Source organism: Hippopotamus amphibius, chromosome 14, assembly GCF_030028045.1.
Source record: "Hippopotamus amphibius kiboko isolate mHipAmp2 chromosome 14, mHipAmp2.hap2, whole genome shotgun sequence".
NCBI classification, from domain to species: Eukaryota; Metazoa; Chordata; class Mammalia; order Artiodactyla; family Hippopotamidae; genus Hippopotamus; species Hippopotamus amphibius.
Window position 1 is genome coordinate 32,213,694 of NC_080199.1, and position 67,780 is coordinate 32,281,473.

Genomic DNA, 67,780 nt, shown 5'->3' on the forward strand with positions numbered 1-67,780 from the left:
AGGTGTCACCTTCTTAGCGAGATCTACCCAGAGGACCCTACTTAATAGCGTGATCTCTCCCCATCTCCATTTTCTCAACTCCCCTTACTTTCATCTCTTTATTTTATTTTTTCTGCCATAGCACTAAAGACCTAACGTACTGTGATTTACTTACTTGTATGTGGTTTACTGTCTCTTTCCTCACTAGAATGTAAATTCCAAGATGCAGGGATCTTTGGTGTTTTATTCTGAGGGCTGAACAGACTTTTTTGAATATAAATGAAATACTTGATTTGCAAATGAGTTGAATCCTTTCATCTTCTCAGAATATAAACTTACTTTTTTTAAATGTACTAACTTAACTACATACGTCCACAGGAAGGGCACAGTAGTGCCAAAAGCACACTTCTGAGACCAGATGCACCTGGATTCAAAAGTCAGCTTCACTATTTACTAGCTACATGTTTACACCACGTTAATGTCCCATCCCTTGGGCTCAAGGTATTTATTTTTTAAATGGTGGTAACAGGAGGTGAGTGTTAAAAATTAGACAAATATATAGAAAACGTCTAGCACAGTGCTTGTCACTAACAAAGTGCTCAGTAAATATCACTTCCCCTTTGATATCTCACCTCCTCTAGCCCACAGTTCATCTAAAGGACAGGCTACTTAAAAGCCAGTCTCTTAGTTCCCCATGGAACTATGTAGAAAGGCACGCTTTTTAAAAATAAAGATTTCTAATGACCTTCAGGAGAACTCTTTTAAAACTTAACATTAAAATCTTTATCTAACCCTCCCATAATACCTTCAGATGAAAAGTTTTCCAATGTATATCAAATATAGTGTAGACTAATGATAATACTGTGCTATTTTACTGACACTGAGAAAGTTCTTCAAGCCCCATAAAATACTGGAATCTCCACTGACAGTATTCATGCACGAACGGGTTTCTGGGCAAGAGGCTCCTTGGGCTCTAGTGACCACCCTACGTGGGATCCAAACCCCACTGCAAAACTAAAACCTCACCTCTCTTATCCCAAGTATTTTAGAGGGAGAAAACTATTTACAAATGTGAATATTCTGCCCATCCGCTTCAGGTATAAGTAAATGCCTTGTACAAGAGCACAGCAACGGCAACACTTGCACCATGGTGGTGAAATGCAGGTGCGGTATTTGTACTGCTTACGCTGCACATTCATGCATGACCTGGTATTGCTGAAATAGTCTTTATTTCTGAACATTCCAAAACAGCGGTGTACACAGTAACAAATATTAAGTAAGTCATATACCATAAGAAAGCATTCATTAGTGCAAATGGATTTTGTAAAAGGTCTATATCAAAAAGATTTATTTGCTTTAAAATGCCTTCATTTCCAGAAGCATTTGTTAATAAAATGTTACAGTTTTATCCTCTGTAAAAGTATTGAAAATCAATTGTGGTACAGTAGCAAACATTGCAGGTATTAAATGCAATGAGCTCATGATGCCATTATAAATATGAAACCCAGGTATGACAATAAATTAACAACGAAAACAACAAGACCATTTCACTGCTGTCTGGCTGTCTCAGTGCTCAATGCTTCAGATTACATTGTGCTCATTCAACATAAAATTATGTCTCTCAAATTGTATGATGGATTTTTGCTGATTTATCCCTAGAGCTAAAAAAATAGTACCTTACCACAAAAATATTTTTATGGCACAAAATTTAAGTTGTTCCATAGTGGTTCACATAGGTGTAAAAAGAAATAGGCACAAAAAATAAAATTCCTGTAAACTATAAAAAAGTAAATTTCAAAGCATACGTTATAGAACCTAGTTGTAAATATGCAATGTATTAAAATACAGAACATGTAATGGGAAGATGTTTAGAACATGTAAGTAAAATGAACAAGTTACTTTTAAAAAAAAAACTCAGATGGCAAAGAAAGCATTATAGACACATCTCAATTCTCTCAAAAAGGATTCAGGTACATATCAGTTCTAAAAAAAACTTCCTAGCTCTAAGTGTCACAATACTACAGCCGCGTATTTGTGAACGCTGCAGTATCTCAGGCAAATATTTAAGTGCAATAATTAGTCTCTGGTGATTGGTCCGCTGAAAAACAATGCAGTAAATATGTTAAAATGCAGGAGGGAAAGAATATCCCGACATCCGCTGTTACCCAGCCAGCTAGGTAACACGACCCTCATTTCCGCTTCTTTCCCACTCTTCAAGGGTACATAAAACTGCATCAGTAGCAACCATCTCTCCAGTTTCCATCCCTCAGAGTGCTGAGTGAAGACAGAGGCTTTGGAGGCTGAAGGAAACTATAAAGGGGTGAAAAAAGGAAACCACTTGTGAGTCATCCCACAAGCCACATCACCTACTTTGAGCTTCTCTCCGCCACTCTAGCAGTGGTAACATGCTGACACTTTCCCAAGTGTGCCTTGTATTTCTGGGCCCTCAACATGCTCATCTGCTGCAAAACCCAGTTCTCCGCACGTCGCCACGCATGTTGTATGTGCACAAGCAGATGTGTAATGTAAGTGGAAAGTGATCAATATCCTTAGTGTATAAAGAATATATTAAAGTCAGAAAAAGATAAACTCAATAGAAAAATAGCCTAAAAATACAAGTGATTACTTCACTGACTACAAATAGAGTAACATGGAGAAATTTTCAATCTTACAAATAATCAAAGATTTGCCTGCTATACTGGTGGAGAATTTAAAAAGAATAACACCCAATGTTTCTGCAAACTTAGGCAAACAGACCCTCTCGTCGTCTGGCAGTGACAGCCTTTCCAGGAGGTTAGTTTGAAGACATATATCCAGGGATAAATGGACTGTCCACAGTAACCTATATGCATCAAGCAATGTGATTCTATTCAGTCATAAATGCTACACAGCCTGGCACTGAACAAACATGCACCAAAATGATTTCTATCTGGACAGTAGGGTTATTTACTTTCCTGTGTTTTGCAATCGTTTCTGAATTTGTTTTTGATCTGAGCCCCTATTTATCAGATAATAAAAACTATTGATACCCACTCAATGCATAAAGAAAAATTACTTGTTCCCACTTCCTTTTCAAACTTGTACCATGGTTCCCTCCCTCTCCTCCTCCAAATCCCAATTTTCTGTGACAGTCAGGTATTTACTGCCTCCACTGTCTCATCTTCTAATCTGTCCTCAACTCACTTTTATGGAATTGTTTTTAACCATAAAGCACTCCAGGAGATCCAGTTCAAGAAGGGAACATCGCAACCATGAGCTCATCTAACGTGCCCTGCAGGCAATCTGGAATCTTGGAAAAAAAAAATTCTACCTGGAACATACCAAACTTACCAACATAAGCTAATAAAGCCCCAACTAAATATCACTAAGATGCTTCTTAAATCATGACTGTGTGTATATGCATGTACCTAACAACATTTTTGCCCGTTCTGATAAAAAATTAATTAAAAAATATTGAATCCAGAGGCAGGAGGTCAGGAGTCAGGCCAGAAGGGGGAGAGTGACCTACCAGGGTCAGACAAAGGAAAGGTCAGGATGGTTCTCGGAGAAGTTTCTAGCTGCAGGCTGCAAACATGGCCATGCAGACGGACAAACAAAGGTTCTTACCTTCTGACAGGCTGTGCAATTTTGCTGCGAGGCAAGTTACTCCCATTTATTGCCAGTGAAGGTCTTGGAAGTGCGCTGCGGCCCATTATTCCAGAAGCTGCAGCTTTGTTGGGGGTGGGGATCCCCGTGTTGGAGTATAACTGTAAGCCGTTGGATAAAGGCATGTTACTGCTGCCTTGAACAGTTGGACTCACATAGGCTGTGGCTTTAAGAGGCTGCCGGACAGACACTGGGAAATGTCCCACGCTGTGGATTCTGTGTTGAAGCTGCCCTGGTGACGGAACTAGAAGAAAAAAGGACACGAACATGAGAGAACACATTTACCGCTATCTACACGTGTGTTGTGTCAAAGACGCTGATACTGTCTGAAAGTGTTTCATATACACATATAAATTTATCTACATATATGTACGCAGATTAGTGGAACAGGAGTTCCAGACTGCATTTAGCACTGGAAAATTCTACTTCTTGACAACAGTCTCCTCTTCGGTCAATCAGCGGCAACATGTTTGAGTGCCTGACTATATTTAGAAGCCAGCTGGAACCACCACCTTCTTTCCTTTAACAAGTTTGAGCATCTCTGAGTTCTCACAGGATTTCTTCCTTGCTTGCTTGGAAGACATTAGGATTTCTTGATGGTTGCAGTGAGGTTGGTCTCATGAAAATAAAACAATGGGACAATTTAACAGCAGTGATCACAGAAAGGAAGACAGAGGTGGCATGGGTAGGTACAAACAGCTTATTACAGACATACTTCTTAAATAATTTTCATCACGACATTTACTTATCTCATAGGGCTGGGGGAAGACTAAATGAGTTAATCCACATAAAGCCTTACAATGGTGCCTCCCACTTAGTAACCGCTCAGCAAGTGCCAGCCAGTGCTACCTTCATAACAACAGCAGAACCTGTGAAATGAAGGGAGCTCTCTGGGTTAAGAACCCTTAAAAACTTCATCAACATACTGGCCCAACATGGTGCACCATGTCACATTAAAAAACAAGGAACTGTTTAGCAGAAATTTTTAAATTTTATAATCCTTTTTCTCCAAGGAAAAAACTGAATCACAAATTTAACAGAGACTTGTACACACATCACTGCCTGCTGTTTACTAACCACTCTAGCCTTTGCGGCCTGGTATACTTGCGACGCAGTTACATACGAACAGACCCTGTTTTTTTAAAACAGTTTAACCAGTTTTGAACTTAAGCACAGAATACACAATAGATATCTCTTTGATAAAAAGAAGTGAGGAGAAAGAGAAAAAAAAATGTCTATGGTTTTATTTAATATTTCTTGAAAATACTGCCTTAAATTAGTTTTGTTCAAGTATATATTAGGTGAAATCTATATGTAGGAATGTTGATGTATGTCTACAGTAGTCAAAAAATTCGATGAAAAATGAGGTCTATGTAAGATTCTGCTATGGTTCTGTTTCTATCACATTCTAGGGACACAGTAAACTTGTGTTGGCTGGCAAATCACCTCTAAGATCCTTTGCAACCAATTCTACAATTCCTTAATTTAGTAGCTTCTAACCATGAATGTTCCAACACACTGGCTTATCAATTGTAACAAACTCATAAAAGAGGAAGCTGGAGGAGGGGAACGGGGACATGAGGGGATATACGGGAACTCTGTACTTCTCAGTTTTTCTGCTGAAAACCTCAAACTGCTCAAAAACAAAGTCTTAATTTTTTTAAAAACTCAATATGTGAATTTGGCCCGATTTCTTCTGAAACACAATATACACAAAGCACCTAAACGCTGAGCCTAGAGCGGAATGACATGTTGAAGTGAACACACTCACGTAACCATATCCACAGCAAGACATGAAACACTGCAAGCACCTCAGCAGGCTCTCACATACCCTCTCCCAGTCAGTACTCCCCCAAAAGGACTGTTATCGTCACTTTCATCACCACAGATTGGTTGGTCCTATGATGAACTTCCTGTAAGTGGAACTACGTGGTACGTTCTCTTCTTCGGCATCTCTGACTCAACATTATGGTTTTGAGATTCATCCGTATAGTTGCATATTGCTATGTGGATCCCCCTGAATGAATGTCAAAATCCATGCCCTGATGATGAAAAGCTTGCTTATTTCTAAGTTTGGGGTTTTAGGAACCTTCTTGAATGAGCATTGGTGTTCAGATGCATTATGTTACAGCCGTATTCCAAATCTATAACTATTAGGATAAATGAAGTTATTTCGCAAAAGCCACTGAACACAACATCAAAGTACAAAAATCAACTGTATTTCTAAATACCAGCAAACTAGTAGGAACTAAAATTTGAAAAACATACGTTTATAAAAGCATTTTCAAAATAAAATACTTAGGAATAAACTATGCATGTATTAAACTTCTGTATAGAAAGCCACACGACTCTGGCAAGACCTAAATGAAGGAATGCTCCATGTAAATGAACTAGAAACCTAACAATGTGAAGATACCAATTCTCCTAAAATTGATCTACAGATTCAATGAAATTCTTAAAAATACATCACTTGAAATGAAATTACTGAACAGTTATTTAGGAGGACAGTCCTATTGGTCCTATTAACTCTCCTTCACACAAGATAGAGAACTACCCTTGAGTTTATACAAAAAAAAGAGAAACTCGGTAAGATCAAGAGATGCAACCCTAGTTTTACAAATGAGAAAACAAGAATCAGAAAGGATACCCAGCTCTCCCATGAATTTATGATTAAGGAAAGACCCAAACTCAGGTTTCTGACTGCAAACCCAGTGTCTTCCTTCTACATCACGCTGCCTCTCCAACTTTCTGGAGAGAACAAAGGGGGGATAAAGAAAGTAGATCAGTCCAGAGCTAGGAATCTTCATGATCTACACTCAAGAATGTATAAACCGTGGGAGGGAGGGGATATGGGGATATATATGTATAAATACAGCTGATTCACTTTGTTGTACAGCAGAAACTGGCACAACAGTGTAAAGCAATTATATTCCAATAAACAGCTTAAAAAATTTTTAAAAATTTTAAAAAGAATGCATAAAGGATATTCGCTTAAAATGCTTAGGAATAAAAGTCAATGACAGTAGAGTCCTGAGATTTGAAACAAGTTCATGACTGACCTCCTCTTACACGTTAACACTCTTCTCAGGATTTTTTGTTTTCTCTCATTATCATGCTTGACTTACATACAATGATTTTTCTATTTTCTTCACTTGTTTTACATTTATTAATTGCAATTCTTCTATAAAGAAGAATTTCCCCTCTTCATTTATTTATTTATTTATTCAATTAAGTATGGACCCTGGTTATTTTAATCTGTGGGTTATAATCCTTTAATTGTTTATTCTGTGGCTCAACTTGTCCCAGATTTGGTCTCTGCGTGTTTCTTCAAGTTGTTTCCTATATCTTTTGGACATGTTCCCATCATTTTTTGAGCACTTTTATCAAAATCCGCCATTCTTTGTAGTTTATGTTCTATTCTATTTTGGGTTGTGTACTTTTTCTGGCACTCAAATCATGCTATTAACCTACAGAGTTAGCGTTCACAAAAACTCCTAATCGTTAGCCTGTTTGCTCCATCACAACTGTATTTTCCCCTTCTATGCTTCTATTATTGACTTTTATACTCAAGTATAGAACTTTTATCTCAGTTAAATTTCATCATGATATATTTGGCCAATTGTCCTAACCTCCTGACATAAAATTGGTTAGTAGTCCTCTCAGTCTCTCACCATTAGTTCATAAGTTGTCTTCTGTGTCTTTACAGAAGCCATTAATTCAAATATTAACAGATCAAGCCCTAAGATACAGCCCTGTGGCATTCATTTATGCATTCGTTCAAACATCTACTGAGAGCTCGATGTGCCCGGCAGCATGCCAGGTGCTGGGGATGGAAAATCAGATGAACTATGTTCCAAGCCCAGAGGGAGCTGGTGAGCTACTATGGAAGATAAACACAATTGACAGTAAAGTGAGACATGCTGAATGACGGAGGTAGGCAGCAAAAATCTGACCCATTCTAGACTTGTTTTGGAGGCACACAGGGGAGTCTATTAGGGCCACCAAAAGGAGTCTTCTGGGTGCAGACTTAAGACATCTGGTTGATGGTGCTTGGCTACCCACTCTGAACACACTTTGGGACTCCCAGGTTTGGGTATAGCAATACTGGGGCTGTGACCTTGAATCTGCCTCCCGAGGGTCAATCTCAGGCTTAACCCCGACTCCCCATACAGACAGCATAGGGTGGAGGGGTGGCAGGCCTGGAGCCAGCACATCCCCACACCAACACTAGCTTTTACTCTCACCACACTGCTCACCTCTGCAAAACGTACGGAGAATGAATGAAAGACTGTGGGGCAAACTGACAAGAAGTAGATAAATCCTACTTTAGCCACACTGAGATATAACTTCATTTGCCAAGGGAAAGCTATGGACTGGGTGAAAAATGAGACCGAAGTAAAAGCTAGACAGGGTAACTGTGCTTTCTTCAGAGTAAATGTATCAAGTGCACAGCTAGAAATAGATCTGCAAAGAAAACCTTTTTTTGTATGATGAGTAGGCAAATCAATCACCATTTAGTGCTTCTACTGCTATCCTTGGGTATAAAGGATTATGTATAATTTACTAATTATTAATTGGTGACATAGGCACTGGTGAAAATAGCACTCAACTGTAATGATGAAATAAAAAAAGGATGTCACAAGGAGAAAAGCTTCCTGTAGCATTAAAGAAAGAAATGAAATAGTAAGATATTTTCCTAATGGTGTTACAACTAATTAAAAATTACAAAAAAAATTGTCATACTTACTACAAGACTGTATTCTTGAAATTCCATTTGCAGCTCCATGCAAGCTTGAGTCAAAACTCTGACTATTCCGCACGGTGACTGGAGAACTACCATTGCTACTAGCAGTGGTTGTACTTGGCATCCGAGCTAGGTTAGGCATACTTCTGCGGAGCTTATCTAGAAAAGAATTTTACTAAGTTAAAAATCACAACTTTTATGGCAATTAAAACACTAGCTTTCAAAAGTACATACAAATAGAAATCATATCTTGTTCAACAACAAACAGAAATTATCATGTGAATTATTATGAACTCTAACAAGCTAACTAATTACCCCCTGGAATAGAGAAACACACTCCATGTCCCCAGAAAGGTTCCACCAAACATTCTGCTAAAAGAAAGCACTTGTTCTGTAAAAAGAGGGAGGAATTAGGTAATCAATTAGCTGTTTGTTCCTATACAATAAGTAGATAAAACTGAATCTGAATCGAAGTGACGTTAGAAAATAATCTTACAGCCATTTAGTTTAAAAAACAAAAAAGCTCGAAATTGTTACATGTTAATTTAAAAAAAAAAAACCTAAAAGTGTCAAAACAGCAATTACTGAATCTTTTGCTAGCATATCAAAAAGGAAGAAATTCTTAAAATTCTAACTTGAGGTGTTTTGAGATATCCACTCATCACATCAACATGACCACATTAACCTCTAGAAAGTTTTAAAGGTTATGAATACGCCAACCAAACCTTTGGAGACTTGAAAAAATGCTTCCCTTTCTTTTTCCTTGCTGAGTACATCTTCCGCCACTAAGGGGCAGCAGAGAGTCAGTCACACAGACTGCAGTGCTGCTGAGATCTGAATTCAGCCAAAAGATGGCAACTCTATAATGTAGACAGTTTTCTCTTTATTAATACACACACCCCCAAAACTAAAGTACATATATAAGGTCACTCAAGCTCAGAAAACATAGCATATATTTGCATACTAAACAAAAGCCCATTCAAGTACAAAACCAGATTCATTTTTCTCCCCTTCATACACAGATCCTTCTACATCACTGAGATCCCTTGATTACAGCCCTGCCCATCAAGCCACCTAATCCAAAAGCAGTGGGATCTTCCAAGTTTCATCTCCCTTCTCCACCCTCGACTCCAAGTGCTGTCAATTCTGCCTCGTAAATATTGAACGAATCTCCCACTAACAACTAGTTCAGACTTCATTATCTGTCATCCACATTTTCACAAAATCCTCTTGATGGGTCTCCGTACACCCTGTCTCGTGCCTCTCCATCTTCCACACAGCCGGTGACTCCTAGCCTATTCCTAAAACCCTCCAATCACTCTCCCTCCCCTTCCTTTGAAAGCCCAGGCTTCTGGGCTGAGAAAGATCCTTCCAAGATACAGGCTCTGCAGACCTCTCCAGCCTCATCTCCTGCTGCCCCCACCATGCAGCCTACACGCCAACCATAGTGGAGAACAGAGGTTCCAAATACTTCACACTCCCTTGTACCTGTGAGCATGCTGGTCCTTCCACCTGGACACCCTTCCCCACTGTGTCATGAATGAATGAATGAATATTTACTGTGTATATAATATACCGTGTGTTAGGCGAGTACCCAACTCAATGGAGTTCCAGTCTAGACCATTGTTTCTCAATCATTTCTTCTATTATCAACCTTTAGGAATCCTTTAAGGAACAAAGGCAGCAGCCAGCTACCCACCAAACATCTACATCTAGCCATGCAGTCAACACAGGGTTCAGGGGAGGTCTTCATGCCAGGAAGAACACCATGCCACTGATAACCCCTGCCAAACCCTACACATTACCGTCAGCAAACGTTCTGCACGATTATTTATCATACCTGGCAAACTATTCCAAATACAGCAGCACCCCCCCCCCCCACCGGCAGGGGATATGTTCCAAGACCCTCAGTGGATACCTGAAGCTGCCGACAGTACCGAACCTTATATATACGTTATTCTTCCTATACAGGCAGGCAGCACACACAGCGTGGATACACCTGACAAAGGGAGGATTCCCGTCCCAGGTGGGATGAGCAGGAAGGCGCAAGATTTCCTGATACTGCTCATGATCATGTGCAATTTAAAACTTACAAATTGTTTATTTCTGGAACTTTCCACCTAACATTTCAGACTGCAGCTGACCACAGGTAAGGGGGGACTGCTGTATGCTCCTTTTAATCCTGTCATCCCAGACCCATTCCAAGAACTTTTAAGAGCCATCCCTTTTGAACCCAGGCAGTGTAGGAGCTATGGAAGTAGTAAATATTAACACACATTTCTATTTTGTTTTTAATTATTTTAAAGGGATCAATAGTTTAACAATTTTCTTCTATCTATATTATTTTAATAATTTAGAAAAATATTTGATAGACTAGTTTCAAAGTTACAACTCTCATTCCACAATTTTGTTCAAATGTTACTCTGTGGGCAACAAATGAAGGCTCAGATAACTGAGTCATGTTAGCAAAAGTTTTTTAAAAAGTGGGAGTGGAGACAACCTTTACTTTTTTAGCACTTTTAACTTTTTCAGCATTTTTACTCCAGGCAATGGAACAGTCATTATTTCATTTATTCCTTATAACAAACTTAGGTTAAAGGATTACATGTTACATAAAGGAGAACGTGTACCAGATGATTTGATGTCCAGTTATACCTAAGCTTTATAAGAAAGGGATATTATTTGTCTACATTTTGTAGCCAAATAAATGAAAGCTCAGAGGCATGAGAAGCCTGGGAAAGGTATAAGTGGTAGGCCAGGGTGGGAACTCAGCATCTACTGGCCTTCAGAGCCTGTGCACTGAGCCATGAAGTTAGCCAGAAGTCCAATCCAGAGAACTGCAGTTCTATTCCATCTTCCTTTGCATGTGGAGACCAGACCTTTTAGAGAAATAAAACTACCACAGTCCGACACTAGGCTGAGATATATTGCCATTTTCCTAATAGGAACAATTATAACACAGGTTTAGGGAAACCTAATCCTTTTCATAGCAGTGTTGGATGTAAGTTAATACCACTTTGCTAAGGTAGGACAATGATCCCACTGACAATACTAATCAAGATGCAGAGGGAGCATCTGCTTGATAGGCAGGATGTGATGCTCTAAGACACCTGACCAGAAAGCAGGCCTTTACAGAAACAACTCTAGGTGCCCTCTCCCACAGTTTTAATGATGCTGTAATTTTCACAAAGCACATAAAATAGTCTTTGATATTATGAGCTTTAATAAATGAGTCACTAGTGGCAGTTGCTTTACCTGCTGTTTTAAACTTGAAATCTGAATGTATTAAAAAAAGAGAAGTTCTGACTATAAAACCTTAAATATTTTCAAGTGGTCTCTCAATCAGCATGAATAAGTAAAAACTAAGTACACGGTAGCAGGTGATGACAATCTGTGTTTGGCCTAGCAATATTTTTAAATACCTTGTTTGATCATTTCTGGGCCCAGGTTTGAGAAATGGTGCTGCATAATAATTAAAGGCTGTAACTCTATAAATATGTTTTGTTTCTCCATACTCTACAGGATTTGTGTGTGAGGGTCAGGCTGATCAATAGCACAAAAACACACCAGATTTAGACTATCACATGATTATTCTCCCTATAGTTCTTGGAAGTCAAGATCTATAACTCCTGGGAGCGGGGAAGAAAGGTAAATGGTGAAGAGGGAGACAGAAAAAAATACAAAAGAGAACAACCCATATTCCAACCCACCGTGCTGACATCAGGACAAATCAACTTGCTGCTACCATGGAAAACACCAGCCTCCACATCCCCACTGCTGCACAGATCTTAACTCTAGACGTCAGGACATCAGAGGGAAAGACACAGCCCAAACTTCCCCTAAATCTCGATGTGCACAGCAGCATCCTCTCCACGTACCATCGTCCACGCTTACCATCCATCACTCTGGGCTAGGAACAGGCCACGAGAGATGGAGGGTCTTGAGAAAGATGAGGGAAGATGCAGTCAGTGTCTGACTCCATGGAGCTGCACCAGGAACTCCTTAACGCCCATGACCCTGCCGTCCTACAGCTGTACCAGCCACCATGTGAAGATGCTCCCCGACTCTGAATCAATCTGTTACATCACAGTGGTTTTGTGGAAGCTATAAATCTATAAGTATGGGGCACATAATCAGAAGCTGGTCAACAATAGACTAAATGTACACCAACCAAATTGATAAAGCCTTGAGAATGTACTTAAGTCTTAGAAACATTTACCAGTTACCCGTATTAACCTTAAAACCATTTCTTGACCATGTACAAAGGATCAAGGCACGTCGAATGCCAAAGGGGCACACAACCCACCTCCGCTGGTCCTATTTGGTTGCTGATCTGGAGTTTGGGCTTGAGGTGGATAATACTGTTGCTGCTGGTAAGTATTCGAAGGAAAATACTGGGAACTGGGGCTCCTCCTACAATCCCGAATGCTGGAGAAAGTCTGTGAATGGGGAATTCCTCTTTGGAAAGGTGAACATCTTGGAAGACGAGGCTGAGGTGGTGGCAGGTGATCGAATTCCTCCTCGTCCTCCAGGCTGAAGCGATCATATTCCTGATCACTACATGTCCCTTTTTTTCCTGAATTCAGCGACACACTGGAACTGTGTCTCGACACAGATGCGGAAGTAGAAGCGTAATCTTGCCTGAGACCTATAAAACAACAAGAAATAGTATTACCTTGTGAGGCATTTCGATCTGGCTTAATTATTAAGTTCCAATTCATCACATACTTGAGGAAAATTCGGGCCAAACAAGTGATTCAAGTGGAGACCCACTATCTTGTTCTCGGTTTATTACATCCCAAGAAAACAGACACATTTACCTACCAAACAGACAGCTAATATTAGACTGTTCTATTTGGGGAAAAGATTGCCCCAATTCCAGTGAAGGTTAAATATACGGCAACAGTTCATCAATCAGTGTCTGTCAACTTCCCCAAGCCATCCCTTCTGGAATCGGGAGAGAGACTGAGGAAGGCTGCTTAGGAAAAACTACGCATCGTCATTATGAGCAGTTAACTGTGAGTCAGACAATTAAAAGAATCAAATTCTGCCCAAGTAAGAACGCCTCCTGCTCCCCATCCCAACTTTCAAAGTCAAAGGAAAGTTCAAAACCTGGGGCACAAGTATTTTCTAACAAGGTCACTTCTCTTGTTCTTTTTGTTACTAATATTATCTTTTTCAAAGCATGCGGACGCTTCAAAACTTCAATAGTTTGGGGTCATCCTAAATGACAGCCATCTAAAATAGCCAAACTGGAAGTTTCTAGTTATTTATCTTGTTGCCAGTTCACAACTGTTTTTTTTCAAGTAGTCTATGCCTGACTACTTCTGAGACTGACATCCAATCTTTCAGCCATATATTTTTTAGAAAGAGTTACTGTTAGTTTGCTGTTACTAAATAATGATATAAAATAATCATTTTCCCTCTCAAAATGTATCTTATTAAATCTCCCATAAGCATTACAATGTTTCTCATAGTAGCCTTGCCCAATTATGAAAGCAGCAAACTGTTATGCTTAAATGATACTTGGCTGTTTCTACTGATGTTGGCCTGAGAAGATAATTCCAAAGTAAGCTTAGCCCAGTTCTGTGATATATATCTTCTTTTGCCTTTTGATATCATGAATACCCTTGAAGTAGTTCACTCTCAGATTATTTGTAACTTTATTGAGAGTAATAAATTACCCCATTTCCAATTATCTCTTCTTCCATAATTACGTATCTTGAGAAGTATAATTTTTAATTGAAGTATAGCTGACTTACAATGTTGTGTTAATTTCTGCTGTAGAGCAAAGTGATTCAGTTATACATATTTATATATACACATTCTTTTTTACATTATTTTCCATTACGGTTTATCTCAGGATACTGAATATAGTTCCCTGTGCTATACAGTAGGACTTTGTGGTTTATCCATTCTATATGTAATAGTTTGCACCTGAGAACGCATTAATGCATGTTTAATTGAATTTTTATTAAGATAACTACACACTCACATGCAGTTCTAGGGGATAATAGAGCTCTTTTGTGCACTTTGCCCAGTTTCCCTTGATAGTATCATTTTGTAAAATCATAGAATAATAAGGACAACTAGGATACTGGCAGTTATATAAAGCCATCTGATTTAGATTTTCCTAGTATTACTTGTACATGTGTATATTTGTTAGTATTAAGTTCTATACAGTTTTCTCACCTGCAGAATCATATACTTACCACCACAGTCAAAAACAGAACAGCTCACAAAATCCCTCGTGTTGCCCTTTTATAACCACATCTACCTCCCTCCTGAGAGCCCACGCTCTATCTCTAAGCTTCAGCAACCACTAACCTGTCATCCACTTCTAAAGTGCTGTCATTCCAAAATGTCATATAAATGGAATTACACAGTATGCGATCTCCTGGGATCATCTTTTTCAGTAAGCATAATTCCCTGGAGATTCATCCAAGATGGTACGTCCATCAAAATTTACTTTTTCTTGTTGAGTAGTACTCCACGGTATGGAGGTTCCCCAGCTTGATTAACCACTCTCGTACTGAAGGACATCTGAGCTCATTCTGATTTTTGGCTGTTACTATAGAAAAAGGTGCTACGAACATTCATGTATGGGTTTTTGTGTTTCTGAACACAGGTTTCCACTGCTCTGGGATAAATGCCCAAGAATACAATGTGCTGGGCCTTACAGAAACTGCATGTTTAGTTCTCTAAGAAACTGGCAAACTGTTTCCACAGTGGCTATAATGGCAATGCTTATACATCAATGTATTTTGCCCAGACTATGTCCTAATACTTCACAATGGTCATGAGACTGTGAGAAGCATTTAACTGCTCCACCTACAAAGTAGGAGGGTATGAGAGAAAGAATAGAATTGTTTGCCCATTACCTGGGGAGAAATGCCTGAAACCTCCCCAAAGCCTTAGATTTCAAGTGGAAGCCCCTAGTTTAAAACGTTTTCTAGTTTAAAAAGAGGAACCTACTTTCTTCTTGCAGACGAGCCATGATCTGAACATCAGTGAGGTCCTGCAACTTATATCCCATGGAGATAGAATCATCCTCCAGTTCTGAAGTACTCAGCTCACTGTCTATGGATGACTGGGGACTGAGAGGAGAGCCCCTGGATGTGTAACCTAAAAACAAGAGAAACATGTTTATTATTTAGTCTCGAGAACTGGTATCTGCATGACATCTGCATGTGCTTTACAGTTCATATGTCAACAGCCAGCACTTCAAGCCATTCTCCAATCAAAAGACACAGAGTGCTGAATGGATAAAGAAAACAAGATCCATCTATATTTTTCCTGTTTTCTTAAGTCACCAAAAAACAACCAACACGCCACCATGACAGGTTGATGGCAAGAGAGTATACACAGCTTCACGTGTTCATAATTCATATATACAAAAATACTTGTTTTCTGGTTTTTTCAAATTCAGTTTTCGTAATTCAAAAATCCACTCTGTGCTGTACACGAAAAACATTAAGAGGGTAATTTCGGTAGATTTCATGTTATATGTGTTTTACCACCGTAAGACAAGAAAAATCAATAATGCTAAGTCTGCATCCTATTAGCTTCAGTCTATCTCTAGAGGCATGGTATCACAATACGTATCCTGTACACTTTCAGTTAATAATCAGACATGCTTGTCTCTGGCAGTAACAAATTATATATTTTAAACTAAATTTTAATCTGGTCCATTTGTCAACCAGGTACAATCAACAGTGTTATGAATGGATAAGAACATCACACCTAAAAGGCACACCTCCATACAGGGAAGCACACGCAAAACCATCATAATTTAGAGTCGTCACAGGAGACTTATAGTCACTCGTGAAAGTGACAAAGTAATGGCTTGAGATGAGAGAACCAAGGAAGAAAGGACCCAAGGGAGAAAGTTATAGGAATGGAATCACACCAATGCTGAGACAGCTGAAACAGAACATCATCTCATAAAAAGCCACTATGACGATTCTTTCTACATAGCCCTGACTTCATAAAAAGCCACCAAAAATTTTTTCAGTGACAAGCTATAAAAGTCTTATAATCTTCAATCATAATGAAAATCACACAGACCTTTATTTTGTTCAACATTTAATTTTAACAGCACATTATACATTTGGAAACACATAATTATATACATATGCATTTGATAAAGAGGGAAGGCTGCCTACTATACACAATTAAGAGCAGATGGATGATGTTCAGGTACAAATTAACCCTAGCCTTCTTCATACCCAAAGGAAGTGTACAGCAGACTCCGCATTGTGATAAGATTACCCTCAAGCTTTTCACTGAAAGGTGGGTATTTAAGCTGTGTTTAGTGACTGATTTACAAAGCAAGCAGCTAGTCAAGAAGTTGAAATATTACCTGTTCTTTCAGGTGTTAGTATTGCTTTATTTGAGGTTTTAGAGAAGCTGGGAGTATTAATGCCATTGCTATAAGGGCTGAGTCTTGCCACAGGACTATAAGGAAAAGCCAGTGAGACATTTGAAGGGAAGAGACTCCGCCATCGGCTAGCTGTCACAGAAGCAGAAAATAAACAGCAGCAGTTAGCTATACAGAAGCAGACGTTGACTTGTCAGAGGGAGAAAGGGAAGAGGTTAAAAAAATAAATGAAGTGACAAAGCAACTTTTCATTCTTAACTGACTCTCATTTATCTAAGGGAAAAATATGTAAAAACGGGCCATCTGTGAATTAAGGTCCTATTTCTACTTCCATTAAGACCAATTCAATCAGTGTCACCTTGATTACAGTTGGTATGTCTATATAACAATGAAAACTTGTTTTTAATTTCCTCATTACAGATGTTTTCTATTTGTGCACAAAAATTTAACTGTTTTAATATAAAATCTTTATGTCAAAAGAAAAACTTATCTTTAGAATTATGGGAAGTAGTTCTTATTATGAACTGTTCATGGTCCTTTATTTTATCCCAAGGTTTATTTTCAACCTATTTAATATTAATAAATGTGGATCAAAAATTTTTATGGAAACTTGTTCTTGGATTATGGAAGAAACTTCAAATGACTACTGCATTTCTGAATGGGCTTGAGTCCAAACCAAGGTTTACGGAAAAATGATCTAGAAAAATCACAGATGGGTGTATATACACCAAAACTTAATGAGTTATTTCAGATGGCAGGCATAGATAGAATTCATAATCTGCTGGATTTTTTCTTTATAAAAACTATCTTCCAAACTTTATGCATCGAACATGTGTTATTTATGTAACTTTTAAAGGTAGGATTATACATATTAATTTAATACTCTAAAATAAGGAACAGAAAGGAACTTTACCTGCATGGGCAGATGGTCTAATTGCACACCCTCTCTCCTGTCCTAATTAACGTATTTCCCTCCTCCAAAATTACCAGCACCTTAGATCCTGGGACCATAAAAAGACCCCAAGTTGTAAAAACTTAAGTCACACCTAAGATCACTTCCTCTCTCTTCATGGCGTACAAATTATGCTAGTCAAAATCCACTTTTCTAAAAAGCAATCACTTAGACGTGTACTAATAAGCAGGACAGAAGGAAATAGGTGAAAAATATAAATTAGGTTCAGTTTTACTCTGAGCAATAGCTTGGTTATGTTTGCTGGAAATTCAACAAAACTTGAAGAAACAAGTATAAAGAACCCATCTTAATGAGCGAGTCGCTGAAAAGTGTTCAAAACTGGGCAGTGGGGTGGAGAGGAAGAAACTGTGGGCTGTGGGCAGGCAAGAAAGTAACAAGCGCCAACCCTGAGACGAGTAATATCCTTGCCAAACAGCACCAAGGTTACTTACAAGAGCAAAATGTTTCCTGTTACTTCAGCAAGAATTCTTGAGAAACAGCAGGATCCCATTCAAACAACCACAGAAGAAGTACCTTTCCCTTACGCGGATGAAAGAACTAGTCAAGGAAACTACATTCACAGTGATTCCACTTTCCGAATTCACACGTTGCACAAAGGGGGCACTGCCAGGAAGCCTCCTTCCTAGTTGACACCAGTCGTGTCACTTAACCAACATACAATTCCCAATCTGCGCCCGAGCAGAGACGTGCAGAGTCGGCACTCCCTTCCCTAAACCCAAACATGTAAACCTCATCCCCAAATACACTAAGAAGTAGGGGTTAATACGCAGCACACGTGGTAGTTCTTCTCACATCTTCAAAGTTTCTCATTAAAAATGCTATATTAGGACTTCCCTGGTGGCACCGTGGTTAAGAATCCGCCTGCCAATGCAGGGGACATGGGTTCGATCCCCGGTCCAGGAGGATCCCACATGCCGCGGAGCAATGAAGCCCATGTGCCACAACTATTGAGCCTGCGCTCCAGAGCCCGAGAGCCACAACTACTGAGCCTGCACTCTAGAGCCCTTGAGCCACAACTACTGAGCCTGTGTGCCACAACTACTGAGCCTGCACTCTAGAGCCCGAGAGCCACAACTACTGAGCCTGCACTCTAGAGCCCTTGAGCCACAACTACTGAGCCTGTGTGCCACAACTACTGAAGCCCACACGCCTAGAGCCTGTGCTCTGCAACAAAGAGAGGTCACTGCAACGAGAAGCCCACGCACCACAGCAAAGAGCAGCCCCGCTCTCCGCAACCAAAGAAAGACCAAGTGCAGCAACGAAGACCCAACACAGCCAATAAATAAATAAATTTATTTTTAAAATTCTATATTTAAAAAAAAAAACCCAATAAGTTCTTTGTGACAGCTAACTTAACAGATGATGTTATGTTACGCCAGTTTGATCACTTGCCAGGCAAATTACAGTGACTGCGTGTTCTCACCCACAGATGCAGGCGACCACGCATCACAGCTAACTAGCATTCATTACTGTGCACAATAACCACTGTGACCCAGCCTCCCAGCACAATGGTACAGTGATTGTGGCTATGACAGCACGATCCCAACCAAGAACACAATTAGCATCTATTGCAAGAAAGAAAGCTCTGCATTGTCCTTTGGCCATGGAGGCTTTTAAGAAGAGGGAGGAGAATTACTGCGGAGGCAAGCTAACAAAACAACGATGTTATATCAGTGCCCCAGTGCCCAAGGCTGTGGTGGAGGAGGAGAGGGGAGAGGAGCGGAAGCCATCGCATCCTAGTTATTCTTCACTATGTAGAGGAAGAATTGTAAGAACTGGAACAGCAAGCATTTTCATAGAGAATAAAAACAAAAAGAACTTTTCGTAGGGCAATTTTGTTTTTTCCAATTAATTTAATGGATTTTCTGCATAGAAGGATGTCCACCTGTTTGAGAGGCTGGATGACAATCAAAATGACCCTAAGAAAGGAGCGAGACAGGTTTTGATAAAGGAGAAAATGGGCGACGAACTTCTGAACAGCTAAGTTTTCCTATCCTCCTGCTCCAAAGTTCTATCCTGTAAGTAAAGGGCGTCTTCCAGCTTGGATCAGACGTGTCATAACTGGCAGGGCTTTCATTCCCAAACAGCTAAATTAAACGTTCCCTCGGAACATTTCTGACGGCACACTCTGTGGTCCTGCTGCAACTTCCTTCATCAAGACCCTCGCCATCTCTCACTCGATTATCACAATCTGTTTTTATTTTTTTAAGAACTTTTATTGACATATAATTGACATACAATAAACTGCATGTATTTAAAGTGTACAATTTGATTTTTTTTCCTTATTAGTAAATGTATATATGGCAATCCCAATCTCCCAATTCATCCCACCCCATATCACAACCTACTCCTCAACCAACTTCAGGCTGCCAGCACTGCGCTCAGCAAGCTTGCTCTGAGCATCACTACCAAGCTTGTGTCAGTCACTGATGATTTTTTTTTTTAATTTTATTTATTTATTATTTTTTGGGGGGTACACCAAGTTCAATCATCTGTTTTTTCATTGATTATTTTAACCGTGTTTCTCTCTTCCTTTCTAAAGTAGCGCAGTGGCTTTTCATCAAATACAAGATCTCAAAGGTATTCCAGATCAGCTCCCTCAGACCCTTATCCTGCCCTATACCTCCCTGCCCACATCTAGCGTGTTTCTAAAGTTTCCTTGTTAAGAATAATATTGGTATTGGTTAAACTTTCAACTTTTCTGCCTTCTGTCTAATAAGCATTTCCTAAGCACTAAACTGTGGATGGATCCCTCATCTGTCTGCAAGAACCTAGTTTGAGTATCTAATGGTCTGTTAGATGTTTTTTTTTGGTACACCTTCAAAGTTGTCTAACTTAAAAAATAAATTACACTATATCTGTGAAGCTATTTTTTGTACGTCATTAAGCAAAGTATGAACCCCACCGCAAAAATCAATTTGATAAGTGCTCCAGTGATAATAATATCAAGAAAAGTCATAAAGGATAGGTAATGGGATAGGCTTAAGAAAGAATCTAAATTTTTTTTAATTTTCCACACTAAAAATTATTCCTAATGAAAGTTTCCAGAAACAATGACACTCCTACCATGCCTTGATCATCTTTGCCTAGACTCACAGTATATATAGTAAATATTCAAATTTTTGTTGAATATATATCTCCATGTATATAATTAAAATCTAATTTAAGAATGCAGTATGGCTTAATTCACATAAAAGGAAAAAGAGTAACTGATTTAATGTGAAAATCTTGGTAATAATCCTTATAAGGACAGTATTGCATCAACCTAAAAAGAGTTCAAAATAAAGCAATACTCTCCTGTGGAAATAATAATTTTCACACTTTCCCCTCATTAGACAGAGCCAGTTTAGTACCTATACAGTGCCTGGCACACAGTATATCATCGATAAATGTTGAATGTGGTCAAAATCTTGGCAGGTTCGCTAATATTCCCCTATTTCAAACCATTCTACCATTCCTACCTTGACATCTAAATGATTTTGCCAAATTTCTTAAACTCAGGGTAACTATAATTTAGTATATCTTTGAATACAAAGGTGAGTCCAGACATTTCAGCCCAGCTTGTGGCCCAGTGAAGAAATATATCTATAGGAGCACTTCGTTAATACTTCCTAGTAACCGCTAAAATTGTTGAACTTCATGTGTGTGAATCTTCTGGTTTCGGGCTAAATGATTTTATGTCACTGATGGCCAGGACGCATGCGGAGGCACCACCACCTAGATGAGCTAGTTCCTACACCGCCGTGTCGCACAGTTAAAGCCAAGGACTGTGCCAGGAACAGTAGTAGCTGGCAGTAAAGCATTCAAGAAGGCTACAAAGCTTCCTCAAATTCTTGAGATGCCAGCATTTCTTAAAATCAAAGAAACTGCATACAAAACAGCTGGAAGTATGTTTGGTAGAATTTCCATATACCCTACCGTCAACATAGCACCTGAGTTAGTTTTGAGTTGGGTGAGGAAGTCCTGGAGGGCTGGACTCTTACTCCTTCTAGTGGCTTCTAACAGGACAGCCACATTTCTAGCCAGGTGCTACGGTCTGATATTCTGTATCCCCCTAACATTCATATGTTGAAACGCTAATTCCCAAAGATGATGGTACCCGTAGGTGGGGCCTTTGGGAGGTGCTTACGTCCTGAGGGCAGAGCCCTGAAGGGGAGCAGTGCCTTATAAAGAGGCTCCGGAGAGATCCGCCGCATGGAGATAAATGCAAAGAAAATCTGCAAGCTGGAGAGGACCCTCAGCAGACCATGCTGGCACCTTGATCTCAGACGTCCAGCCTCCAGAATTGTAAGCAATAAATGTCTGCCATTTATAAGCCACCCAGTCTGTGGTGTTTTGTTATAGCAGCCAGAACAGACGAAGACACAGGAAGCTAGCCTAGAAAACAAGCCCGACTCTGCTTCTCCCATCTTTTTTTTCTCTCTCATTTAAGATTAAGGCCAAACTGCAGTTTGCAGAGACGGTGGCTCACTCTAACTGCCCACGTTCTGTTACGTGTCTCTCTCATGAAGCGGGCGATCTGGAGCATCACTCCAGAAGGCTGGAATGGTCCCAGCAGCGGGAAGAAATCGGCCTAAAGCAGCCCTAGAAATGTTTTCTTTCTGCAGTTTTAAATAAGCCTGATGAAAACCCATGAACAGTAAATCTGAGATCTATTTTACTAAAATTCACAGAACTGCCCTCTACATAAGTCATAGTTTTGTATCTCCTTGCTCACGGCTCTTCTCGGCTCCCCAAATTTATATTCTCCATCATTCCCTAAACCAGCATCTGCTTTGAGGCACTGGCCAACTATCTGTGTATCCCTGAGCCAAAAAAAAAAAAAAAAGTCTAGTGCTCCAGAATAATTCCAAAACCCAACACTTACAGACCACACCCAGAGTCATTCCTTCATTCAACATTTACCAACAGAACCAAAAAATAAAGGTCCCCAGTAGCTATCCAGATCTCTTTCATAGGTACACTCAGCACGCGGTTCTTTCCCTGCTCATTTCCCATGGTCATTCTGGGAAATCTGTCTGGCCGCTGTGCTCCCATCTGCTTTTTTAAAATTCATTTTTCTATTCATCTGAGTAGGCACCCACCATGGTGGCTGTCCAGACCAGATGCTACAGATACTGAGATGGGTAAAATATGGTTCCTGTTCTCCACTCCTGTCCACTCCATCTTCTAAAGCCCAGCTACTGTAGGAGACAGGCAAGTAATGTGAGTATAAAGGGACATGGTAAGGCCCATGACAGCACCATGAAGTGCATGCAAAGTGAGGACAATGGTCAACTCTGAGGGACTCCAAAGACTTCGCCAGAAGACGTGATATTCAACATGGCCCTGAGGTTGAGGAGCTTATCTCCCAGCGTACAATGCCAGTCTGCATACGCATTCCGGATGACACATGCGAAGCCATGGAGGCCTGAACAAGCAGTGCGTATTCAGGGCATGGCCGATGTCAGGACTGAAGCACGGGGTATGTGGAGAAGAGTGAGGGCTGCAGAGGTTGGGAGGATCTGTCTCTGCGCTGTCATATACAGCATAGGCTTTAACATTCAATTAGTGTTTTAACGTTGAGAAGGAGAAACTCAGGATCAGATGTGTATTTTGGGACGGCATACAGAGCCACGCAGATGATGGACTAATTGGGTAGAGACTGATGACTGGGAGACCGGTTAGGAGGCTTCAGAGTAGAGCTGGTGAGACATCACAAGGTACCAAATGAAAGTACTGGCAGAACATCTGGTGAGAACACGTTAAGCCACATCTGAGCTAAAGCTGAGATATCTGGCGACCCAATGAATACAGGCAGCGGAGCAAAGCAGGAAGGCAAAGCTAACACCATGGATTCTAAGACTCCGATGCCATCCACTAAGATGGGAAACATGCGATAAGCACGCTTAAGAAAAAAATGAACTGAATTCGAGATACTTATAGGGCATGCCTACGTGCTAGTGTCCGGGAAAGGGAAGTCACGGAGGGCAAGAGACGAAGAGACCAAGGTACATCAACAACTAAGTGTCAGGTGAAACCACCGGCATGGAAGAAATCACCCAAGGAGAGCATAAAGGAAAAGAGAAGAGGCTTAAGGAAGGAACATTCAAGAGTGGGTACAGGATGATCATTAGAGCAGGCAGGGGACGAAGGTGGGTTCTGTGGCCTCTTATCTGTCAATCAGAAGGCGATCAACATGCTGAGAAGCCAGAGGCTGGAATAAAGAACCTGTGAAGTATTGTGGTAATGACCTGGCCACCACTGAGCCCAGTACAAGTTATTACCTCTGTAAGTCTGGAGAGCATATCTCTGTAACAATACTAATCTCAACAGGCTAGCCTAAACAAAACACTTGAAGACATTAGCAAGTGTCCTTTTTCTGATTCCCTAAAGGGCATTTAGGTCCTATTGGTTTAGGTTTAGATAGCTGAAGTATGGTGGTCATGTTACTCATGGAAGTGTCAGAGTAACCACCTTTGTCATAAATAAGGGGAAAAAAATCCCTAGTGACTGAGGTTATTTGCCACTGGGGAATTTCAGAGCTCTAGGGTAAGATCTTGGCAAGGAGAGTTAGATGTGGGCTAGATGGCTTTCATTTCAATGCCAGTGAAAGTCACAGATCACAGCAACAGGCCAACACAAGAGTTGGCAAACATTTTCTGTAAAGGGCCAGGTAGTAAACACTGTAGGCTTTGCTGTCATGTGGTCTCTGCTGCAACCACTCAACTCCACCAACTCTGTCCTCATAGCATTAAAGCAACCACAGACAATACACACATGGATGAATACGGCTAAGCTCCAACAAACCTTTACTTATATACACCAAGAGCTGAATATCATAGAAATCATGGTTCATGAAACATTGTTGTTCTTTTAATATTTAAAGCCACTTACAAATGTGAAAGAGGCCACACAAGAACAGGCAGAAGGCCGGATACAGCCACGATGTGCCAACCCTTGGACGAATAGCATGTCGGTTTTGTAATATTCCCCCTGATAAATGCACAGGATTAGAATTCTATTGCAAGGGGAGGTCAGGGGCTGAGACGTAACAATGACGGCCGACAGCATGCTTCTTTACTGTCACTTTTCATAACATACTGAAGCAAGGACCAATGAAAGACTAAAAAGACACTTGACACCAGAGTTCCAGTCCCCATCCTGCCACATGCAAATTCTCAGGTCTGGAGCTGATCAATGTTTAACATCCTTGTGTTTCCGTGTTCTCATCAGAAAAGAAGGTATGTTTGTCGGAGGATAATAAGCAGGGCTGTGGCTAGTATAAGACAAAAGTCAGCAGCATGTATTCACAAACTGAAAGCATTTTTTAAGAAAAACGACTGATTAAGTTACAGCAAGTTGGGGCAAAAACATTTCATAAATTCTGAGGGAAAATGTTCTGGAAGCTAGTGGGAGAAAGGACAGTGCAGAAATGATCCACTCTTCTGCTTCTCCCAATACTTAGGCAGTTGAACCGGTATTCTCAAACGATGGGCATGCTTTTCAAGTTATAGCTCATCTAGACAATTTCACAGGCTTAATCTTTCCTCAGCTGTTACCAACGCAGAAGAAAAGTCCTGAACTTTGAATTTTCAACAATTTGACCAGGATAGGTCAACAGTTCTCACTTATTTACCCAAAGACTATCTTAGAAGAAACGAATGTCCCAAATGACACATTTTTAAGAAATATGGTTTCTTCAAAACCACAGGCTCCTAAGTCATATGATGTATTTTGACACAAAGTCTCAGAAAGTAAAGGAAGAGGAAGCAAAGAGAGATTAACCAACCCTCAATCCTTCTACTTTCATTCTTTTATACAACAGGTAAGCAGGCCTCAGTTCCAAGCTAAACAATTAGTAAAGGGCTATGTAGTTGAATTCCTCTAACACCAGTTAGAGTGGTCTAGGATCACTGAAGGACAGGCGACATTAGTTCTTTTAATACTTTCTATTCTCCTTATTTTGGCACGAAGTTGTATCCACAGCACAGCATCTTGATCTAAGTCCATAAACCACCAGGGTAAGAAGACCCCCATTTTCACAAACCATCCTCTGAAGAATAAACTTCCTAGGTGATCATATTACAGTTTTACAAACCAACAGCCTACAGAATTGCTCAGACTAAGCATAAACAAGGGACTTAAGAACCCTAGCCACAGACGGTATTTTATTGGTTCACTCTTACAAACTCTGACTGCACAGACTGAGGTAAAGGTTTTCTGGAGTAAGTTCACAGGAAATAAGCACTGCTGACTTGGTTCTGACCCGTGCCAGCCCCCGGGAGTAGTAACATATGGCTTGCAGCTTATCTGATCCACTATTTTTACTGGGTGAACTTGAGCAGCATTCATTTCTCCACAGCTCTCCACGAACTGATAAATAAGCACATGGGATCTAGGAGGTCCTTCGACTGCTCTGAACCAGGCCATATTTGTGCTCTTTCCCAGACGTACACAAAGTAAAGAGGATTCAACTATGATGCACGTGCCAGCAGCTTCACATGAGGAGAAAGGCTAAAGAGGCAGTAGATGAGGTCCTTAATTGTAATTCTAAGGGACTATTTAATCAGGGTAAGTGAGTCACCACCCCCAAGTCTCTCCATCTTCAAATTACAGCTAGAAAACCTACTAGGTTAACTTGAATCTTTTCTCACACGTTTAGTTCAGCCTACAATGATAAATATAATAATTTAAAATTATGATTTTTTTATATATGATATATATATGATCCGAGAACATTGTAGATACGCAGTATGTAAACTTCCAGTTATGTCCAAAATGTAATAATTTATAAAAACATGATTTACATACCACCTTTAAAAAAAATCTAATAAAAGTTGATTTACACATATAAATAATACCTAGAGCTAATCAAGAAAGTCACTTTCAACATTAGGATTAAGTTTAATATATTAGGTTTGAAAGCAATTAAAAGATGGTGTATACCCCCAGTGATTGGCAGATAAACGTTTAATACTTGTTGAATGAGAGTTAGAAAATTTCACCACGAAGGAGTATTAATTAATAACATTTATTCTGCAGGGATCAGAGTTTTATAATTATTCTTGATCTGAATTTCACAGTTAAAGTAATCTTGCTGGTTAAAGTATCTCATCACCATGATTAAGGCATCAGACCTTTTCTACTTCTTAGACCCTAACCAGTCCCGAGACCACATGCCAAATGCTCTTCTCTCCCAGCTACTGGATCCTTCTCAGGTCTTCTCTAACCAGGACAATGGTCTAAAAGCAAAGCTGGAAAATGAGGGTTGGGAAGGGAAATTCTGTGGACTGTCAACTTATTTCCACTTAATCACTGGTCAAAACTGAAGGTAAGCTGCCAGCTTTAAGCACACATGGGCCAAATCCAGTGTTATCCAGGACTGGAGTGCTCTCTACAACTTCACAAGTCACCATCGTCATCAGACTTCCCATCTGCAATTAATAGGGGAGATTAAAAAAAAATCTAACTTTAGTACAAGTTAGACTTCAAAGGCATGTTTAAAAATTCCTTTGTACAGAAGTCATCTTTCCCTTAGGCCTGACTGCTACAGCTTACATCAAATTTAAGGACAGTGAAAATGGCCATGGAATGTGAGAAGAGGGCCTATGTGAAACCAATAATGTAACCTGCAAAGAACAGAGGGAAAGAGTGACCTAAGAATCTATCAGCCACACGATGCTGTCATGCAGACTGCAGTCAGCTGCTCTCAATTTAGACGACAGCCACAATGCAAGCAGTGACAGCAGCTAGAACAACTTCCAAGTTCATGGCAATAATGAGATAAGGAAGATGCTAAGGAATCTAATTCTATGAAGAAATAGGCTAGATGATCTCACATCTGAATATAGTGGGTTCCCCGCAACCAACAATAAGGATAGAGGAGATAACCAATAAGAGCTTTCCTGCCCTTGAACACGTACAGGGTAGTAAGAAACCAAGCCCAGCAGGCTAATCGAGAGCACTAGAAGTTCCTGAATGGAAGAGTGATGCAAATGGAATTTGAAGCATCCTTCCTACTTAGCATCTCCTGGACTAGGGAACTCTTCTGCAGAAAAGGCCTCTGACCTGCTCAGCTTGAGGCTGGTAAAAAGTAAACGTATCAATATAAATAACGGAGTTTTGACAAAGCAAAAGCTTTTTTTTGGGCCCTAAAACTAACCACTTCCATGATTTTATTAGAATACCTGCACACAGAAGAACATTAAAATATACATAAAGGTTATAACAACCAGATCCATTTTCCAGGAGTTTCGCTTTGGAATTTGAGGACAATTGTATAATTCGTATATAGGTGCAACTTTAAGTAGACAAACCAACACCAGCTTGTTGGCACCTGACTCCCCGTGGTGGAAAGGTCAGATATTTAGCGTATGCTCACTCTCTCTTATCTTCTACCTTAATTTGACGGTTCTAGGTCAACACTGTCAATGTTTATTGTATTTTTGTTCTGTGCTACAGCTGTGCTTCAGATAGGCTTTAAGGTGATCACTGGACGTCAAGCCACACAAACATGGCATTTCAGTGTTTTTGGTGTAATAAGTATTATTAACTGGAGAACTGAGTATTGTGAAAGGACCAGGGCAAAGAAAAGTAATTGTTTGGCACCAGACCCCTACAATCAGGGGAAGGACATCGCAAGCCTTCAGAGTCAACTCACTTTCTTATTTTATCTTTCTTGGCTTCTCCTAGGTCATCTCAGTGGCCTAGGTTTTCTAGATCTCATGGATCTCCCTCCTGCTACTTTTCCCGCCATTAAAATAGGGTTCATAAAATAAAATTTTCTAAATCTTTGCAGATCCAAAAACCTCTCCCACTTGTCTTCACAATTTATTATTTGCCTGGGTACAAAATTACAGGTTTGAAAGTAACTTCCCCTCAAAACTTTAAAGACAGTATTTCCCATCTACCATCCAATATTACTTATGAAATGTCGGAGGTCTGTTACTGTTACAGATAACCTATTTCTTCCTTTGAACATTTTTAGGATTTTCTCCTTAACCCTGGAAAATCTGAATTAAACCAGGATGTCTAGGTATAGGTCTTTTTTTCAATCCATCCTAGTTCATGCTGAGGGACTGTCTTTTTAGCTCAAAGAGATTTTCTTCAGTTATTTACTGATTCTTTCTTCCTCTAAACTATCTGTTCCAGCTTCTAAAATTGTTAGATTAGAGGTTGTGGATCTGTCTTCCAAGTACCCTAACTTCTCTCAATTTTCTCTTTTGGGGAGATTCCTTTGTCTAATTCAGATAAGCAGCTTTGTTCTCAGCCCTCTCCATTTTTATTTCAGTACTTCCAAGAAATTAAAAATGACTAAAAGTAGTAATAATTTGACTACCGCTCTTGCTAGCAATCTGTTGTTTTAAAATTGTATTACTATCTTGAATCTGAGCATGGACACCTGAAGTTACCTCGAGCTCTGCTTCTCAATCAGCTCTCTCTGCCTTCTTTAAAAACAGGCATCTGTTTGACTCTGGAGATTAGACATCCCCACCATCTGCAGTCATCCTCTTCAGTACATGCCAGCAACTCCTACTGCTAAGTTAGAGGGTATCCTTTTCATGATCCAACTTTCATTATCAAAAAATGCTATGAAAATGGAAAATCACACAAGGTCACATTGCATGTGCATATATACACACACATATGAATACACAGGCACCCACAAGATGACTAAACCCTAAATTTCAAAAGATTGATACTTTTTTATACACACACCCCATTCACTGAAATATAATATTACAGCTGTGATGTGTGGAAAAATATTAAATTCACAAGTACAAAATGACAAGAGTTTCAAAATTCAAACACATGAAACTTGTCATTACACAGAGTTTAAAGCTCCGTGTATTATAAATAAATGACACTATCAAAGCCTTATATTTTCCAAGTAAATTAAGCACCGTGAAGAGTTTGGCCACACTTTAAACCACTGCTTCTCACAGGAGGTCACACAAGAAATTCAGGATATTAATAAGAGAAGCAGGAGAAAACATTTCCCAGTGATACTAAGTTAAGGAATCAACCTAAAATGCTAAAGCCTAACTTTAATATTCCAAAGAATTTCTAAAATCACTATTTCAACACTTCAAATTTTGCCAGATTTCAAAAAATACTCAGTCTTGTAAGAAAATTCAGATAATACCCTGTAGCTTTCCTGTCCAAAGTCAGGTCACTCCTCTGCCTAAAACTATTCAAAGGCTTCCCAACCATCTTAAGAGAAAGTCCAGAGTCCTTAACTCTAGTTTCCTTGAGAATCACTCAGCTCACGTTTTTCTCCCACTTCACTTCCCTCTATTCCACTCCCACCACAGTGGTCTGCCGGTTCCTCTCACTTCACGAGTCTCATCCCATTTCAGGGCCTTTGCACATGCTGCCGGTGTGGTGTGGGCTGCTCCCCTGCCCTCCTCTCCTACAGAGTTACCTGCTGGACTTTCACTGACTCTTCGACATGTCACATCCTCAGGAAAGCATTTCCTGGCCACACCCTGAGACTTTGGTCTGTGAACATCATTACGCTCATTTCAAGGGAAAGGAAGAAAAAAGAACAAGAACTGCTACCTGTGTCGTCTGTTCCCTGCACTAGACTGCATGCTCCAGAGGCCAGACACTGAGTGTGTCTTGCTGCTGTACCCTTAGTGCTTAGCACTGTGCCTGCACCTAGCAAGTGCTCAATACATTTACTTCACGATTTAGCATCTGAATCGTCTCTCTGCTCAAGACTCAGTGTCTCAGGAAAGGTGTCTACAAATGCTTGCAAAAATCAACTGTTTTGTAGAGGTCCCAAGAAACAGCTATGAGCACCTACCAAAATGAAATTTTACTGCCACAAAGGCAAGTGTAATCAATCATCAGACTAGCGTGAGAGCAGCAAACAACTGCTTTAGGAGAATCTCCATTATTTTTTCTCATTGGGATAGGTAACAAAATAGCAGGCAATTTTGTCTTCATTATAACAAACATTAAGCACTGTCATACGTTACTGCTTATTTTAATAAACACCTTTCTAATCATGGTGGAAATGCAAAACAAAAACAAAACAAAAAACAAATAGAAACACATGCATAATTGCAAAAGAAAGGAAAATTGTCTAGGAATATCTGGCAAATATATATCCATGTTGCTGGATCTAATGGGATAGAAACTGCACATTTCATGGGAACAGAACCCCTAATTATTTGTTACTTACTGTACTCAACCTCATTCCCAATAATGAAGCAAACACACCGGTGCTATTCTGAGTCTAAGAGCAAAGCAAGGTTGTGATGGAAGCACAGAGCCACGACGATGCATCTTCAATTTCCAGTGCTCAGAGATGCAAACAGCAAATGTCAAGAGACCCTGTCTCTCCACAAAAATTTCAATGTGATTCCAGATTACTTTTCCAATGAGAAAGGGAATCCCTTACAGAGCTTACCTAAAATGAACTGCACAGATTAAGTTTTAATTTTGTGTTCCAAATGTGACAGAGCACCTCAAGACTGGAAACAGGAGCTGACCGAGATAGCATCTCAGCCATGCAAGGAGAGACTGGACAGGCTCCAGGAGACAGACACTCGATAAGCTTCTTAAAGTCTCAGCTCAATCTGTGTGGCTTTTGCAAATGAAAAGGCCACCTTCAGAGCCCTGGGTTAATCGACAACTTTCTTCTTCATTGGCTAAATTTAGAGAGAAACACTCTATCATAACAACTGAGACAAGAATGGGAACTGGTATCATATGGAGATAAGAGAAAAAATAAAGAGGTAATATCTATTCACGTTTGCTTAGTATATAATCCCAGAGGAAATGAGAGATGGTCCTAGGGAAACATGACCCAAGATAGCTAAGTGTGCAGAGCTACACTACTGGTGAAAATTATACCCACACTCCTCAAATGTGACCTGTCCTGATTCAATAGTTATGGACATTCAAGAATCTTAAGGCAAGATAAGCTTTTATCAACTGGCCCCAAATTAACTGAGCCACATATTGGGTGTTTCAAATTACTTAGATAAGCTTTTTGATCATTATTTGGTTATTTAACATCCCAGCCTCATGACATGGACTTAACAAAAGCCTCTAGATTAGCCTTATTCCGATTTAGGCTATCATGTGAGTTAACGCCACCCATCAAAGTCTTATGGGTGTTTGTTACTGCTATTCTAAAGGGGTGGGGGACATGAGAACGAATAAAGAAATGCAGGTCAGGAATGGAACACATATAGATCTAAGAAGCAACAGAAGAAAAGGAACAGACGAAAGATGTCCTCTCGAATTTTCTACTATTCTTGAATAAACTACACTCATAAAACTTCAACTTGAAATCCTTAACTCTACCAAGTATCTTTATTTATAGGTAGAGAAAACGACCCCCTCCCCCCAAAGAAAGAAACGCTATTCATTTTCTGTAAAGTATAAATAGCCAAACTAAGAGGATTTCCTGTTTGTTTTGTTTTTTTGGTTCAGTGTCTGAATAAAGAACTACATATTAGGAATGTGTCCATATATTTACATAGCACTTCACAATTTTCAAACTAATTTCACATTCAACATTTCCTGAAATCTTTCTAATAACCCTGTGAAATCTGTTAAATGTCCCCACTTATAAGCAAGATATTGGAAACAAGTGACAAGCTCTTACCCACAGAGTTAAGTCGGGCGGAGGCACTAGGGGGCACTGAGTCTAACTGTTAATACTAGATCAAAAACCCTTCCCCCAAATCCGTTCATTCAACAATCAGCATTCAACACCTACCATGTGACAGTGCTGTTCCAGGCACTGGGAGGGTGACAGCAGTGAACCAAGCCGACTCAAATCTCCACCCTCAGAACTAACATTTCAATGAACATCATTACATAATTTTTTTTTTTTTTTGCCTTGGCTTTGGCTAACCAGATGCCATTTACAACACCAAATGTTCAATTAGTTATTTTGCTCTAAGGAATTTAAATGTACTCAAATAATAAATCACAAACACCAAGCATTCAGGACTTAAAACATGTTTGAAAACTTAATAAGCACTGGCAACTCAAAAGGAAACTAAGGTACAGGCCCCCCTAGCCTCGGATGCTTCATCTACGTGGAAAAAAGGCATACACGTGTTAAAAGTTAAAAGATGTTCACAAAACAGGGTGCTTCCAAATGGAACATAACAAACATTGTTAGGATCATTTTCAAAAGGGAGAAAACAACCAAGAAAAAGAGGAAATATTATTTTAGCCTTTCTTAACTTTATACCAATAGACTATAGATTTAGAAGTAATGAAAGATTTAACTTTGAGCAATTAGCTATTTTACTTTTAACATTATTTTCTGTACATTATCCAAAAAAGCCATTTACATTATGCAACTATGTTAGGAAACAGACTGAATATTTAAGGCTTTATTATGTCTGCCTTACAAATGTCTTTATTTAATCCCTTACAGCAACTCTATAAAATAAACATAGATGTAGAAGAGGCTGAGAAACACTCTGGAAAAGAGTAAGGTAGTGTCCTAAAAACTTACCATATGACCTAACACCTTCCTTCCTCCCTCTCGCCTCCCTCTCTCCACCTCTTTTCCTTCCCTATCTCTTTTCCTTCCCTCCTTCCTTCCTCATACTCTCTCCCTTTCTTTCCCCTCCTCTACTCTCTTCTGCCTTCCTTTCTAATCAAGATTCATCCATCGGTTATGGTTATTATGTCTGGGGCAGATAGTTATTAAGTAACTTTAATACATACTTGTTATTTTAAATAGGCATATATATATATATATAAAAAAGGCTGAGAAAGCTTAAGTAACTTTCCTATACTGACTACTTGATACATAAGACTTTGTAAATTATACAATTTGAATATAAAGACCAGTTTGGAAAAGGGAAAAATAAGTCTCAGGATCCACAATAAAAGTTTCAATTAATTTAATATTCAATTAAAATATTAGTTAATATTTTAGTTAAAGTAAAATTTATATTCCCTATGAGAATTTAAGAGTATAGGATACATATTGATCATCTGTAACATACAGCCTACACCAAAAATAGTTATGCTATTACATTTTGGGTGCACTTAACCGATTAGCCAAATTATAGCTGTGACAACGTTTTTCTTTAAGCAATATCTTAAAAGCAGTCATAATGTGACTGCTCTCTCCCTATAAAATTAAATTACTAAACATTTCTTTTCCCTCATTTTCTTAAGAAAAACAAACCCTCTTCAAAGAGCAGGATTTTAAGAAGCCTGTTCTCACAACTTTAAGACTTGAACGTTTCCCATACATTCTCCCATAAGTTACCAAGCTTTGTAATCTAGAACCAGGGTCACAAAATTGTCAGATATGGCATGAAGGTTATGAGAGGACCTTCCCAAATCGAGAAGGTAGGCAACAAGAAGAGAGTTAGGCCCTTCAGGAAATTAATCTGAATAAGCGCATTAACAACTACACAACTAGAGACAGTCTTGGGAGAAATGCTACCCTGTGTACCTGCAGAAACCAAGCCTGACAAACCCTTACTCAGATGTGTTTCTGGGGATGCTTAGGCCTTAAGCAGGGAAGACAGCTCTAATTTGCAACCAAGAAAACAGCACAGGCTAAATTCCTAGGGTATAAGGGCGGATACGAAAGAAGAGATGTAAGACCAAGGGACCCAAGGGGACATGAGATCACCCAACCAGACAGACTTTGGCTCTTCGGCTCTTCACAACTATGGCCCCTAACCACATGTTCTCAGACAATTCATGTTTCACTGTTGAGTAATATTCTTCCCCAACACATCAGGGTCAAAAAATAAAAACCAAATATCTAAAATATTTGTTCTCTAATAAGCAGCATCTTATCTGAAGCCGCAGCTTAACATTAAAGGACATTTACCTATCCCTTGGTAAAAGAGTGAGAGAGAGACGGAGAAGATAACTTTACCTTTCCTCAAAGCACATCTCTAACTGCTCCTTTTCATGGCAGTGGATGGTCTTAGTGAACAGTTCTGGGGTGAGGGAGTGGCAGGGAGAAGCATGCACAACCACGAATCATTTTGCAACAAACTGCAGCAAGGTAAGTAAAAACCAACTATTTTAAAGTAAACATGTTTGTGAATGGAAAAGCAATGCTGCAAGCCAACATGTCCAGTGACGCCAGTCTTTCTTCTGAAAGAGATGGCTGGGTAAGGAAAGTGGTGCAAAGACTCCGCCCCCTCTTAAAATACTCAAAAGCAAAACTGAAATTATAATGGCAGTAATTGTGACATTGGGTTCATAAAGAATTAAACAAAAATTCATGTATTTTAGCAACAGTCAGGTTGCTAAGAGTCTATTTATAGTTGGTGTGAGCAACAAAGCAGAGTCCCTGTCCTTGGGCAATTTATATTCAAACATACAACCCTGGTCTCCGAGAAAATGCTCAATAATGTTTGTTACTTGAAAATGCGATTGTTCAACAGAAATGAAGTCTAAACAAAAAGAAAATGCTTTATTAGAGAGTTACTTGAGATTTCTAAAATACGTAACATATCTTATTCCAATTAAACATTTATGCTACATTATGAATAAAAGCTTAAGTTAAAACTGTGATTTCTGATGCCAGTTAATTAGCTGTCACTGGCAAAGACTTCCTTAATTGGAATCCAGTTAGAATTCTTCGATATGGGGGACTAAATATGATCTCTTCCCTACTTTCTTACAAAAATCACACCAGAATGACAGCTAACTCAAGGCTTATAAACCCACATGGAATACCAAATAGGAGAAGAGATACTACCAGACTAAGAAGAGTCATTTTATTTAGAAATGAAAAAACAGATAAACATTAGGTGATAGACCCAAGTTGGGTTTTGACATTCTCTGCTCTGAGGGTCCACAGTGGGAGATAAATGAACAAGGACCCGGAAAAGCTCTGAAATTGAAGGTACATGTACCACAGAGGGTAGAGAGTTCTATGGTGAAGCAAAAACAAGATGACTGCTGCAAAGTACTGAAACCCTTGGGCTCCCTCCCCAGCCCAAGCAGCTGCTCCTCTCCTGCTTTTATCAAAGACAGGTTTCATCACTTCAACTGAAACAGAAAGTTGCTAGGTTTAAGATTCCTCACATAGGGACTTCTCTGGTGGTCCAGTGGTTAAGGCTCTGGGCTTCCAATGCAGGGGGCATGGGTTTGATTACGTGCAGCCAAAAAAAAAAAAAAAAGATGCCTCACACAAATAAGGATACTGTACAAAAAACAGGAGGATTAAGTGAAAGTCTGCAAATTATTACCATCTATTACCAGTAGACAGTAAACCCAGTGACGGTAGGGACTTAACATCTGTTTCGGTCACTGCTGGATCCCCATCACCTACAATGGCGCCTGACACATAGCAGGTACTGAATAAATATGCAGCAAAAGAGTTTAGGAGATGTGTTTTTAATATCCAAGAAAGCAGAACATCCAAAAAAGATCAAGAATAAACAAAAGAAGAGAAAAATATAAATTCTGAACATCAGTCCAGGAAATTTGGCATCTGACTAAAAGGAATACCTAGAAAGAAAAAACAGAGAAAATTGGAGGGGAGAGGTAATTCACAAAGAAATAGTGCAGGAAATTTTGCAGAAAGTTTTGCTAAAGTTTCCGGGCTGGAAGTGCCCACTAACTGTCTAACACACACACAAAAATGCAATTTCAAAATACCAGGAAGAAAAGATTCTAAAATACCCAGTGTATTTTAAGCAGAAAGATAAAAAATGAGAACGGTACAGGACTTCAACAGCAATCCTCAAGCTAAAAATATAACGCAACACTGCCTTCTAAACTTGGCTGGAAATGGTTTCTAACCTAGAATTTTACATGTAGCCCAAAGAACCACCAAGCGTAAGAGCAAAGGTACCGTAAAGACATCTTCAGACATACGAGGTTCTCAACATTCACCTCCCACATATCTCCTTTCCTCTCCTAGTCCCCACAAAAAGCAACAGGAGAATGTATTCTACTAAACTAGGGAAGATGAGGAAAAGGAAGTCTCTGCATTTAGGACACCAGTGATACAATGCAAAAGACAGGATGGGGAACTCCCAGGATGAGAGCAAAAGGAAGTCCCACCATGACAGCTGCGCACAGGCCTACAGAGAACAAGGTAAGAATGCGGTAAAAAGAGGGCACTACCAGGAGGAATGGTTAAACTACATAAATAAAAACCCTTGGTGGGTGTCTATGTCTAACCATACTGAGGTTGTTTCATTTGGAGAGTCTGAGGGGAAATTAATGACAAGGATCAAGAAGATCAAGTGTCTTTTTACAATTAGCTCTAGGAAAAACAGAATTAAATGAAAAAAAAAACATAATGATAAAATATTGCATGGCTTAGATATGAGTCTTGCTATCATAATCAATACTGATGTATCCTAAAATTGGTAAAAAGCTACATGGGAGAATATGCAGAGAAAAAGTATGGGGCAGGGGGTGGTTAAACATTTTAAAGGCCAACAGATAGTGACTAAAACAGATAACTCAGGCTATAGCCACATAAGCATGGAATTCAAAAAGAGGGTAGACAACAAAACTAGAACAAATACCTTTTGTTAAGTAACTGCATCTGGGTAATAAACTGGGCATGGGAGGATGGGGTGGGAGGTTGCTACTTTCCTGATGATGTCTGTAAGACTAATACCTGCTGTACTACAGAAGTACTGCTTTATAAAACATATGCTAAGTTTCAAAAAAATTTTTTTTCATCCATTGAACAACCTGTTCTAATCCATCACTTCTTATCTCAAATGGGATTATGGATCTTTGGAACAAAAGCATTTAGTCTCACAGCAAAAGAGGATTTAGATTGATATACAAATTTAGTAAAAGACTAATTTTGGGATTTGAAAAGCTCATTCTCTGCTTAAACTCTTATATGAAATTTAAATAAATTACACTATGAATAAAACTGCAAGTCATGTCCTCATGACCTCACAAGTCTGCTTTAGCCCCTTGCCAATGAAAGGAAAAGGAGATAAGGCACTTAGCCTAAAATTTCAAAAGTAACCACCAATTATGATTATTTTTAAATTACATTGTTACATCGCATTAAATTAACAAAGCCTCTCCTCTATTTTTTAAACCAACCTTGTATGTAGATCTACCTTGTGTGCAAATGAACTAAAGCAGGGGTCAGCAAAGCTATGAGCTGAGCGGCCCTAATCCAACCTACCCCTGTTTTTATAATACCTACCAACTATGAATAATTTTTAACCATTAAAAAGTAAAAACCAAAATTTAAAAACAGAATATATTTCTTGACACATGAAAAAAAAAATCCACTGAAACTCAAATCTCTGTCCACAGATAAAGATTTACTGGAACACAGCCTTGTTTATTAATGTTTACATCTATGGCTGCTTTCTAGTGACGGCAGAGATGGGATGGCCCACAAAGCCTAAATTATTTACTATTTGGTCCCTTTCATATTGTTGATCCTTGAACTAAAGGATTCTAATTTTGAATCCCATTTGAATTTTATTTTTATTTTACTTCAAATGACACTGAGCCGAATTCATATATAAAAATATACACATAAAATGTCCTTGAATCAGAGGTATCTGAATAAGGAACCTCAGGGATGGCCTATACAACCCTTAAAAGAGAAAAGTCCAGAGGGATTTAATGGTCTGCTTAGAGCCACTCAGGGAAATGGGACCAGAATCAAGACCAGAGTCTTGGCTCTGAGATGGCTGTCCTCTTAAACAAACATCTATCACCAGTTTTAACCTAGTACTCCCTTGCTCCTACTCCACTCTTCAACTTTCTATTCCCATATCACTTATTTCAATTTAGTTAAAGTGCTAATAAAGCATGCTAATTTTTAGTTTGGCCTTCCCCATATATTTAAAACAGATTTCTATTCATATTTACTGTGGACTGTGCCAATAAAACAGTAGGGAATACTGGTTAAGGACAGTCTTTGGTGTCAGGGAGACTCAGGCCCTGGGTCTGCCCTCACAATCCTCTGAACTTCTCTAAACGTCACTTTTCTCACCTCTAAAAGTGAGTGTAGTACCTACCTCAGATGAGTACAGTTAGAATACAATGAAAAATGTCAGGAACTTAATGTTCTGACTGTCAGAATTAAGAGCTCGAGAAATGTTACCTATTATTCTTTGTCTTATCACGTCCGAGTATTTTATAATCATTCATCATCCTTGAAGAGCTTCACAGGCAGGGTTCTCGAACCTCAGTGTGCAAAAGAATCACACTGGTGACCTTGCCAATGCAGATTCCCTGGACCCTACTCCCAGCCACTGATGCTTTAATCTGCAGGGTTAAAATCAACCCTTAACCCCATTTTCAAGCTCAAGTGTGATTTGGATGCAAGTGACCCATGGAATAAAGTGTTCCTAGACAATGAAACAGATACTAACAGGTTAAGAGACAAGCAAAATCCTAGATAAACCCAGCCTTAAGTACTAGTCTACTTTCTCAAAATAGCATGGAGCTGAGTACTACTCATTCCTATTGCGTTTCTTCCTGCTACAATTACCGTAATTTTTTTTTTTTTTTTACTTAAACTCATGTTGGGCTCCATAATTAAATAACGTTACATACAACCTGAAGATTATCTCCTAGTTTATAAAGGTTAGGACTTCCAGTTATACATCCAAATAAACATTCAGGGAGCTCAAAAGGTCAGTACCCAGGTCTGAATGGAACCCCAGTTTGCCATCTTGGAATTCAGCCACACAACCTTGCAACCATCCCCAGAAATGTAAAATTGAACCATTTTACATGCTGGTACATTCAAAAACAGAAAGAAAAAAAAAGAAAAATATGTATTCCTACAAACTGACTAAAAAAAGCTGAAAATCTGGCTAACAACAGGCACAAAACTAAATATATTCTATACTGAGAAACCCTCATGTGTAAACATGTAACGTGAATCACATGCACCAACCGCACCTCAGGATATGGTTTTTCAATTAAGTGTCTATTCCAAAATCAGCAACAAAACAGAGTGGACAGTGGCAGGAGTTTGAGGATGCAGGTGTACAGGTTCGCGGTTACCTTGCTCCAGTCTAAAGCACAGGGAACGCCTTGCTGCTTCCATCTCCGGAGTCGGATTATCTAGGACATGTCTACACCACTGCAAAGGGCTCAGGGATTTCTCTGATGACGGGAATGTCTTTGAAGAGCCAACGTATAACCTTAAAAAAAGAAATCTACATTATAGGGATTATATAGCTATATAGAGATTACCTCTCTTCTACTTGAGAAAACAACATGTATTTAACAGTTTCTAACAAAACAGAACTCACATTTGATTACTTCAAATAACAAAATCATTTTTAACAGATAAATATCCCCTAGTAGAATACAACACTTTCTGCAGCTCCGTGGCAAGCAGGACTTCAAAAAACTATGGAACTATTTCTGAGAGTCAGAGGTCTCGGGCTGTTGCCACTGGACTGAACTTGAAGGGGCACCATGATGATCTGATCACTTATATTCCTAGAAGTGAACATTTTCAGCTCTCTTCGACAACAGAATCTTATGGGAACTTGGGCTAATTTAACAATATATAAACATGATGTGGCAAACAAGGCAGATCTTATTTGCATTAAAAAAATAAGTCTAAAAACAAAGGTCAGCTGTTTGTTGATTCTGTCCATGCTTAAATAATCAGATACTTCCCCTGTCTCAAATCTATGCTAAATTTGGTATGTGCTTCTTTCTCATTAAAGCCAGACAGCTTTCAAAGGTATGTTTTAGGAAGAGTCCACTTTCGGCACCTACACCATTACACAGTAGTGGGCGGGACTCAAAATGACCACCCTGGGGCACTGCAAGTCATAACAAAGGTCTTCTCTCACTGATGTACTGTTCTAAGATAAGTTTTAGAACATTCTCAGTGATAGGGTTATACAAAAAGGTTTATCCTGAGGATTAAGGAACAGTTGACTAAAAAAAAGAAAATTACAATCACAGGCTCTAGTAATTGACCTTGCTATATAAAGCTGTATTCTAATTACAAATCTCATTAAAGTAATATTCCTTCAAGCAAAGTTGCCATAATTCTAATAGGCAGGTATTCTTGAAATAACATACTTCATTATTCACTCTTTTACTATTATAGTCCGGTCCACCACCTATTAGAGTAATTTATCCCAGATGGTTCGGGAATGCACTATTTAGCAAATCATTCTTACAGTTCCCAGTCTGCAAGCTTTTTCTATAAAGGGCCAGCTAGTAAATATACAGGCTGTGTGGCCACACAGTCTCTGTTGTAACTACTCAACTCTGCCTTTGCAGCCCCAAAAATATCACAGACGATAAATAATAAGCATGGCTGTGTTCCTATAAACTTTAATATTTATAGATATTGAAAGCTGAATTTCCCACAATTTTCACGTCACAAAACAGTACTATTTTGATTTTTTTTTCAATTATTTAAAAATGTAAAAATCTAAGCTGATCAGCTACATAAACCAGGCAGTGGGCCCAACATGCCCACAGGACACAGTTTGCTGACGCCCGTCAAGAGATGATTCTAAACTATCTCTTTTAATCAACTTAATAGTAATCCTAATATATCATTCTTCCCTTAGAGTGTGGACCACTGTCCTACCTTCATTGAGAGTATGTTGGTTAGTTAAACATTCTTATTCCTGGGTCCCACCTTGGCCCACTGTGGCAAGATTACTACCCACATACATAGATCCTTCCCTTCCACCCTTCCTTGCTGTCGGACCCCTGAACTGTTATTGCATAGCTCTCTCTAGCCCCCTGTCTGGTACTGGGTAGCTCTCTCTACACCCTCGAGTAAAGATGAGTCTAGGCCAATAGTTCTCAATCTTTGACATAGCAAAATCTCTCAGGGGATTTGTTAAAACACAAATTGCTAACGTGACTGCAGGCAGCTCTAACCTACCTGATTTAGTAGGTCTGGGGTAAAATCAAAGCATGTGAGTGCCTACCAAGTTCCCAGGTGATGCTGATACTGCTATCTGGCGATCACACCTTGAAATGGATGCACTGGCCTGAGCCAACTGCATCATTTCCATTAATCCCATTTGTCCAATGACTGGTTTAGGCACAAGCCCTGGACACAATCCAAGACAATAAAAACTAAAGGGAAATATTTTGATGGGCATGTGAGCAAGTTTCTCCTCATGTTTAAAGGGGTCACAACAGACCCAATTATATGTTGCCTGCAACATGGGCACTTTAAATATAAACGCACAGGTTAAAATGAAAAGAACACAACATTACAAACACAAATAAACAAAACCTGCCCACAAAGAAAAGCCCAGGCCTAGAAGGTTTCACTACCAAATTCTACCAGATAGTTAAAGAAGAATACCAATTCTTCACAAATTCTTCCAAAAAGTTAGAAGAAGAAGGAGCACATCCCAATAGTCTAAGAGACCAACATAGCTATGAAACCTGATACCCGAACCACACACAGACATTACAAGGTAAGAAACTAAAAACCAGCACCCCTCGTGAACACAGAAGCAAAGGATCTAAATGTCTTAGCAAATTCAGCACGACCACATGTAAAAGGGATACTTCATCATTACCAAATGGGGTTTATCCCAGGAATGAAAGGTCGGCTTAACATTCAAATATCAGTGTAATTTATCACATACGAAAATATAAACATATAATAATCTCAATATACAAAGAAAAAAAACATAAGGTATCCCTTCCTAATAAAAACTCTCAGCAAATTAAAAAAGGGAGGAAACACCCTCGATCTTATTAAAGGCATCTACCAAAAAGGATCCTTAACAAGTGAAAGACTGAACACTCTTCGCCTGCTATCAAGAACAATACAAGGCCTGCAGTTCTAGCTAGCACAATCAGGCAGTAAAGAAAAACATTTGGATTGGAAAGAAACAAGTAAATTTGTCTTTATTCACAGACAACATGATTGTCTATGTAAAAAATTCTGAGGAATATACAAAAAAGATACTAGGATGAGTTTAGAAGCAAGACTGTAGGATACCAGATCAAAGCACAAAAGTATTTCTATATCAGCAACACCCAGTAGTTTTGAAATTTCACTTCCCATTTACAACAGCATAAGAAAAACCATAAGATGCCTAAGGATAAATCTGACAAAAGATGTCAAGACCTATATGCAGAAAACTACAAAACATTCTGAGAGAAATTTAAAAAGAAATACAGACCATGTTCACAGGTCAGAAAACTAAATATTGTTAAGATATCAATCATCCTGGGACTTCCTAGGTGGCACATTGGTTGAGAATCCGCCTGCCAAGGCAAGGGACACGGGTTCGATCTCTGCTCCAGGAAGATCCCATATACAGCGGAGCAACTAAACCCATGCTCCACAATTATTGAGCCCATGTGCCACAACTACTGAAGCCCACATGCCTAAAGCCTATACTCTGCAACAAGAGAGGCCACCAAAATGAGGAGCCCATCCACCACAAAGAAGAGTAGCCCCCACTCTCCACAACTAGAGAAAGCCTGGGTACAGCAACGAAGATCCAACAGAGCCAATAAATAAATAAATTTATTTTTAAAAAATGTCAGTTATCCCTAAATTGATCTATTTAACCAAACTCCAATCAAAATCTCAGCATGCTTTTTCTAGAATGTAAAAGCCAAAATTCGTATGGAAATGCAAAGATCCTAGAATAGCCAAAACAATAAAGTTGGGGAGCTACTGCTAACTGATTAAGACTTATTACAAACCTACAGTAATAAAGACAATTTAGGATGGCATGAAGATAAACAGATCGATGAAAAAAATATATGGTCCAGAAATAGAAATACTAATAGGTGGAATACTGATTTTTTTTTGACAAAGTACAGAGACAATTCAATGAAGAAAAGATAGTCTTTTGAATAAATGGTGTTGGAACAAATGGATACACATATACAGAAAGTGAACCTTGATCCATACTCACACACTATCCAAAGATAACTCAAAACAGATCACAAAAATATAAAACCTAAACTAAAACTTTTAGAAGAAACCACAGACCAGACTCTGCGTCCTTGGGTTGGCAAATATTTCTTAGACACATTTTTTTAGACTTGAAAGAATGATCCAGAAAAGAAAAAAATGTACCAGTTGGACTTCATCAAAACTAAAAACCTTGCGAATTGTGGCACTGAGAGTTCGTGAAGTGAGGAATGCAGCTGGATGTCTTGCTGGAGCCAACAAACTCCGTGGTGGTATTATCCCCATTTTACGAAGGAGGTGACTGAAGCTCAGATAGAGAAGTCATTATAGGAAAAGCGCTGCAATGTTCATTTTATGGGTGAAGTAGTATTGACTATCGCCCCCACCCAATGTGTCTCCTCGAAATTATGAGATGTAGTTAGCTCCAGATCTTTACACTTAGCCACCTTCACAAACTGCTCCATAGTGTTAATACATTGCAAGGAGGAATCAAGATGGCGGAGTAGGAGGACATGCGCTCAATCCCTCTTGCAAGAGCACTGGAATTACAACTAACTGCTGAACAATCATCAACAGAAAGACACTGGAACTCACCAAAAAAAAAAAAAAAAAAAAAACCACCCCACATCCAGAGACAAAGGAGAAGCTGCAATGAGACGGCAGGAGGGGCGCAATCGTGTTAAAATCAAATTCCATAAATGCTGGGTGGGTGACTCACAAGCTGGAGAAAAGTTGTATTGTAGAAGTCTACCCACTAAAGTGAGGGTTCTGAGCCCCATGTCAGGCTTCCTAACCTGGGGGTCCAGCAACGGGAGGAGGAATTTCCAGAGAATCAGACTTTGAAAGCCAGTGGGATTTGATTGCAGGACCTCCACAGGACTGGGGGAAACGGAGACTCCACTCTTGGAGGGCACACAAAAAAGTGTGCTCACCAGGACCCAGGGAGAAGGAGCAGTGACTCCATAGGAGACTGAAACAGACCTATCTGCTGGTGTTGGAAGGTTGCCTGCAGAGGTGGGGGGCAGCTGTGGCTCACCAAGAAGACAGGGGCACTAGCGGCAGGGTTTCTGGGAAGTGATCATTGGCATGAGCCCTCCCAGAGTCCACCATTAGCCCCACCAAAGAGCATGTAAGCTCCAGTGCTGGGTAGCCTCTGGCCAAACATCTAACAAGGTGGGAACACAGCCACACCCACTGGCAGACAAGCAGATTAAAGTGTCACTGAGCTACACCCACTAAATCGGATTAAAGTTTTACTGAGCTCCGCCCACCCAGCCCAACCCACCATCAGTCCCTCCCATCAGGAAGCACCCAGGAGCCTCCTAGATAGCTTCCTCCACAAGAGGGAAGACAGCAGAATCAAGCAGTATGAGGAGTATTTCGTTCTGTGGAGGTAAAAACCACAGCCACAGAAAGACACAGAAAATGAAAAGGCAAAAGACTTTGTACCAGATGAAGGGAGAAGATAAAACGCCAGAAAAACAACTAAATGAAGAGGAGATAGGCACTCTTCCAGAAAAGAATTCAGAATAATGATGGTGAAGATGATCCAGGACTTTGAAAAAAGACTGGATGCAAAGATCGAAAAGTTGCAAGAAAAGTTTACCAAAGACCTAGAAGAATTAAAGAACAAACAGATATGCAACACAATAACTGAAACGAAAAATACACTAGAAGGAGCCAATAGCAGAGTAACTGAGGCAGAAGGGCAAATAAGTGACCTGGAAGACAGAATGGTGATAATCACTGATGCAGAAAAGAATAAAGAAAAAAGAAGGAAAAGAACTGAAGACAGCCTAAGAGACCACTGGGACAACGTTAAATGCACCAACATTCGTGTTATAAGAGACCCAGAAGGAGAAGAGAGAGAGAAAGGACCCAAGAAAATATTGGAAGAGATTATAGTTGAAAACTTCCCTAACATAGGAAAGGAAAAAGCTACCCAAATCCAGGAAGCACAGAGAGTCCCAGGCAGGATAAACCCAAGGAGAAACATGCCAAGACACAGAGTAGTCAAATTGACAAAAATGAAAGACAGAGAAAAGTTATTAAAAGCAACAAGGGAAAGACGACAAATACACAAGGGAACTCCCATAATGGTAACAGCTGATTTCTCAGCAGAAACTCTGCAAGCCAGAAGGGAGTGGCATCGTATATTTAAAGTGATGAAAGGGAATAATCTACAACCAAGAATGCTCTACCCAGCAAGGATCTCATTCAGATTTGACAGAGAAATCAAAAGCTTTCCAGACGAGCAACAGCTAAGAGAAATCAGCACCACCAAACCAGCCCTACAACAAATGCTAAAGGAACTTCTCTAAGCAGGAAACATAAGAGAAGAAAAAGACCTACAAAAACATAAACAAAACATTTAAGAAAATGGTAATAGGAATATACATATCAATAATCACCTTGAATGTAAATGGACTAAATGCACCAACCAAAAGACACAGACTGGCTGAATGGATACAAAAACAAGACCCATATATATGCTGTCTTGAAGAGACCCACTTCACACCTAGGGACACATACAGACTGAAAGTGAGGGGAAGGAAAAAGATATTCCATGCAAATGGAAATCAAAAGAAAGCTGGAGTAGCGATACTCATATCAGATAAAATAGACTTTAAAATAAAAAATGTTACAAGAGACAAGAAAGGACATTACATAAAGATCAAGGGATCAATCCAAGAAGAGGAGATAACAATTATAAATATATATGCACCCAATATAGGAGCACCTCAATACATAAGGCAAACACTGACAACTATGAAAAAGGAAATCGACAGTAACACAATCATAGTGGGGGACTTTAACACCCCACTTACACCAATGGAGGGATACAGAAAATTAATAAGGAAACACAAGCTTTAAATGACACAATAAATCAACTTGATTTAATAGATATCTATAGGACATTATATCCAAAAACAGCAGATTACACGTTCTTCTCAAGTGCACATGGACCATTCTCCAGGAGAGATCACCTTTTGGGTCATAAATCAAGCCTTGGTAAATTCAAGAAAATTGAAATCGTATCAAGCATCTTTTCTGACCACAAGGCTATGAGATTAGAAATCAATTACAGGGAAAAAACTGTAAACAATACAAACACATGGAGGCTAAACAATATGCTACTAAATAACCAAGAGATCACTGAAGAAATCAAAGAGGAAATCAAAAAATATCTAGAGACAAATGACAATGAAAACACAATGATCCAAAACCTATGGGATGCAGCAAAGGCAGTTCTAAGAGGGAAGTTTATAGCAATACAATCCTACCTCAATAAACAAGAAACATCCCAAATAAACAATCTAACCTTACACCTAAAGAAACTAGAGAAAGAAGAGCAAACAAAACCCAAAGTAAGTAGACGGAGAGAAATCATAAAGATCAGAGCAGAAATAAATGAAATAGAGACAAAGAAAACAATAGCAAAAATCAATAAAACTAAAAGCTGGTTCTTTGAGAAGATAAATAAAATTGATAAAGCTCTAGTAAGACTCATGAAGAAAAAGAGGGAGAAGACTCAAATCAATAAAATTAGAAATGAAACAGGAGAAGTTACAATGGACACTACAGAAATAAAAAGCACCATAAGAGACTACAACAAGCAAGTATATGCCAATAAAATGGACAACCTGGATGAAATGGACAGATTCTTAGAAAGGTATAACCTTCCAAGACTGAAGGTTTCACGAAGAAATAGAAAATATGAACAGACCAATCACAAGTAATGAAATTGAAACTGTGATTAAAAATCTCCCAACAAACAAAAGTCCAGGACCAGATGGATTCACAGGTGAATGTTACCAAACATTTAGAAAAGAGTTAACACCCATTCTTCTCAAACTCTTCCAAAACACTGCAAAGGAACACTCCCAAACTCATTTTATGAGGCCACCATCACCCTGATACCAAAACCAAAGATACTACAAAAAAAGAAAACTACAGACCAATATCACTGATGAATTTCGATGCAAAAATCCTCAAGAAAATACTAGCCAACAGAATCCAACAACACATTAAAAGGATCATATACCATGAGCAAGTGGGGTTTATCCCTGGAATGCCAGGATTCTTCAATATATGCAAATCAATCAATGTGATACACCATAGTAACAAATTGAAGGATAAAAACCACATGATCATCTCAATAGATGCAGAAAAAGCTTTTGACAAAATTCAACACCCACTTATGATAAAAACTCTCCAGAAGGTGGGCATAGAGGGAATCTACCTCAACATAATAAAGGCCGTATATGACAAACCCACAGCAAACATCATTCTCAATGGTGAAAAACTGAAAGCATTCCCTCTAAGATCAGGAACAAGACAAGGATGTTCACTCTCGCCACTACTATTCAACATAGTTTTGGAAGTCCTTGCCACAGCAATCAGAGAAGAAAAAGAAATAAAAGGAATCCAAATTGGAAAAGAAGAAGTCAAACTGTCACTGTTCACAGATGACATGATACTATACATAGAAAATCCTAAAGATGCCACCAGAAAACTACTTGAGCTAATCAACGAATGTGGTAAAGTTGCAGGATACAAAATTAACACACAGAAATCTCTTGCATTTCTATACACTAACAATGAAAGATCAGAAAGAGAAATTAAGGAAACAATCCCATTCACCATTGCAACAAAAAGAATAAAATACCTAGGAATAAACCTAACCAAGGAGGTAAAAGACCTGTACTCAGAAAACTATAAGACACTCATGAAAGAAATCAAAGACAACACAAACAGATGGAGGGACATACCATGTTCTTGGATTGGAAGAATCAACATTGTGAAAATGACTATATTACCAAAAGCAATTTACAGATTCAATGCAATCCCTATCAAATTACCAATGGCATTTTTCACAGAACTAGAACAAGAAATTTTATGATTTGTATGGAAATGCAAAAGACTCCGAATAGCCAGAGCAATCTTCAGAAGGAAAGAAGGAGTTGGTGGAATCAGGCTTCCTGACTTCAGGCTATACTACAAGGCTACAGTGATCAAGACAGTATGGTACTGGCACAAAAATAGAAATATAGATCAATGGAACAGGACAGAAAGCCCAGAGATAGACTATCGTCAACTAATCTATGACAAATGAGGCAAGGATATACACTGGAGAAAAGGCAGCCTCTTCAATAAGTGGTGCTGGGAAAACTGGACAGCTACATGGAAAAGAATGAAATTAGAACAGTCTTTAACACCATACACAGAAAAAAACTTAAAATGGACTACAGACCTAAATGTAAGGCCAGACACTATAAAACTCCTAGAGGAAAACATAGGAAAAACACTCTTCGATGTAAATAAAGGCAAGATCTTTTTTGATCCACCCCCTAGAGTAATGGAAATAAAAACAAAAATAACTAAGTGGGACCTAATGAAACTTCAAAGCTTCTGCACAGCAAAGGAAACTATAAGCAAGATGAAAAGACAACCCTCAGAAGGGGAGAAAATATTTGTAAACGAATCAACAGACAAAGGGTTAATCTCCAAAATATATAAACAGTTCATCCAGCTCAATATCAAAAAAGCAAATAACCCAATCCAAAAATGGGCAGGAGACCTAAATAGGCATTTCTCCAAAGGAGACATATGGATGGCCAAGAGGCACATGAAAAGCTGTTCATCATCACTAATTATTAGAGAAATGCAAATCAAAACGACAATGAGGTATCACCTCACACCGGTTAGAATGGACGTCATCAGAAAATCTACAAACAGTAAATGCTGGAGAGGGTGTGGAGAAAAGGGAACGCTCCTGCACTGTTGGTGGGAATATAAATTGATACAGCCACTAGGGAGAACAGTATGGAGGTTCCTTAAAAAATTAAAAATAGAACTACCCTATGACCCAGCAATCCCACTGCTGGACATATACCCAGAGAACACCATAATTCAAAACAACACATGCACTCCAATGTTCATTGCAGCACTATTTACAATAGCCAGGACATGGAAGCAACCTAAATGTCCATCAACAGAGGAATGGATAAAGAAGATGTGGTACATATATACAATGGAATATTACTCAGCTGTAAAAAGCAATGAAACTGGGACCTTTGTAGAGACGTGGATGGACCTAGAGATTGTTATACACAATGAAGTGTGTCAGAAAGAGAAAAACAAATATCATATATTAATACATATTATGTGGAATATAGAAAAAAGGTACAAATCAACAGGTTTGCAAGGTTGAAATAGAGACACAGATATAGAGAACAAACATATGGACACCAAGTGGGGAAAGCGGGGAGGGTTGGGGGGGAATGAATTGGGAGATTGGGATACCAAATTGTACACTAAATATATGCAGTTAATTGTATTTTAACTGTATCTCAATAAAAGTTCTTAAAAAAAAAAGAAACTAAAATCCTTGCTCTTTGAAAGAAACTATTAACAGAATAAATGGCAAACCATGGATTGGGAGAAAATATTAGCAAATCATTTATCTGATAAAGAAATTTATAAGTGGAATATATAAAAAATCCTGCAAACTTAATAAGCAACCCAGTTTTAAAAAACTGGCAAAAGATTTAAACAGATATTTCACCAAAGATGATCTATGGATGGTAAACAGGTGTATGACAGATGTTCATTACTCATTAGGGAAATGCGACCTACAGCCCCAGTGAGATACTACTACACAGGTATTAGGATGCCTAAAGATAAGACTAGCCAATAGCAAGGCTTGGTGACGACATGGTGCAACTGAAACTCTCCTAAACTGCCAGTGGAAATGTAAAATGGCACAACCACTTTGGAAAAGATTTTGGCAGCTTCTTTAAAAATTAGCATACAGCTAACTCTCTCTTCCAGCCACTCAAAAGTCATTTTTTACCTGAAAGACACAAATGCCACATGTCCATGCAAAGACTTATTTGTAATAGCCCCAAACTGCAAACAACCCAAATGTTCATGAAAAGGTGAATGGATAAAACAAACCACTGTTGTGTCCCTACAATCTAAAACCCTCACAGTAAAAAGAAATGAACTATGTGATTCATGTAACAACAGAGATGAATTTCAAAATCATTATCTTGCTTGAAAGAAGCCAGATCAAACCAAACAAATGAAAAAGCTTACATAGTATCCATCTATGGTACAAAAGTATATAAAATGCAAATTAATCTAGACTGACAGAAAAGAGATCGGTGGCTGCCTGAGTTAGAGGTCGGCAGGTTCAGGCCAGAAGGAAATCCAAGGGGCCACAAGAAAGCTTAGAGCGTTGGCATAAATTCACCATCTGGACAGTGGTGATGGTTTGATGGGTTACACATTTGTCAAAATCTATCAAATAGTGCATTTTAAATATATGCCATTTATAGTTTACTTAGGCAGTAATGAAGCTTTATAAAAAAAGTCACAAGACAGTAAGCAACTGACTGCTGCCTGTCCTTCGATGAGCCTGGAGCTGCCATCCACCAGGCAGGTGAATCAGAAGAGCAGGTGCCCCAGCCCCAATAGAAATGAACCACAACATCAGTCAACTGTGCCACTTCCTTACCTTTCCGCTTCTTTTAAATTAATACATTTTCCTCACTGTTTAAAACACCCGCAAGTTCATGCACTGCCTGAGCTCTGCTTGTTTGCAAACCTCCCTCAGCTCCCATGTGAAACACTGCTCTGCCCGTCACCTGCAGCATCCCACGGGACAACTGCTCCTTTCTCCTGCTGCTGGGAACCTCCACAGCCAGCCTGCCTTGGGATTTCACACACTCCCACCAGTTTCGGGGTTTTTTTGGTAGAGTGTTTTGCTCTTTGCTTGCAGGGGAACCCCTAAGGAAGACGTCCTGAATCTCTTAGGGCCTACGTAATATGGTTCTCTCATTTGACCACACGGCCTCACAGCATATTCAGCAGCAGCACTCGCTTCCCAGAGGCACATGTAATAGCTCTGGGACCCACTCTGCCATATTCACGTACAAGGACTTCTCTCTTTCACTCCCTATTGTCCCCATGCTGTCTGCTACTGTGCCTCACCCCACCCTGCAGTTCATAGACGATGGGGGTGATCATGGCTGAAAGCAGGGAATTCGGCTGAAGATCTGCATGAGGAATAAGTGGTACCCCAGACCCCTTCCTCTACTCCATATTGCCAGTCCCACCACCCCTCCTCCACCACACCTAAGACCAGAGGCTTACTACATGGATAAGGCTGAACCAGAGAAGCTCTGACTTCAGGCACATCAAACTTAGCTGAAAGAGAGATGAAGTACCTCACTGAACCAGAGAGCCTAACTGAAAGTTGGCTTGCTGAATGGTTAGCACCCTAGCCCCATGTTCCCCTTTACATTCCTAGAACTGACTGCCTTACTTCTGTTTCCCAGGAATATAGAAGGTTTATGTCTGGAGACACAGATGAAGCCAAGAGAACACCTAAAGATACTGAAACCTGAGCTGGCCACCCACCCAATCTAGTAAAGTCTACCAGTCCAAGAGTTCCACCCATGCAGAGCCTTAGATCAACTTTGATACCACCTTTGGGTATGAACAACAAAGGACACCAGATATCTGGAATAAAATAAAAAGTATTTTAAATAAAACCCTGAGACTAAAAGTACTGTTAAAGAGGGAAAAAGAACTGAGGAGGAAAATCAATGCAGGGAACAGATGAAAAATTCAAGACAATTATAACTGATATCATCTGAGAGAAAATGTATTCACAAGACAAAAATAGGATATTTAAAAAGAAACAGCTTCTCTCTTGGCAAATGAAACAATTAAACTGTTATAGAAGAAACAAAAGATTCAATAAGTGAGTTTGGAAAATCAAGTTGAAGAAGGCACCCAGGAGCAAAACATAGACAAAGATTAACAACAGGAGGAGAGGGATAAGAAAATTAAATGATTGTACCAGGCAGGCCCACATCTGATTATCCACACAAAAGTGAAGAGAAAGTTGTTTTTTAAAGGCAAAAAATGTTCCAAAGTTGAAGGCAAGCTATCAGGTTCTAGAGTGAAGGCACCCACAAATGCCCACTCAACAAACGGACAGGCCCATATAAGGTACAACATGACCTTTAAGAACCCTAAGGATAAAGAAATAAAATTAAAGAAAAAGTCACAAAGGATTTAATATCCAAATCACAGTGCACTTCAATAGCTGTAAAATAAAAACTGGAACAAAATGGAACAATGCCCTCAAACATGAGGGAAAATAACGGACAGACTTTTATACCCAGACCAACTATGAAGCTTGTATGAGGATAGAATAAGGACATTTTCAAATACATAGGATTTCAAAGTGTACTTCTCATGTCTATTCCTTTTCTCAGAAAGCTGAGGCTGCCTCAAACCCACAAGAATAAATGAAATTCCAAGACAAAGGATTTATGAAATAGGAGGTTGAATAACAGCAAGAAACTCAAGGAATTCCCATGACAACAGCACTGTACATCCAGCCTAAGGAGCAACAGTAAAGACTGGAGCAATAGGATTAAGTCCAGTAAATGGCAGTAAAGAACGAATTTTTAAAAACAGATTTAAGAGACTATCAAATGTTTGACCTTCTTGAGAAATGGTATAGCTCCAGTAGAGTGTTTAGAGAAATAATTAGTAATAAGGGAATAAAGAAAGTGAAGGGGGAAGAGACAGGCCATTATTAACTCTTGGAGGAACAAAGAGATCAGAGAAAACAAATGTAACATATAACTAACAGGGCTCAGCTGATAACAGTGATAATCATAACAAAGGCCATTACAGATGATGTCAGAGAAAAAATATAAAAACCACTATGAGAAGGGAAAGACATGGTGGCTGGAGGATGAAGGAAAGAGAGCTTAGTCCTCATTTTACAAAACAAAAGAAACTGCTAAAGGAGTATAAAGCAATATCTACGCGGAGGACTCAGAGGTAGGAAAGAGTTAAGAGGACTGTTGCTTTCTGTAATAAGCCTTGGAATAGATGAGTTTTTGAACTATTTACAGCCTATTTATTGTATTACTTGATAGAACTTTAGAAACACTATGCAAATATAAGGAATTAAGACAGAAAGTATCATTTTTAAAGTCAGTCTCTAAATATTCCCAGGATCGCTTTGAGCCTACTAGTTTTGGCTAGGCCTAGAATTGGATTTAAATAGAGGGCAGTTAGTTATGAAAACCACATAGCTACAAACTCCCTGAGTATAACAAAATTAGGTAAGCAAGGTAAAATGCGTATTTCTCCTAAATGGCTCTTATCTTCTAAAAACTCATAAAAATCACCTCTTTCATTGTCATTACAATGCCAGTAACATTTACAATACCCTAGTTTGCCATTGTTAATAAAACATATCTCCTCCTAACTGCTCTTTCAATTTCTACCATTTCATTGATGGTACACTAGAATCTGGCAAGAGTATTTGAAAAGCTAAAATACTTAGTATACAACTTAAGAATCCCTCAAATATTAGAAAAGCTATCATTTACAATGTCACGTTCTAATTTTCCTTCACCTCTCTTCAAAACTTCCAAAAGCCCATGACTAGAAACTACTGTCCTCACAGAATCTTTCCTTTTTCATAAACTTCATTCTCTGGACCCTCTGACGGCATACATGCACTAATACTGGGAGGTTGGAAACAATACAAAGTCCACCGTAATAACCCTGAATCCTTCAAATGAAGTACTTCAAAATGTGTAGAAAAATAGTCTTGGTTATTCTCAATGTTTGGTTCTAAAGTCATCCTTCTGCAGATAATACAAAAATAAGTGGTACGGCAAAAATAATTACAGGAAGTCCCCTACATACAAGCGAGGTCTGTTCCAAGAGTGCGTTTGTAAGTCCAATTTGTTCGTAAATCCAACAAAGTTAGCCTAGGTACCCAACTAACACAATCGGCTATATAGAACTGTACTGTAATAGGTTTATAATACTTTTCACACAAATAATACATAAAAAACAAACACAAAAAATAAAGAAAATATTTTTAATCCTACAGGACAGTACCTTGAGAAGTACAGTACAGTACCAGTGACATCACTGCTGCTTTTACGCTTGCTTCTGGAGACCCTGGGCTTGAAATAAAAATACTGTACTACTGTACTCTATACACTACTATACAGTAAAATACACAAAAGCACAACCACTTGTAGAGGAAGCATTCACGTGACAATGTACTCCAGACACGTGTACTAACTTATGTGACTGGACATGTGAACACAGGTTCACATTTTTGAAAGTTCACAACTTGAAAGTGCGTACGTAGGGGACTTAACTGCACATGTATATCATAGGCCTGTCACTGAAAAGTAGCACGTGTCAATTTTCAAACAAGTCATTTTAAGAGCCTTCAATCTCCAAAAGTTTTATTTTAAGGAAAGGTGAAACACCAGCACTGTTTAGCAGAATCAATCAATCAATCTTAAGTCAGCTTCGATTCACTAGCACCTGCTAGGGTCAAGCTGCTCAGCCACTGCAAAAGAAACTTACTCCAACTAAGCTATTTAAAAGGATACATTAAGTCTAAATTTTAGTTATTAAAGGTTCTATAGCAGACTCTCCCTCCCTCCACCTTTATATCTAAACTATTTCAGTGTCTCACTGCAGTTTCAAATTTACTCATTTAAAAGACACATCAGCATAGACTTCAGTTAATTCCACTTGCTCCTAGAAAACATCGTGCATTTTCAATTAGCATTGTCAGAAAGTGAAGCACCCTCTGGTCTTTTCACTGAGAATCAATTACACAAAAAAACAGTTTAGGTGGTCTAATTTAGCTGTGCCATATGTATAGTACAAGGTGTTCAACAGCTTTGATGAAAAATTGGCAGTGACTTTAGCCAGCTGTCCAGGGTCTTGGTGTTACACATGGAAGATTAATATCTCATTCATTAAATTTTCCTTAATTTGCACATACTACCATTTTCCCCTTGTATCATTAAGACCTCTTCTCCTGTCCTTTCCAGTTGGGCAAGTTAAAACCCATGCTACAACTCTTTTATGTAAAATCTCAATATTCTGCTAATTGCCACTTCGCTAAAATAAATGCCTCCTTATATAGCTGTATTTTATATCAGCTGGCACGTTTGAACCTTGGCACCGTCTGAATATAGACTTGTCTTCTGGTTGAGGTGTGTGCAGGTCCTGACTTAGCCCAGCACTACGCTATCTTCAGGGAGCCATGCTCTTCTACCCGTTTTCTCCAAGGCACTTTTGCTTTGAAACAGTACAAATTGGAGTTATTCTAACTCTAGCCATAATGCACAAATGCATTAACTATTTCAACCCAGAACATAACATAAAACTGAAATAAGTTTAATCAAGACACATCTGTCTTATAAGATACAATGCACTCTGATTCTGATTTTATGCTCTACTGAACTTCATTAAAAAAATACTGAGTCAGTCCACTAAATCGACTTTATAACCTATTAATGGGCCACAAACAGGCTTGGAGGAAAAAATATCAATGGTGCAAACACTTCTGAATCTGCATATATGGTCTAAATTTTAGTCAATTCTTTCAGTAAATAACTGAAGAAGCTTACATAAGTCATTTCTCCTTGGCGCTTAATACTGAAATAAGGGAGCTGAAATAGGTTACAGAAAGGTCTAGTATGCAACCCTAACTGCCCCCATTGCCACTTTATACCAATCTGATTCTCCCTCCTTGTACCCTGGGTCCTTTTTAGCCTGGTGACACTGGGACAGAGACCTTTAAAACATCCTTCTCTACAGACTGGCAAGTCATCCAGTCACGCCATGTCCCACACACGCATCAGGATTTTAGTTCTTCTGAACTTTTCATTTGCTCCTGATACTCAGTTTCTCCCCTGGACTTAAGAATGAAGGTTCTGAAACCACAATCAACTTTAGTTTTCTGAGACATTTAATTTCAGCAGCACTGTGCTAAGATAACCAGACCGTATTAACGCAAAATTAAACACTTTAAATTCTAAGATCAATATTTGAAGATATAAGACGATTGTTTTGCTTCAAAGTTTTTCATCAAAACAAAAAGCAGAACACATCATTCTTCTTCCATCAAAGTTCTGTTGTTTTTTTTTTAATAAACAGGAGATACTTATAGGTTAAATAATTGTTTGGAAAAAAGGCCTATGAGAGCTGACTGGTCATTCATTAACTAATGAACTACCATTAAGCAAATACTATTCTATTATTCACTGTTTTCTTTCCACACAACTCTTGAGCCAAGTGTTGTCCAGCTTGTAATGGAAGGTTAATAGTTACATTCTAAGATTTTATTATAAAAATTGATTTACATAAAAGATCTTCTAAAATGTTCAATGATTAACCTACATTTGTGAACTTTCTTTCCTGAGGAGATGACATTTTAGCAGGAAGTACTATTCTAAATAAATTATCAATTTTGCTTAACCCATTAGGATGAAATCGTGATAAAAATGTATGAAAAACTGTAGGTAATACAGTTAACAGTAACTTGGTCCTTAATATTGTTACTTTAACAATGATGCAACTGTTACAAGGAGATACAGGTGTCCAAGATATGTCCAATGAAAGGTAAGTGTAAAAAAACTGATGTGTATATATTTGCATATTGATTTGTAAAATTATTTTTTACCTTGAAGGATCTACAGAAGGTTATTAACAGGGTTAACTCTGAGTCACAGTAGTAAATTGAGGACAAGAAGGAAGACCTTTGACACTTCATATTCACTGCTGTCTTTTGTCTTTTACAATGAAAATGTATAACTGATTTTAAAGTACTTTAAAAATAATCAGGTACATATTATCCACTTCAGTTGTTTCCTAATAAACAGGGAAGGTAAAAAATAAGTTGCCTTCTTGCAAACACATCAGGGAAGCCAAATGAAAAGCACTCTATTGATGACAGCACCAAGCAGGGACATGCGGTTTGCAGTCAGGAAGGAGCATCAGAGGGCTCTGCAAGCATTAACAAGTGGGTTTAGCTTTGAAAATTAAACCCTGTTGACTGTTTGTTCTTCAATACGCCAAGTACTGCAACACAAAAATACTTCAAGGTATAAAAACGCTCTGAAAGTTTTCTATAAATCAGATGACCTTAAAAAAAAAAATTTAAGTCCATCCCACTAAGATTAACGATCCCTCCCTATTTTCCAACTGGGATTCTAACCCTGGGTTTGTTTTGAGGAAGACACTCTATAAACAGTGTGCCATTTGTCCGCAGAAACATCTGTAAAGTGTCAAGGCATTGATTTATTCATTTACCTATATACTTGATGAGTGAAATCAGTAGAACCTGCTACCAATCAAAGCTGATTAGATTTGCTTCAAACCATCTGAAGTGCTAATAGGCTAATCTCACCAAGTCGGTGGGTTTTTTTTAGTTATTTTAATGCTGTTTTGACAAAAAATAACTATAAAGGAAAGCCTAAGGTATCAAAATACTAGCGATAGTTGGAGGATCACTAAATATGGTAAAGTCCATTCAATAAAAGAAAATATATTCACAATTATATTCACTATGTATGTACTAGCACAAATCTAATGCATTCATAAAAAGTAAGTGTATCTTAATAAGTTTTAAAATGCTAATAGATTTAAGGCACAGGATTGATCCCCATCCAAAATACAGTAAGTTTCCTTCTATTATTTAAGTACGTATCTCCAGAAAAGGCCAAATTATTTCCACCTAAAATAATTTTAAAGTGACATAAGGCCTTACAGGTTATTAGTAACAACCCAAGAACCATCATGAGAGCATTTTCTGGTACCATATCCAGGCTGAATCTAAGATTACAATACAGCCTGGACTTCACAAAAATAAAGGTGTAGCTTCTAAAGAATGGCTTAAAGGTTCGGAAAGTGGTGAGTTGTTTTGATTTTTACAACCTGAGCTACCTGCCCCGCTGCTGAAAAGTACTGCAGGGGAGGATGACTATGCCTAATTATAGCTCCATTTATTTTCATTTCCAGAATCGAATCAATCCGTGTGCTTTACAGTTAGAGTTCTCAACATAACAAAGTGCAAGAGAAAAGGAACACCACAGTTCCCAATGGGAAACCAGTAAGGTTCTCCATCTCCCATTTGCTCCTGAGCAATCGCGCAACAGAAACATAAAGAAAGTGAGGAAAACCCAGCTTGGAAAACAGGACGAGAACCGAAGATTAAAAGAGAAAAGAACTACAACTGTTCTTCCTGCCACTGCTAGGTAGAGGTGAATGCTGTTTTTCTCCCTGCGTGAACCTAAGTCCCACCTGATCTGAAGCTTCTATTCATCTGACCACATCACACTATCTCTAGTGACTGAAGGAAACATATGAACCAACCAAAAGAAGTCATGACGTGACTACTATGAAGCGACTACTAGTCTATGAGCAAATACCATTAAAAACAAAGGAATCAGAACCCCCGCCCCCACCAAGTACTCACTGATGGAAAGTAGAGCTAACCAGATTTCAACTGAACAAATGCTGTCTGCCTCAAGTTTTCTGATAACCAACTTCAAGTTTCTAAAAAATAAAAAAAGTTTCTCTAATCTCACTTTTCTTCAATCACCAGTATGATTTTTTACATTAAAGCAAGTTCCTTGGGTCCTTGGTAACGGAGTGTCTTCAGGCTGCTCACTCCGTTCCCAGAAAAGCCTTCATTTTCTTTTTACACCATTACTGACAGGAAAGCCCAGTGAGGTCAGCACACTGGAAAAGCAAGCCAGTCTCTGAAGTGAGAAGCTATCAAAGAAGATGCAGCGAATGAGGACAAACGACTGCATAACTCAAAGAGTAAGAACGAATCTCTTAAGGAGACACCCATCACTAGCCGGCTTGGGGTGCCAAGGAGGTAGGGAGAGCACACAAATCCTGTCCAGCCTTGGTGTGGGAGGACAGAACAGTAGCAGTCGCAGAGGGAGACCAACCCCTACCCATCCCCCGTCACTCCCCCAAAAAGGCTGAGAAAGCAGGATTGAGTGACAAAAAGACAAGGTAGCACGGATTTTGCAGTTAATGCTAACGAGGGGCTTGGCACCCAATCACCAGCAAAGAGGAGAACATAAGGAGAGGAAAAGGACCAGCTCATCCCTAGATGGGTCAGCCTGAGCTATAACAAAACAGGTTTCCGCCCTGGTGAGCAGCCTCCGCTCATCGCCCGGCCCGGCACCTGCCAGGTCACCCCGTCCGGGGGCGATGGCTGAGGCCCCCCTCTTCCTTCCAGCCCTCGCCCTCCCCCGGGGGGGCGCAGGCGGGGGGTCGCGAGGGAGGACGCGGAGCTCGGCAATACCAGGTGCAGTCGTCCTCGTCCCGCCAGGCGGCCACGCTCTCCAGGTCCAGCGGCTCCACCTCTTCCAGCAGCGTGGGGGGCGGCGAGGGCGGCGCGGCGGCGGCCCCCGGAGGTGTCCCCGCGCCCCCCGGCTCCGGGCCGCCCGCGCCCAAGAAGCCCGCCGCCGGCTTGAAGTAGACGAACGGCGCCTCGGGGGGCTGCGCCAGGCTGCAAAGCAGGGAGGGCGCCGGGCTGGGCAGGCAGTAGGTCCCCGGGAACGCGGGGCTGGAGCCGGGGCTGGAGGGACCGCCGCCGCCGCCCCCCGCGCCCAACGCCAGCCCCAGCCCCAGTCCCCCCGAGGCGGCGGCGGCGGCGGCCGGGGGGCTCCGCGGAGCCAGCGGGCTGCAGGCCCCGGCGGGGGGAGGCGCGGCGGGCGGCGGCGGCGGCGGCAGCAGCAGCAGGTGCGGGGCGGCGGCCGCGCTGGCCGCCCGGCTCCGCAGCTGCTCGTTCTGCTTCTCCAGCTTGCGCACCAGCTCCTGCAGCTTCTTCACCTCCAGCTCCGCGTTCACCACCGGCCCGGAGCCCGCTCCGGAGCCGCCCCCCGCCGAGGCGCATTTCACCTGCTCCGCCATCATCGTGGGCCCCGAGGGCGCCGCGGCCGCCGGGGAGGGTGGGGGATGCGCGCACCGGCGCGCGGGCGCCGCGGGGAGGCTACGGCGCCTTCCCTGCCGCCCCGGCCCGGGGGCCCGACGACGCTGGGTATAAGGCCGAGCCGGCCGTTCGCATCAGCACCGGGCCCCAGCCTCCGGCCGAAGCAGCATCCGCCGAGCAGCTCTGCACATGCTCAGAGCGTCCCTCCGGTCCCTCGGGCGCCGCGGCGGCTCCGGGTTTTAGCCGCGGCCCCCGGGCGGGGCGGGGCGCGGGCCGGGTGGGCGGGGCCGGGGGGAGGACCAGCCGGGGGTGGGGGGCGGGAGCGCGGGCGGGGGTCCTGGGGCCACCGCCCCCGCCCCACGCTACCCAATCCCGGGTGCCTGATTGGACCTGGCCTGAACTTTCCCGCCACCGGCACTTCCTCCCGCCCTGGGCAAGGGGAGCGGATCGCGCAGACTTCACAGCCAGGGGCGGGGTTGCGATAAAGCAGCCGCCGCAGGTGCCTGCGCTGGAGCTGGGCAGCGGTGGCCCGCGGGTCTGCTGCCTTCCGAGGGCGCTTGTGCTTAACGACGTCCTCTACCAGCCACTAGCTGAGTAAACCTGTAGAAAACCAGAAGGCCGGGGACCGCTATCTTAAGAACCAAAAAGTAAAAACGTGGAACTGAGAGGCTTTGAGATGATGCTATTAATCCCCTAATTGGTAATACCAGAACACAATGGTGGGAGAGAAGAGGCCGAGGAGAAAGAAAATCTCCCTCTCACTAAGAGGGGGAGAGTGGCCAGTTGCTAAAGAGCCAAGTGTTCAGTTTATTCTAAAATTGTCCGATGTGAACTATCCATTACCGTCAATGTTTGCCACAGTAAAACAAGAGCATGTTTATACTATATGTATTCATACATTCATTAAACAAAAGAACTTTGAGCACCTAACTCTGTGCCAGATACCGTTCTAGGAGTTGGCCATGCGTTCAAGTGAACAAAACAAGCAGAAATCATTATGGGGGAAACATGAGAAAAATTGATTGGTGTCCCATCTGTTAAATAATTTACGAGGTATTAGGTCAGACTTGCTGGGGTGGGGGTGAGGAAGAAAAACAGAAAACCTCAGAACTCGATCCCAATACCCCTAATCTCACCAGCAAACTTACCTTTTCTTACACTTTCTGGAAATTATTGGTAGATCTGCTTTTAAAAGGGGTAGGGGAGGGCTTTTAAGCAGAATAACTGAGCCGTTTCATTCAATTAATATTGGCGTAGCATTTTGGGGTGTTTAACACAAAGAAAAGTCTGAGATTTTATTATGAGAAACTTCCACACAACTGATTCTCACCCTCATATGATATACTATCTAGTGAAGGTCTCTGCTCTGGGACTTTATGTATCAATCTTTGTGACAATGTAGCACATCCCTCTAGAACTGCCAGCGTATTGTATCCGTTGGTTTTAGATACAGTTCTGTGCCTTCCTGCTCAGAAACACTAGTGTCTTGTCAGTTGTCAATCTGTATCTCCAATTTCTGTGTAGGATGGGTGATCTGCATTTAACGTGCTTGGTGAGGTCTTCCGTAAATTAGATAAATATGTGATAACTACCCCAAGCCTTCCTATCTGGTGTCCCAGCTTGCTAGACCACCACCTAGCCACCTGTATCACCCATCACCTTTCCAAGTTTCAGTCTATCTTCTAGATATTCTGGTTATTACTAAAACCTGGAGAAGTGGAGTAATACTACTGAAAGTCCTAAGTAAAGAATCTATTGAAGGATTTTCCGCATGCTCAGTGGCAGATGCGGGTAGCAGTATCCCTGCAACACAAAGAAAAGGAGACAACAGACACAATGAGAACAAAGAGCTGCTGGGTTCCACATTAGCAAAAGAAATTGGGAATAGGCACAGAAAAGCGAAGACAACAAGAATTAAGACATACAGAAAAGCAGTCATTTTACTACAAAATTTATATACTCTAGAGAAGGAGAGAAAGAAACATGCCGCTCCTCCCCCATTTACTCAGTATGGCCTATAGAATACATCCAAGCAACCAGTAGTCGAGCCTTAGAACTGTGTTTTCTAAGTAACAATTAGTATTTTTAAAAAATCTTTGTTGTTTCAAAAGAAAGCATTCATTGAAATTTAGACCTAGCAAAGAGATGAAACAGTCTGTCCTAAATTTTTGTTCTGTCCTTAATTCCTCTTCTGAAAAGACCAATTTGCCCTCTTCCTAACTGTTTTTAAACAGTGAAACGATTCATGTCTAGAGAAATTTCAAATCATCTTTCTTCCCTATGACAGCACATCTTTTTCTCTTCTGTGAATTACATATGAACACACACCAGAAACACTCAACATGCAGCCTGATTTTAAGTTGGTAGCCACGGGATGCCTGACTCTTTAGCACATAATTAAAGAGGTTGATGATGTCAAGGTTTCAATTAAGCAGTCTTGATTTTTTATTTTGATGCAAATTTGTAAGCTTTGTGTTTTGAAAGAAATTGCATGCATAGCTTCTCAATTTTAAAATATTTTTGTTTTAAATGCAATACGTGAGGTGATTTCAGAGGTTTACAAAGAAGATACGGAAAATAAAACTGCATGTCTCATTAAAAATTTATGTTTTAAGGATACATTTGAAACACCTTAAATTGATGAAAAATATCCATATATCACACATCCAAAACCAGATAAAGAAATACACATCTCTCCAGTGCTCCCCATCCCTTACACTTCAGAAATATGGTCACAGGGTCACTCTAGTGTACTTCAAGAGAGAAAATAATTTATTTTGATTTGTGTTTTTCACATATACGTCTAATAGTATTTATGGATGTCTAATTGATCAACCCACAAAATTGCAAAGACAGCATAGTTTCTTCCTAGGTTTGTAAATCTAACTCTCCAAGGAAATCTAGGAAAGGCCTGTCACTATTCCCAGTTTTACAGGTAAGTTAACAAGGTTAGGTTACTTGCCCAAGTTCAGTCTTGAAAATGATAATTCTTAGCACAGTTTCTAGTGGCCCAACCACTCTTCTCTTTATCCCTTTGTCTTAGAGTGAAATTCCTCAAAGAGTAAGCCACATATATTTTAAAATGCAGATTTTCCCATCAGTGCAATAGACATATCCTAATATGACCACTCATTCATTCAAGTTGATACATCCAGTTACCACAAGGAGAGAAAATCACCTAATGTGTTAAAACTAAGATCAGAGATCCCCAGCTCTGTGTTCAAGTTTATTCAGAGGGACTACAGCGTTCAATTTTTTTTTTTTTACCTCTTAATTGAGATTCCTGTTTATCCATACAAAATACTTGCCTTGACTACTGCGGGTGCCCCCTACCTTTGTCCAGTATCCAGCAAGTATCTAGCACATAGCAAAAACACATTGAAATGTTTTTTAAAGGATAGATAAATAAATAAATCCCAAGTTCCAGCTGAGATTTAGACAGGAAGCTAATCAGTTACTTCTATAAGCCTCATTTATCATATGGTAACAACACAGGAGGATTAGAAGGCCTTTTACGGACTCTATAATAATTATTTCACATCTGACCCAATTAAAAGCTATAAGAATACTTGCTACATTAATGTGTAGATTTTAGGGTAAGGGAATAATACAAAGAAAAAACAAAAATACATGAAGTCAATTTATGTAAATAATTCCCTGTGTGGGTTGCTCCATTCAAACCCCACCCAACTCTACTCGAATTGATGCCAACCAGCCATGTAATTATGCCCTATAAAGTCACATATAGGAGTAGTTATAATAACAATAATAGTAATAATAATAATTCTGTTGACTTGGCAAGGTATCCTTGTCAGAGCCCTTTTTAAGAAACACTTATTACATGTCTATTTTGTTTCTCACAATGTAGATCAAGTTTTAGATCACTTTTTAAAGGTGAGTAAGACAGTGTCTCCTCCACCAAGATCTTATCTAGTTGGAGAAAGAAGCATATAAACAGTGGATTATAGTTCAAGACTTACTGTATTGTGTCATGATGAAAATACAAGCCAACAGTTTAGGGAGTGCCCAAGAAGGAACAATTAATTCTGGCTCAAATTTTGGGAGGACTTCGTGTAGAAAGTGTACATTATTTCATTTGGTCCTCCTCATCAGGCTGTGAGACATTGGGGCAAGTGTTGTGATATTCATTTATCAGACAGAACATAGGATGTAACGAAGCAACAATAGAACTAGGTTACAGCACCCAGCTCTAATTCCTAGTCAATACTCTTCAGTCTGTGGTCAATTTGTTTTGTTTATGTGAATCGTTCACACATCGACCACGCCCATTAAAATGAAACTTTAAAAATTTATCTTAATAGTAGCTGTTGATGCTGCCTAAATGCCAGCAACTGTCCTAAGTCCTTTACTTGTATTAACTCATTTAATCATCAAACAGTGAGGTAATTTCTATAATTATTCCTGTTTTATAAATGAGGAAACTGAGGCACAGGACATCAAACAATCTGCCCAAAGTTACCCAGCCAGAAAGTGGCAGAGCCAGGAATTGAAAGCTAGGGTGCCTCAGCTCATTAATTGAGGTACCCTTTTTCCAGTGTTAGGAAGCACCTTGCAGAATACCCTGCTCTGGTCTTAGTGGCCTATCGATAAAAGCTATTGACTTATGCAAAATCAGTAGCCAAGAATGCCTTGAACAAAGTCTGATTCATTAACAAGCAAATATTACTGGAACTTAAAAAGTCACCAAGCACAGATTAGAAAACAGTAGGGTTCCAAGATCAACAAAGTTGCCAGTGCTGGTACAACATTTCTGACAGTACAAAGGCTATTCATTCAATGCTTATTTCTGCACAGATGACAAAACAGCATAAACTATCACTGCTTTGTTTTGTATTTCTAGCCATTTGGATTCTTCAAATGTCAATACCACTCTTTAGTATACTCAGAAGAAACCAAGTCACAGCCTATGTTGGACCTGAACAGATCCCATGATGATTTTGGTTGTATTTAAAAATTCAAAAGTGTAAAAATATATTTTTTTAAACTTCAGAAACATTTTAAAATCTGAAACCTTCTAAACTAAAACAAATAGACATTTTTGAAAGAGTTGCTCTGTTTGAAAGAAAGCATGTAGGATTACTTAAACCTTGAAAAAATAACATCATACTTAAACCTTGAAAATAAACATTTTTACATGTTTCCCCCAATTTTTCAATTGAAAATGAATCTGGCAAAAAATGGTACTTTATATTACCATCGCACTGGATATCTACTCTAGAGCTTTTGAAAGTGTTTGGATTTTGAACAATCTGTTTTCTTGTTTTCCTCAAATGTTTCTCTCATCATAGGAATCAGTGTGGTAGAGTTTTCTTTCTTTAATTCAGAAGAGCTCTTTTTTTCTTTGATAATTTCCAGAGCTTTTATAAAAAAAACTTCCTCACAAAAAATTGTGATCACACTGGAGTGATACAAACCAAAGTCAGAAATCATTTGAAAGTCTGACACAGCACGGCAAGAAGTTTTCCTATGATAGTGGATCCTTTAGTTCTCCTTCAAGTTACTGGCATAGCTGCAAGGACATGATGGGAATCTAAGTACAAGGCAGTGGAAGGCAGCTCACAGGAAATAGTGCAACATTCTCTTGGGCAAATCATCACATTCTAGAAATTATGAGCCAGCCTCAAAGCAGTCGCTGCAAGTTTGCCCAAAACAAACCTCCAATGAGTGCCTAACCGCAGTCTGTACACAGAATGAACTTTCAGAAAATAGTGATAATTATATAATAACGGGGTTATCTATGTTTCAACTATAATATTTCACTCATCCTAGATCCTTCACAGAGACAGTGGTTATAATCATGTCACTGAAAGATTGTGTCACCATGATGACAGATATGTTCTTCTCATCTTCAGGAATATTTTTTGTTTGCTTAGTTTCAGAAAGAAAATGTCGATTTACACACAATACTTTATTAAAGATGTGGTTGCCTTCATCAAAACAAGATGCAAAAAATCTCAAAGGTGAATTTACTCTGAGAATTAAAGAATAGGATGAGTAGGATGGAAGGAATTAACTACTGGACAGTTTTCCAGCTTTATAATCAGTTTAAAGCCTCTGTTCCAAACTCTAGGCTTTATTTGATGGTGATTGTAAGCGCTTTTTACTAGTCCATGGAAAACAGTTTTCTGAAACCTCCCACATGCTACGAAAAACCTGCAAACAGAGAAAACAACAGACAATAAAACATAATTTTAAAAGATCAGGCTCAGTAGGTGATGAGACCAACAGATTGCAAATGCAGCTTCAAAGAAGAAAGATCTAAACAAATATAGCTTGTAGAAGACAGACATCCAGAGAATAACTGTGGAAACCTAACTTGGAAATGAGATAGTGGCAGTCTGTCCCTAGGATGCTGCTGCATTGCACACGTGAACACACAGGAAGAGAGCCAGAGCTGGGGTCAGAAGACTGTCATCCTTACTCAGGTACCTGGGCTAAGGTAGGCTCCATCTCCATGCTTCTATCATTGCCAAGGTAAGAACAAAGTACCTGTACAACCACATACTAGCTCGTAAAACTCCTTCGTGAAAGTGACAAAAATTCCTTCTACTCACATTTTATTGACCAAAGCAAGTCACATGGTTATATATAACTTCAAAACAATAGGAGTATGCAGTGGTACCCTATGACCAGAAGGAGAACTGGAAATATTTAGTGTACAGCGCTGCCTACTACAATATACTTTTATGTAAATGTTTCCTGCTACTAAATAAACTGAAGGCTAAGATTTACCTTAAATATTTTGGCTGATTCCCTTAAATTTTGGAGTCTCCTGCTTTTGTGGTTGTTTGGCTAGAAACTCATTGTGATTATGTCTTGAGTTCAGTTGTAATTTAAAAATACAATTTTAGCTTGAATATATATATACACACACATATATACCTTTCACTATCTTTTACTATTGATTTCTAACTTAATGGCATTGTGATTAGAGATCATGGTCTGTATAAATCTGATTCATTGACTTTTTAAATTGAGATATATTTGACATTGTATTAGTTTCAGGTGTTCAAAAAATGATTCAACATTTGTATGTATTGTGAAATGATGGCCACAATAAGTCTAGCTAACATCCATCACCACACATATTTACAAATTTTTTCTTGTGGTGAGAACTCTTAAGATCTGCTCTCTCAGCAACATTCTAATATATGACATAATATTTTAAACTATGGTCATTATGCTGAATATTATGTCCCCATGACTTATTTATGTGATAACTGGAAGTTTGTACCTTCTGACCACCTGCACCCATTAACCCCCCTCCACCCCCCCACTTCTAGCAACCACCAGTCTGCTCTCTGTATCTGTGAATTCATTTTTCCTTTTTTTTTAAGCTCTTTATTGGAATATAACATTTTTCTTGTTTTGTTTTTTTGTGTTTTGTTTTTAGA

General features: G+C 39.6%; 1 protein-coding gene across 2 annotated transcripts; it reads right to left on the reverse strand.

Annotated features, from left to right (window-relative positions):
- Nucleotides 1–1,298: 1,298 nt before the first annotated feature.
- On the reverse strand, nucleotides 1,299–60,485 carry SLAIN1 (SLAIN motif family member 1). Of its 2 annotated transcripts, XM_057707627.1 has the most exons (8): nucleotides 59,736–60,485; nucleotides 39,679–39,818; nucleotides 16,731–16,880; nucleotides 15,344–15,493; nucleotides 12,675–13,016; nucleotides 8,372–8,527; nucleotides 3,586–3,868; nucleotides 1,299–2,289 (listed from the first exon to the last, which is right to left on the reverse strand). In XM_057707627.1, the coding sequence occupies exons 1-8, from the start codon at nucleotides 60,347–60,349 to the stop codon at nucleotides 2,214–2,216; spliced, it is 1,911 nt and encodes a 636-aa protein (XP_057563610.1). In that variant the 5' UTR covers nucleotides 60,350–60,485; the 3' UTR covers nucleotides 1,299–2,213. The 2 variants fall into 2 exon arrangements, with proteins under 2 accessions (XP_057563610.1, XP_057563611.1); XM_057707628.1 differs by lacking the exon at nucleotides 16,731–16,880.
- Between the last annotated feature and the right edge of the window lie 7,295 nt (nucleotides 60,486–67,780).

Excerpts from the sequence above, each read along its gene's own strand:
- SLAIN1 (XM_057707627.1), bottom strand. The coding sequence starts at position 60,349 with ATGATGGCGGAGCAGGTGAAATGCGCCTCGGCGGGGGGCGGCTCCGGA. Across the intron at positions 8,528-12,674 it reads ACCAAATAGGACCAGCGGAG|ATAAGCTCCGCAGAAGTATG; the intron begins GTGGGTTGTGTG and ends ATTCTTTTCTAG. Across the intron at positions 3,869-8,371 it reads TTCAAGAATACAGTCTTGTA|TTCCGTCACCAGGGCAGCTT; the intron begins GTAAGTATGACA and ends TTTTTCTTCTAG.